This window comes from Martes martes (genome assembly GCF_963455335.1).
Source record: "Martes martes genome assembly, chromosome: 2".
NCBI classification, from domain to species: Eukaryota; Metazoa; Chordata; class Mammalia; order Carnivora; family Mustelidae; genus Martes; species Martes martes.
The window spans coordinates 168,413,912-168,486,000 of record NC_137889.1 but is presented as its reverse complement, the minus strand read 5'-3'; positions in this window follow the sequence as shown (position 1 = coordinate 168,486,000).

Here is a 72,089-nt window from a genome sequence, read left to right as displayed (position 1 = left end):
GAGTCTGAGCATTAACCCCCTGCTTCATATCAACAAGATGCAGATGATCGTACCATAATTTGCTTCCTTTTCAAGACCTAACTATTGATATGACATGATAGAAAACCTCATTGTTATACACAGTTACAAATGTCTGTAATTACTGCTGCTGCACAGCTAAATGACCCAGCTCATCCAATCTATCACACTCAAAAGATACCCAAGTGACATTTTACTTTTCCTGCCCTTGGTTTTTCCCAATTCATGGCCTAATCATGACCAGCATAGCCAGAATATGTAAAAGTTTTACTGTTCCATGGCATGGCAGTGATGATTTTTTAGTTGATTGAGAACAAAGTATAAAAAATAATGGAGGATTCTCTGGCCACTGTGTCCTGAATGCATTGGAGAGTGGAAAAGACCAGAGGTATTCTGCACATTAAAAAAAAAAAAAAGTCACCGAGAAAGGAGGCCTGTCCCAGACTTTTCTATAGTTTCTTGGTTTTTCTCCTTTATCTATTCACTAATGTTGCCTAAAAGCACTGATACTATAAGAAACTTCCAAACTCCAGTTTTTTTTTTTTTGCAGGACCTTGAAATAAGTTTAATACAACATGCCAAATTTGTTATCCTTGCTCAACAATCAAAATGGGATCTCTTGGGCTACTTTTCCACCTGCCCCTTTTTGTCTGAAAATAACATTTTTTCTTAAACTTCCATTCTTCTTCTTCTTTTTAAATTATTTTATTTATTTATTTTTTTTATTTTGTTGAGAGAGAGAGAATAAGCAGGGACAGAGGCAGAGGGAGAGAGAGTGAGAGAGCAGCAGACTCCCCAACAAGTGTGCAGCCTGATGTGGGGTTCAGTCTCAGAACCCTGAGATTATGACCTGAGCTACAACCGAGAGTTGACACACAACCAACTGAGGCACACAGCACCCCTCCATTGTTCCTCTTTAACACTGTTTTTCCATCATGCCTTCTGGAAGTTGACTTTCTGCTGAAGATAATGCTTCCTGCAACTTTCTTAAGAAAAGACCATTCTTCTGGAAACCATCTTGAGATATAATTGGTGTCCTTATAACTCTCCACTGTGAATCTAAAGGATTACTTCTTCACTCTCAAGTACATGTATTGGCTTTTTTAATATTAGCCATAATTCCTCACCCAGCTGTCTTCTATTGATTGGCTGACCACCCCACAATCATCAAAAGCACAAATATCTGGCTTACAGACCCCCTTTTCCTGCCACCTTCCGTGATTTTCCTGGATAAGATTTAGCCAGTACCCTGGTCTCTCATTCTTTCATCTTTTTACGTCAAGTGATCTTACCTTCCATTTTACAACAGCCATCCATATGTTTCTCTGTAATCCTTCAACATGAGTTTAGCTGGAATTGTAAGCCCAATTGCAGACAAGAGTTTAGTCTCCTTCTTACTCTTTCCCTCAACTATTTCCAAGACCAGCCCATAAACCTTATCGACGTGTTTACTCACAAGCCTGTTGACTCTCCCTATCTACTTGCAGTCACCAGTCTTGGATTCCTTTTCAATATTATATATTCTATTTTTCATCTTCACTTGATGTTCTTAGTACCTCCAATACTCTTGCCCCATTAACCATCTGTTCCACTTGTCTAAAATATATAAAATATGGTTGACTTTATCTGATAGCCTGGATGCTGAGTGAAGCTGAAAAAAGTGATGAAAACTTTGGTGTCACTACAAATTCAGGAACATTGAACTCTCTTCTGAATAGCTCTATAAGCAAGGGTCACAGGCACCTCTAACTCAACATTTTTAATGGAATGCATCATCTTTCCTCCCTGCTTATTCCTCCATTCCTTCTCTTGTTTTCCTAATCTGATTGAATGATGCTAACTTTCACCCAGTTTCTCAAACAGTTGGAATTCTTTATCTCTCTTTTTTAAAGATTTTATTTATTTGTCAGAGAGAAAAGAAGAGAGAGAGAGAGAGCACATTTATAAGCAGAGCGAGTGGCAGGCAGAGGGAGAAACAGGCTCCTTGTTGAGCAAGGAGCTGGATATGGGACTCATTCCCAGGATCCTGGGATCACAGCCACTGGAGCTGAAAGCGGATGCTTAACTGACTGAGCCACCCAGGCGTCATTCTCTCTCTCTCTCTCTCTCTCTTTTTTTACATCATTCATCTAATTAGTAATTAAGTCCTGTGGATTCTATCTTGTAAATCATTCTCGAATCATCTACTGTCTCAAACTTTACTAGCACTGCCAAGGTCTAGAACACTAATATCTAACTTAACCTTCACAACCACTTACTGGATTCCCTGTCTTAGATAGCTGTTCCATCTAATCATATATCTACATTGTAACCAAGAGTGAACCTTCAGAAACATATTTTATCACATCAGTCTCTAGTCTAATATCCCATATAGATTTGCCATTGGAATTAATGACAACTTAGAGTTTCTTCCAATAGCTTTTGACATCCTTTGGGAACTCACTCTTAGCTTACCTCTCACCACTCCCACTTTCACACTCTATGCCTCAGTTCTTTAAATATTATCTCATCCTAGACCATTTGCATTTGCTATTTGATCTACCACTGACTATCATTCTTCTCTTCATCTCGCTAATAACTTCACATTATTTTTCTCTTAGTTTAATAATCTCTTCCTCCTGAGCTCACTTTGGTCCAGCCCTAGGTGTGTGCACACACATAATGAAAAGACATATAAAAGACAAGGGCTATGATATCTGATGTCTTCCTTGTCAGTCTTCCATTACAGCATGTATCATAATTTTTTTTTCAAATTGCTTTTTAATTATCTTTAAATGTCTCTGCTATTAGGCCCAAATCTCTGAGATTTGAACTATGTCTCTCTTGTTCACCATGGAATCTTTAGTTCCCAGTATTTTGACAAAATAAGCATTAATAAATTAAAAGAGTTCTTTTTTTCATCTAAATAATAATGTGTAATCATCCAACTCATAACAGTAAATGATACAACACTAAAATGCCTCTCATCGGGAGCAACATCAATTGGGCCATTATATGTAGTCTTCATTATAACTTCACTACCTACTCTACTATTGAAGGAAGCAATGAAAGTAATGAAAAAGTTCTATTATTGTAGAGGTAACTTTCTTTTATCATGGCTTTTGAAGTGGAAGTATTTTAAAATTTTGTATATTAAGATATAAATTCAGTGGCTATTATCAGACATTGCAAAATAATAGTTACCTATAAGACAATTTTTTTTCTCTTATACCAAAAATTTTTCTGCTATCTTCTGTCCAAACTAGAGCTTTATTTAGATGAAAGACAGGAAAAGTCTTTCCTTTGGGAGAAAATAATCAATCTTTCTTACATTTGCTGAAATATAGCTTATTTGCTAAATATTGCAAATTACATAGATCATTGTGTTGTCATGCCCTATTTATAACACAGGTCTGAAGTTATGCATTAGCTTCATAATCTTTAGAAAATTATAATATATTTTACTTTTCAGGTGAGCTTTTGAGGGTGTTGAGTGAGTTCTGTCTCATACTCTGTCAAGTATCCTGGTTGCAGTGATTCTAGGCTGCTGTTGGCCCAGTGCTGAGTCAGATGCTTTATCAGGTACCCGAGCTGGGCTTGACTGGCAACTTCTAATGGAACACTGAGGACTCTAACAAACACCCAAGTCAGAACAGGCCATTCCAATTCCTAGACCATTCTAACTCCTTACACAGGGCCTGAGCGTGGTACTTTTCAATAACTTTTTGTTCTGCTCTAACATGGGGTAAATAAGTAGTAGATGACTCCACGGTTATATTCCATGGCCTTAATAATTTTAGACTAAGAACATTTTAGGGGTGCCTGGGGGGCTCAGTGGGTTAAGCTTCTGCTTTCGGCTCAGGTCATGATTTCAGGGTCCTGGGATCAAGTCCCGCATCGGGCTCTCTGCTCGGTGGGGAGCCTGCTTCCTCCTCCTCTCTCTCTCTCTCTGCCTACCTCTCTGCCTGCTTGTGATCTATGTCAAATAAATAAATAAATTCTTAAAAAAAAAGGCATTTTAAACTAGGTACACTTTAAATTATACACTGAAAAACTAATTCATTATATTATGAATTTGAAATTGTATAATTCTCAAGAGTCTATAGTTTCAGTAAATATATTCAGCTTAACTACTGTGACTACAATGTACTTTATCAAAAATAAACTGAGAAGTAGGAAAATAAAAGTAATCACACGTGATGATTTTTGTTATTTGTTTCCTCCATCCCCAAATATCTTGATGTGCCAAGCCATGGTCGTCTTTTGCCTCCTGCTGGTCTTTCTGCTTTCATCCTTTCTTGTCTACACACTCCATTCCTCTGCTCAGAAATTCTGAGTATAACAGCTAAAGTAGTTACAGTGGCTTTTGAAAAATGTCTTACTAGGTCCCCATGTGAACCCTCACTACTCTCTGATCTTTTCCCTACATATTTCTTTACTCTCCACAGTAGTCATGTGACTTGCCGTTGCTTGGACACACTAAGCATATTTCCCCTTAAGACCTTTGCATATGCTGTTCCTTCTGCCTAGAACATTACACACAAAACACTTACCACTTTCCAATGTCCATATTTAAGTAACAGTTTATAAATTACATATTTTCTGAAAACCTCTCTACAAAAAAGCAGCATCTTGCGTGTTTCCACTCCTCTTACCCTCCTCATTCTCATTCATTTTACTCCATATTGCTTATCACAATCTGACATATTCAATGGTTTAGCTGCTGTCTGTTTCTCCCAGGTAACATAAGATACAAAAGGGAAAGGACTTAATTTTGTTCTAAAAACAGTACCTGGAATACAGAAGGCTTTCTATCATATTTGCTAAATGCATATATGAAAGAGCCTATCTCATTAAAAAGCACAAAAATAAATGATAAGAAATGGATACCAATTTTTCATTTTTAATTGGACACTGAACTGAATGTATATTTGAAAATGAGTCTCATGAAAATTATCTATAATATTTTTCTTTAACTGTTGATTTATGTCCTGGGCTTCAGGCTTTTCAGGCTTGTGTGATTTCAAATAGCATATAGTAAAACAAATGAGCATTGGTTTGACACAACCTGACCTTTAAATGACAATGAGAGCAAAAGGGCAGAATGAATATGGCCTTGTCAAACTCTTATGAGAATAGAAAATTTCCAGTAGCCCCAGAGAATGTCAAAAAAAGTGTTCCATAAATGGGATGGGGAACCAACTGAGAGGTTTTCATCAAATAAGGGTGACAGACAGAGGTCTCTCAAAGAATACATAATGAGGATCATCGAAGTCATTCAAACTGAAGAGTGGGCAAGAGGTTGTGTGATTTATCTCACATTTTCAAGCAAGGCATAATCATTATGGAGAAATACTGTATTTTAAAAGGTAACATAATACTATAAAAATTCAGAGTATCAAAAGATATAAAGTGCAGGGTCTTCTTTACATACCCCTTAGCTCTCTGATTCGCTTCCTCAAAGACACCCACTGGTACTTATTAGTTTTATAAATTTCTGAAGATATTTTATGCAAATACAATCTGACTATATTTCCTTTAAATATTTCTTAACTTTGAAAGATTTTAGGTAGGCAAGAACTATAGAGGATAATAGAATAGGCCTCAATGTATAGGTCAGACAAATTTTATGAATAATATTTGTCCAAATTGCTTTAGATGTATATTAAAAAAACAAAATGTTGCAACTTCTACTGTATTCCATCCTCCCAATCCAGGAGATAAACACTAGCCTGAGACTGATTTGTATCTTTACTAATAATTTTTTTCATACTCTTACTTACAATATATTGTTATAGATGTATATGCATCATATTACTTAAATTTATGTAAGTTCTATCATACTATACATATGTTTCTTTTCATTTGAGATTATAATTTCAAAACTAATACATATTTATATGTATAGCTTTAGTTCATTCATTTTAACTAACTACCATACAGTTACCCATTTACAAACAGACTCTATATATCCAGTTGGTGGAAATTAAATTGGTTTGAATTATTCCATAAATACACAACTTTGTCATTTGTATTCTTATACTTGCTTTCCTGTACACATATGTAAAATTTTCTTTAGAATTTATCTATAGAAATGAAATTGCTAGCTTGGAAGACGTGTATATCTATTTCTAATGTATATTCCCAAACTCTTCTTGAAACTTTTCAAAAGTTTTATACCACCATCAGCAATATCTAAATATTTACACATATTCTTGCCCTAACTTGGATGGAGATTGAAGACATGGCCACAATATTTTGTATGCCCTTCAAGAGGTAGAGTTGATTTCTTGCCAACTGAGTTTGGACTCGCCATGTGATAGGCTTTGACAAATAGAATATGGTAGAAATTACATTATGTGAATTCTGAAGCCTGGTCTCAAAAGGACTTATAGATTTTGCCTTCCCCTCTTCAGAGCATATATAATATTATATAAAAAAAATCTAGGTTATCTTACTGGAGAAAGACATAACATGAGAAAAAGAAAAAAAAAGATGTCAAGCCAACAGCCAGACATCTGACTGAGACCTTCTTGGATCATCCAGCCCTTTCAAATCATCAGAGTATTACAATTGCATGAGTAATCCCAAAGAAGATCCAACAGAAGTGCCCAGAGAACCTGGCCCAAATTGTTCATCCTTAGTGTTAGCAGAAAATAATGGTTCTAATTTTAAGCCACTGAATTTAGGGATGATTTGTTATACAGCAAATAATTATTCAGGACACTTGATGTTATCAGATATTTAACTTTGCTAGACTGACTTGGATCTTCCTATCTATGAACATGGTATTTGTCATCAAGCATCCTTACATCAGAAGAGTGACTTCCAATATCAACCAGTAGAATACAACCAAGTATTCAACTAACTAATAGTATTCTAAACAAAAGAAAATAATTTTTCTTAATGACAAGAAATCTGGAAGTAAGTTGTTACTGATACTTGTTTTATGACTTAATGTCTCCTAATTTCTTTGGTGGCCATTAAGTTCCTCAGCTTCACATAGCACATCTGTATGCATTAAAATGTTCAAAGCCTGGAATATCATGGGAAGGAACATTTAAAAATTACACACACACACACACACACACACACATTATGGTCTTCCTAATGGGAAAATCTTCCAAAGAAACCCCTCAGCAGGAGGCCCCTCGTGGCTCAGTCAGTTAATAGGGTGTTGGGATCTCCTCCCTATTCCTGCTCCCTTCTCACTGGGGAGTCTGCATCTGCACCCCCTTCATGTGCTCACTCTCTCTTTCTGCCTCTCTCTCTCAGTCTTACATAAATAAAAATAAAATCTTAAAAAAAAAAAAAAAGAACCCCTCTCCCAGCAGATTTCTCCCTAAATTCTGTTGACCAAAATAATGACCCTAAACCAGGAAATAGTCCACCTTCCTTCAGATCAAGAAAAATATCTGGGGGAAAAAGTTAGTTAACAAGCATAAGAGTAGAATTATTTTAGTTAAACGAGGAATAATGTCAAATGTACTTCGTAGAACATTCAATTTTATTCATAAAATTCTCTCATGTTTATTTAGACATTTTTTCCTAGATAAGAGAAAACAAGTTTTTCTGTAATAATGAATGGGATATTGTGTATAAGTGACATTTCTTAGTTTGTTTTGCTGGTGTATGGAAATACTGTTGTACTTCTGTTCTGATATTGTAATAGCAATTTTGTTGAATTTGTTTATTTTTTCTAATGTAGAATTTCATGTATTTTTTGTTTGTTTGGGTAATCATATAAACTATGAGAAAGGACAGCTGTGGGTCTTTGAATTATTTCTGACCTCTCCTTCTTCTTCTTCCTCTCTTCCTGCTCCTCCTTCTTCACATCAGTTAGGACCACTAGTTAAGTGGTGGCAATGGTTGATATTTAATACTTATTTTTACTCAAGAGTTTGATTTCCTATAGCCTACTGATAAGAAATCTGTTCTACCTTATTTAATGAACTTGATGTAACTGTTCTCATATTTACTTACTCTCTCTCCTCTTATCATTGTAAGATTTACTGTTTTGATAAGTATGGATTCTTTTGTGTATATTTTTTACTGTAATTCTTTGTTATGAGAATTGGTGGTACTCATCAGTCATTGTCTTAAGATGATTGTATTAAATGCCACAGTAAGCTAATTTTTTAAATGTCTGATTCTCATTTCCCGATATGACCAGCAATAGCTTTTTTTTTTAATTTCACTTGCTCCCACCAAATATGTACTAACATACTTTCATCTAAATCCATATATGTTACCCTCTCTCCTATAATATAACCTCCAAAATCTAGATTTGCATGCTTCTCACCTATCAAATACCCTGTTCCTGTAATTCTCTATTCTTTTTTCTTACTCATGTTTCTTCTGCTCTCTTCTGTTACTTCAATCAGCATTCAAACATGCTAAAAAATCTTGAAACCCCACGCACATTCAACAAATTCTTCACTCTTTATCACCCTATTCAGTAAAAATCCCCAGGGATTGATTTCTATACTGGTTATAGCAATTTCTTATCCTCTTCTTCCTTGGGCACACTGCACAAGTGTGCATTTAGTTAAATGCATTTAGTTAAAGGTAATTTTTTCTCAAGTGCTGTAAAAACCATCTTTATAAAATTTCAAGTTTCCATGAATTTGGGGATCTTTTTCTGGTCTTTATACTCTTTCACTTGTTATGGATGAGTACCTCACTTTTAATATAGTATCTTTACAGCATGTCTTGAATCTGGCAGAATGAGTCCCTCTCATCGATTTTTACCTTAAGATTTATCTATATATTTTTTCTTATTTATTTTTCCATATTTATTTTATGATCAATTCCTCTAGTTCAAAAAATACCAATTTGTTTTGAGTTCACATTAAATCTATATATTACCTAGGAAAGACTTAACACATTTATGAACTTAAGTTAACCCATGCAAGAAAAAGAGATGTTTTCCATGTGTTTAAGTTCACTTTTATGTCTCCTAAGTATTTAAAACATTGCCTCATATATATTTTAAGTAGCTCTTACTGTTTATTTTCAGACATTTTTATTATAATATTATATATAGCTTTTGCTGTTTCATTATGTCTTCTACATGGTTGCTTAAAAAAATAAAGGTTATTGATTTTTTTAATACTAATTTTGTATTCTGCTATTTTATTAATTTTTTGAGTCATTGATTCTTGCAAAAATTGGTGTCAAATCATTAGCTGATAGAAATAATTTTACTTCTTATTTTGCCTATTATAATGCCTTGATTTTTCTTATCTACTTTCATTTGGCTAATTACTCTGACACAATGTTAAATAGTAGTAGAAAAAGGAGGCATGCTTGCCTTACTTCTTATTATAGTGGGGAGATCTTAACTTTTATATTATCAAAATTCTTTGCAAACAGTAGAAACTAAAATCCACACTGAATTTCTCATCTACCCATGTTTTTCAAAATGCATAGCTCTTGATTGTATTTGAGTGGGTAATTTGTCCAAACATGATTTGTTTGAGGATTATATACATTTATCTTTCCCCTTTAAATTTTGATGAATGTAAAGTTTGCAACAAACTTGCCAAAGCAATCATTTAAAGCTCTGGAAATGAAAACTGCGTTCTCCAGCATTTCAGTTTCTTCTACAGTGATAATATCTATTTATCTATCTGTTTTATTTATTTATTTATTTATTCTTCACTCTATTCTAGAGAGAGAGTGCGTGAGAGGTGGGGTGGGGAAGAGGGAGAGGACATATTTTAAGTAGGCTCCATGCCCAGCTCAGAACCAGATCTCACAACCTTGTGATCATGAATGAGGCCGAATTAAGAATCTGACGCTTAGCCAATTGAGCCACCCAGGCACCCCATATGGTGGTAATACCTTCAGTAAATTTTATATTACAAAAGAATTGTGTTCAAAATAGGTTAATATTAGTAAAAGAAAACTCTGCACAAAGATGTTTGCTGAAAAATACTTTTCCTATCCATTAAAACCTAATGCTAACAACTGAACAAAAATATCAGTTGCGGAGAATAAAAGCTTCACTAGCCTACGAATACACCACTATGTAACATACCACATGCCTATTAACTCTTTCAAAGTTTTTACAAGTAAAAACTTATATTTTGTTGAAAGGTATTACATTCATAAAAGTTTGGACTGTGATTCTATTTTGTTTTTACTCATTTTAATGAACATTACTAGCATAGTTTGATAAAGTAGGCAAAACGATGCCAGTGTTTCATGTTTTTACAAGCTAGGTAGTCATGTGTTTTGGAGAAAACTCCATGACCTCCACAGGAAAAAGCTAAGGTTGGAACTGAGAAACACACTTCCAAGAGAGTTCTGATCAGCAGTAACATGAGTTACCTGGTGTGCACTCTGTTCCACAATCCTGGGATCTCCTTATTACTTGGTGGGGGGTGGGGTGGTGAGGGGAGAGGGCAGGGAATTGAATGTACGGCATGAAGAAGCATGCTGTTTGGCAAAATGTCAACGTATACCATTAAGGACTACACAACACTTTGAGATAGTCCTGATCTCTTAGGAGCTGTACATTTTAAAAATGTGGCGGGTGAGAAATTCAATGTAGATTATATATGCTTCTGCTGTCAATTTAATGAAATTGTACAGGTTGGGATGAAAATATGCAAGACAAATCAGAAAATGTCTGTCACATTTACATTAAAATAGGCCCACTTATGTATGTATTGATAAAGCAAGGGCACACTCAAAACCAAATAAAGGTGAAAAAGTTATTATTATAAAGATATCATTAATGGCAGCTGGCTGGAAGGAGTACTTTAAACATGTTTAGCAATGAAAAAATGGCAAGTTTTCCATTAAACTAAGTGTATTTTAGTGACCTAAAGCCCAAATTGTACCTGACAAAAATGAAATGTCCTGAGGTCATGGAACTAACACTTTTTGTCTCAGCAAAATTTTACATCTACAAAAATAGCTGCCAAGTGAAAACCACAGCCTTTTCTAAAAAGGTTGTATATCACATTGACATTTTCCAAAGAATCACAGAAATTAACTCACACATTCTAAAAGTTACAAATTAAGCATCTTCTGTAAAATTATTTAATAGTGATAAATCACTTGAAAAATTTACCTAGAGACCACCTCATTTATGATCATTCCACCACGCTTGAGATAACTTGGAAATATTGACATAGCTGACATATTCTTGCTTTAAATTATAAAATAATAATACATTAGTATCGTTTATAATTTTAAAAATATTTATACTCCCATTAGTTTTAATTACTTAATTTTTTTAGGAAATATTCTAAGTCTGCCATTATGTGTTTTTCCCTGTGAAGAGAGGGATGTAGTTCTCAAATTTTTTGAGTGTGTTTGAGATTTCCCTCATTTCACTACTTTGTTTACTTAAAACTTTTTTTGAATTGTGAAATATAGCACACACTCAAAAGGGTGTATGTAATTACATGTACAGTTTAAAGAATGACAATGGGAGCACCTTTACATAATTCCCAATGTAAGTAACAGACTGCTGGTGCATTTGAAGATTCTGTATGTGATCCCCATGGTAGCATTCCATTCCCTCCCTGCCAGAAGTGACTAATAATAGCACTGATATGCCAATCAGTGTGCTCTGCGAGTGTTTCTAGGTGGCTGTGGCTAAAGGGCTGTGTGGTAAAATAGTGCTAGAATACTTAATGTTTAAGCCAAATTATAAGGCAGAGTATATTTACTGTGGGAATTTAGAATCCTAATATACTAATGAATTAGAATCTCTATGCAATCTTTATTTCCTGCAAACATAGGAAACATATTTTACAAAACATTGATCTAGGTAATTTACCAAACTTTTGCGTAATTCATGATGAACTAAAGATCAGACAAATGCAGACTTTTTATTTTATTTCTTGTTTTATTTATTTTTTTTTGTATAAGCCTTGGTTAACCTTTCATGGAAACTGAGCCTCATAGGTGGATGGATAAAGCAGAAGCTTAAAATTTCACAGGCATAAAAGAACAAATATTTATTTCTCATTCATAATATATGTTCATCATAGATTTGCCAGGGACTCTGTTCTGAGCTGTCTTTTCTTTGGGCCACTCTCACCTAGAAAGTGTTGATCAAGGCATTTCTACTCAATTCACATGGTAGAGCCTGTCAAATGGCTCCATCCCAAAGCAAGAGGGCTGGAAAATGCCATGTGGGAAATATTTGGGGAGCAGGATTAATGATTATTCTCACAGGTTGAGGGACACAACCACAAGGCTATGCAAGGAGTTGAGTTTGAAAGGTAAAAATATCTATTATGTCATTCAGTTTGGGGAAAACCTTAGACCTCACCTAAATCTGATGTGGGAGCATTGGGATGGCATTTTCCCCTCCAAAAAATTCTGCTATTCTTTTTTTTTTTAATTTTAATGATAAATTGTATACTTGTATGTAAACAATTATTTTTTATATATTTCATAAGTATATAACAAAATCACTTTCCTCTGAGCTTGTACAGGAGTTCTGTTTGCTTAGCATGATTACAACAATATTCGATATATTTTTCAAAATAGTGTACTTTTCCACAGAACAGCTTTTCTCAGATATATACAAATTGCTCTAAATTATATTTTCTGTTCCAAAGGAAAACAATTTTTAAAATATTTTTTCAAGTTAAGCAAATGCTACAAAATGTTCAAATTATTGTAAAAAAACCACTCCATGCTAAACTCCTGTGATTCATTAGAGCTGTGGAAACTAGACTTTGGAGCCAGAAATCCTGGCTTCAGTTGTTGGCTCCACTATACAACAACCACATAACCTTGAGCTAACTTCTTAACTTAATTTTTTATCTATAAAATTACATCCTAATTCTATCAATCTATGCGTTAGTGACCTTTAAGTGTGTTTAGGACAGTGGTAACATTCAATAAGCACTCACTAAACAGTCATTATGATTATAGTAATAATAATATATGAAGCAATATTAAAAATAAAATCATTGTATTTCTATTATTGTAATAATTATAAAAGACACTTTCCTAAAATCAAGTGAGGACAATATTCCTTTCTGATAGTCCAGTTTTCTGTTGGAGTGGGTTCAAAATTAATTTGTAAGGGACCCCTGGCCCTACACGAGGTACTCATCTGGCTTCCCTTTTGGAGGAAGTGGATAATCTCCCGTTTATAACATGTCCACACTTCCTCATTTCTCAAACCCTTCTCCATTCTCATCCATCAGTTAAGGCTTTGTACTGAACTGCTAACATAGAAGAACAAAACATTTAAAAACTCACTAGTGAATACAGAATCAAACTCCCTGCCATATTCTATTTCTTGAAAGATTATCAAAGAGAAACAACAATTGGAGGGAAGTGCTGCTTGGAAGCTTACTACATCAAATGGTTCCTTTGAAGGAATTTTTATAGGAATTGCACTTAGATTTAATGCCATGGTCACTTTGTCCTATGGAGGACAAAAAGGGAGCTTGCAGCTCTGAAGATGTTGTTCACTCCATTACACAGGCTTTTCATTTTGGGAACCTTAAAAGACATTCTTTTCTTATATTTCTTTTCTTATATTGTTATTGTTCTTTTCTTATATTCTGTTCTTATATTGTTAAATTGTGATTTTACTGTTTAGTTGGTTTTATGTGTTTATCTTAAGGAGGGTTTGAGATATCTAATTTACTGTATTTTCCTCCTCAAGTTGTCTGGTAAACAGCTTAAAAGAAAATTATGGTTATTCCATGGCAAATGTATAGAATCTGACAGTATATAATCTTGATTTAGTCTCAATTATTCTCACTTTATTAAATTTATTTCACTTAATAAATATGTCTACATGTGTCTATTAAAACCACTGGAAAGTGTTTTTGCAAGAAACTGGATTAGTAATAATGATGTCATTTATGGAAGAAATTTTAAAGTCTCTTCATAACTTTATAGCTTTCGAACACAATGGATGTCAGTGATAAAAATCCTGATAAAATAGAAATACTTAAATGACAAGCAGTGGAAGTTTAAGGCATATTGGGGAATGATGCAACTCTATAGGCTCTGTTATAAAAACAGAAAAAAGGAGAACCTGGGTGGCTCAGTTGGTTAAGTGATTGCCTTCAGCTTAGGTCATGGTCCCAAGGTCCTGGGATTGAGTCCTGCATCAGGCTCCCAGTTCAGAGGGGAGACTGCTTCTTCCCCTAATCTTCCCTCTCATGTTCTTTCTCACTCTCACAAATTAATAAATAAAATATTTATAAAAAATAAGAACAGTGAAAGATGACAACTTTTTACTTGTCAAATGTTAGTATTAACATCTATTAGATGTTAAAAATTATTCACACAAAACATTTTAAACTTCTTTGAAATGAAAGAACAAATTCTACAAACATATTGTGTTTCAGTTTTCCTTTATAAAACTATTTCTCCAGAGCATATAAACTGTTACCATGTATCTAAAAATTTTCTATAGAAGTTTAGAGAAAAAAAATTCTACATGCCAAATGGTAATGATATATAGGGTAAAACAATCATTATCTATAAGAGAAACTACTTTTCTTTTATGAAGTGTGTCCCTTCAATGAAATTTTGTAGTGCAGGATTTAGGTTAATACCAGGTGAATGGTTAACATTTGCATTTTAATAAGACTATTTTATGGAAAATAATCAAATGTATAGTTATGTTTTTTCATATCCATTTTGACAAAATGCTAAATTAAGAAACTCAGGGACTTATCTCATCAGAACTATACTTATATAAAGTGGTTATCATAGTCTTCCTCTATAAATTATGGGAAGTTATTAATTAAAAAAATACAAGACAAGTAAATCATTAGAGAAAAAGTTAGTTTCTTTTGTTAACATACACTTGCTGAAAGAAATGATCTCTCTTTTAGATCTTGCTCTTTGAGCACTCAGGAGTGACAAGCATTTGTTACATATGTTTAGCTGACAATGAGGCTGTCTCTTGCGAAAGACAAATGAAAAGAATTGGATTAATTTAGTTATAAAGAGATTTACATTTTGCTGTTTCTAACATGTCTTTTGGAGATTGATGAATAAGAAATGAGATAAGAAAGCCCCTCAGAAGCTACTATTGCTGAATATGGTAGAAAAATTGCTCTTGCTGGAAGATGAATCAAGTTTCTGTCAGGTAAAGCCAGGGAACATTCTCCTGTGTTATCAACTAATCTTACTGGAGAGGGAAAATTATGCAAGATGTATGACATTGCTTTCTCCCTCTCCCAGAAGCAAAGTGGTTGTGCACTTTACCAATCTAACAAGATTTCTACACCTTCATTTTATTTATTTACCAGCTTAGTCTTGAGTGTATAACAAGTATCCCCTGATCTTGCCTGTCCACTAACCTTCTTCTGGAAAGTTTTTACCATGTAAAATTAGTTATTAAATCTTTTGTAACAACGATAAAATGCAATATACTGAAATTATTTGCTTTGTTTTATTTTTTTCTGATTAAAATATATACTGGCAAGCAAAATGTAACTAATCTAAATTCAAGGAATACACATTTTATTTTGCCTGCTTACAATCTTTTAAGTACTTACTCTTCTGTCAATCAAAATCTTAATTTCTTTTTTTTCCATAGCCTTTATGTTCAGTATATATAGTAGCACAAAATTGCAAAACTAAAACTAATTCTGTATAATTCTAATGCTATACGGAGATTTCACTAGTGTTTTGCCAAGCACAACAGTTGCAATAAAAATCAACTTAGTGTGAAAACTCATCCCAATAAAAATATTTAAGTAGCCTAGACTTAAGTATTCTAGAGTAAACAAGCGTGAAAAAGAAAGTGCCCATTTCAAACAGCTAGGATATTTCTTGTTCCTGATAAGAGCTACTTAATGCAGTGCTTCAGTGTCCTGAAATAACACTCGGCGGAAATTTGGAGTCGCGTATCTTTTGGATACCTGTAATTGCTGATCCAATAGTGGCACCTCAGGGGGACAAAAGAGGAGATGCATGATTCAAGCACATTTTGCTGTCAAATGGATCAAGCTGATTGCAATTAGGTCATATCATTCCTTCTGTAATGCCCTAGAATGGCATCCTACTGCACTCGAACAGTGAATTCAAGTGAATTCAAGACAAGGAATCCTTGTTCCTTACAAGGCTTTCTATCGTGCCACCTGCCTTCTGTTTCCACTCTGTCCTCCTGTAGAGCGCTCGCCCTTAACACTTCCTGTTCCAGGTGCCCTGGTTCTTTCTGATATGTCACCTTCTCACCTGTGGGCTTTTTGCTAGCCGTTCTTCCCGCCTGGCAAGTCCTGTTTTTAGATTCTTTTTCAGGCTTGCTCCTTTTCAGATCTAGTTTTCCATTTAAATTTTACCTCTTCAGCAAATCCTTCCTTGATTAGCCAATCCAAAGCGGGTCTTCCATCCCTTTCCGTTGTATGACTGTGTTGGTGTTTTTCAAAACATAGGAACTACCCGGTATGCTTATACTGGGTTATTTTTCATCTCCTATTAGTAAACTCTGCCTCGTAATAGCCAGCAGAGGCCTTCTCTATATCATTCATCGCCCAGTGTATTGTGTTCACTAACTACCTGACAATTTGAGGATTTTCTTCATTCACGATAGTCACCTATCTTGATATTACATGATTTGCCTACTGGAAGCTCACTAGACCTCTTTTTAATAAGTTTACTTTATGGATAAACTTTTTTTTTTTTTTTTTTTTAAGATTTTATTTATCTGTTCAACAGAGAGAGAGAGTGAGAGAGCACCAACAGGGGTAGCAGCGGAGGCAGAGGGAGAAGGAGACTCTGTGCTGAGCAGGGAGCCCGACGTGGGTCTCAATCTCAGGATGCTGGGATCGTGACCTGAGCCTAAGACAGACACTGAACCAACTGAGACACCCAGGTGTCCCTATGGATGAGATTTTTTAATCTTCCCAGGTATATGGATGAAAAGTCTTTGTATAATGCTGGACTAAAGATTATCTACTGTTAAGTGATAGAATAAAATTACAATTTCCTGTCTCCTGATTCAAACCTTGAGTACACACAGTATGTTCTGAATATTTCAGGTTCTATTACTCTTTTTAGTTTCTCCTACATGGTGGCTATTGGCTGAGACAAAATCCACATGTTTCAGTTCTTTATATTAATTAATATCATTCCCCGTTTACAAATGAAGGAGTGAAGTCTCAGTCCAAGAAAATCAAATGCAGGTCTTCTGTTTCAATGTCAAGGCTCTTTCCACAGTATCTCATTTACTTCTTAAAATTAAGGCAGAGTAAACATCTTATATTTCTTTACACCCTAGGACAAAAAGTATAAGAATAGTATTCTAAACATTTTTAAATCCTTGGCATAAATTAAAAAGTATACTAATGTACACACTTCCTAAAGTTAAAATTCAGGGTGGTGGAACAATATTGAATAAAATATTAGAATCTAGCTAAATAGGAAACTCTAATTTTCTATCAAAAGGCAAGAATGGTTAACTTGTTCACTGGAAATAGAATGAGAGAAAAAGCCAAAACAAGACAAAAATAAAATCCAACCAAACAACAAAGAAAAAAAAAAGAAAATTAATTTTTATTTTTGGATTTAAAATCAGTGTTGTGATGCTAGAGGTGTGATTATATTCACGTAGCTTGGTTTCTTCATTTATAAGATAAGGATCATCCATTTCTTAGTAATCTTTTAGTACTGCTAAAGGGAAAGTTTGAAGTAATGTGAAATTTGCTTTGATAAGGCCGAAGTAGGATTCTTAGAATGACAAGTACAGAGAAGCAAGGTGTCATATCACACTTGAAGCCTGTGGTCTCTCAGTGGAAAGTCAGAGTTCACACCTTGGAAACTGTGCGATTTGCTCGTTTGTTTGGGGAAGAAGTTTGGAAGGTCTAAAGCAAGTGAATTTTTAATCAAATTTCTGTTTTGTTTCAGATATGGAAAGCATTAGCATTAGGAATATTTTAATACTAATCTTTTACTTCCTTTCTCCTGGTAACTGTTTCATATGTACTTACTTAATAAGAAAGAATTGAATTCAATGTAATACAATAAATAAATATGTCCTTATGCAATATGAATCAAAGGGTAAAGAGTGTGGCAGCATGACTGAGCCCTAGTCACACACTGTGTGTCATAAAGCTGGAGTTGTGAGCATGACTTTTACTTTGTTTTAGGGAAGTAGCTGCCAAAGACTCAGATGCTTTTCTTAGAACTATTTATGGCCATAGAGCATGGCAATATGATTTCTCCTATTCTTTCCTCACACATCACTGTCACCTGTGGCTTCTTTCCTACTGATGCTGTTTCAATTTCTCTTAATAGAAGGACTTCTCCTTAGAGTGTAAGAAAAAAAGTTTGAAACCAAGCATTTCAGTTTGTAAATACTAAAGTAATAAGTTCGACAGGACCCCACTGAAACTATGGCTTAATATTCTCTCTACAGTGGGCATCTCTCTACAGTGGGCATCATCATTGTAGATAAGATATCTCTTCCCAAAGCTCAAAATTTTTAATCCTAGCCAAAAATACATAAAGTGTAGAAAATAAAATAATGGTTTCTATAGAAATATTACATTTATTTGCATGTTAATAAAATTAAAATTCAATAAGATTATAATTTATTGTGATTTGCTTATGGAAATAAAGTGTCTTATTTGTCAATGAGTAAACTGGGTATATCTGGGTTGGTCATTTCATTTTATATTTTAGCACTGCAATAAGGACATAGTTTTTGTATCCAGAGAGGTAACATTAAATGAGACAAATGTGAAAATGGATTTGTTTTGTTACACCGTGAAGAGTTAGAATTTTTTTTTCTACCATTGGATCTATTTTTACATAATATATATTATAATTCAGTATAAACTTATTTAGACATTATTCAGATTACAAAGATCTATTTTTGTCTATTTGATATTAATCATGTTACATTTAAGCAATGGTTCTCAAACTTGAGTGCATATCAGAATTACCAGGAGATCTTGTAAAACATGTATCTTTAAGATTCACCTGAAGAGTGATCTGAAGGGGCACATGCACCTCAGTGTTTATAGCAGCAATGTCCACAATAGCCAAACTATGAAAAGAGCCTATATGTCCATCGATAGATGAATGGATGAAGATGAGATGTATATAGATATATAATGGAATATTATGCAACCATCAAAAATGAAATTTTGCCATTAGCAACAATGTTGATGGAACTAGAGGGTATTATGCTAAATGAAATAACTCAGTCAGAGAAAGAATTATCATAGGATCTTGCTCATATGTGGAATTTAAGAAACAAGGCAGAGGATCATGGTGGAAGAGAGGAAAAAAATGAAACGGGATGAAAAAAGAGAGGGAGACAAACCATAAGAGACCCTTAATCTCAGGAAAAAAATGAAGTTTGCTGGGGTGGAAGGAGTGTGGGAGGGATGATGTGGCTGGGGGATGGACATTGGGAAGGGTATGTACTATGGTGAGTGCTGTGAATTGCGTAAAACTGATGATTCACAGACCTGTACCTGTGAAACAAATAATACATTATATGTTAAAAAAAGGGGGGGGGCGCCTGGGTGGCTCAGTGGGTTAAAGCCTCTGCCTTCGGCTCAGGTCATGATCTCAGGGTCCTGGGAACGAGCCCCGAGTTGGGCTCTCTGCTCAGCAGGGAGCCTGCTTCCCTTCCTTTCTCTCTCTGCCTGCCTCTCTGCCTACTTGTGATCTCTGTCAAATAAATAAAATCTTTAGGGGAAAAAAAAAAAAAAGATCCACCTGCAGAATTTCTCAATCTCTAGGTCCGGGACAAGACCCTTAGCTCTGGATTTATAAGAAGTTCTCAGGAGAGGCTGATGCTACTGCTCCAGAAGCCACAGATGGAGAAACTCTACTTGGTATCAACCATTGGATATCTTGTTCCTCACCTGTCTCTTCTATGAACTAATGGTGTTAAACTAAATGACCACATGGCAAAGTTGTATTAAGTGGCAGATTTGTCAAGTATTATGCTGGCATGGTCCCTACTTTTGAGACAATCACAAAGGAAATAGCTGATTCTGTCTGTGAGAAAAGATCTGAGAACACTTTATAAAGATGATGTATTCAAAACTGATAAATGTTATAAAAAGTTACAACATACAGAAATACATCAATTTAGAAAACTGCTTACCTCTTGTCCATCAACCCAACCCCCACCCCACCTCATATTTCCCACTTCTTAGACAAAACATTAATAATTTGACATGGAATCTGTCAAATGTCTCCAAATTCTCCAGCCTCTTGGAGTGATTCATCAAATATCCAAGTAGAATGACCAAAGTTCTTTATCTCACATATAATAGAAAGTTGAGCAAATGTTTCCATATATTTTCTGGGAATTTCTAATGTTTAAGAGTATTTCACTATTACCTCTAGCTCTAAATTCCAGATACTGATGCCATTTGATTCTCACTCAGCTTCTGCCCCTTTGGCTGCCGACCTCTCTTTGCCCTACATTACTTAACACACAGACACCTTTAAACTTTCCCTCCTCAAAGCAACACACATCTAAGGCTGGTGTGTGTAACAGACTTATAGTAAGTATTGAGTTCATATTTTTCAAGTATTACAAATGTCAAGTGTTACAATTTCAAAAAATACGTGCCAGTCTTCACCATAGGACGTTTATTGCCTACTGTGGATCTATCCTTAAAACCAAATCTGCTGCCACGTGTTAGGAAACTTTCTTTCTCTTACTTTCATTAATGTCCATGACACTAAACCCTAAATTAGGGGTAGCCAGAACTAACCCCAAAATTCCAGTTGCTCTATCATGCTAAGTAAAATTTTTATTATGCTAAGCATCAATCTCTTCTCAATTAGACTAGTTCTTCCCTTACCTTTTATAACTAAAATCTACTTATTTCTTAAATTGGGTCTATGCCCTTAGCAACACAAAACAGAAACTTTAAAAATGTTCATTTATGGAACAACAGTTATTGCCAGGTTCATTTTTATGTTGTAACTCCAATTCATTTGATTTATTCTGATTGTAAACAATTCTACGGAATTTATGGAGTATAGAATCTATAGAATATCAATAGAAATTGGTGAGCTCATTATTTATAATTATATTTCTTTTTAAAAAAGTTATTATATTTTATTTATTTAAGTAAAATCCACACCCAATGTAGGGCTCGAACTTATGACTCCTGAGATCAAGAGTTGTAGGCTCTACAGAGTGAGCCAAGCAGGTGTCCCTATAACTCTATTTCTTAAAAAATTACTCAGGCTTTTGGGTACCTGGGTGGCTCAGTTTGTTAAACATCTGCCTTCAGCTCAGGTCATGACCCCAGGGTCCTGGGATGGAGCCCAGCATTGAGCTCCCTGCTCAGCAGGGAGTCTGTTTCTCCTTCTGCCCCTCCCCCATCTCTACTCGCTCTCTCTCTTTCTCTCTCTCTCTCTCTCAAATAAATAAATAAAATCTTTAAAAAAATTACTCAGGCAGGAAAGATAAATATTTATGAAAGATGAGATGGCCGACAGGTAAGCAGCCCGAAAACGATATTAATGGTCTGGTTGAGAAGTTTGAAGGCCTGAATGGAAGGAGTGAAAGTGAACTGGAGCTTTAGTACTGTATGAAAGATCGAATACAGAGGATGAGAGAGGGAGGTTTTGAAATGAATCGTTCGTTTCTTTTTCTAGTTACCAGGTGAATATATCATTAACTCTTTTCTCTATTATTTCAAATTTCAAGCTTTGATTCCATGTCAATTATATGATTGAGAACTGAGATACATCAAGAATGTGGCTGTCAAGTGGTGGACCATTAACTTACCCTAGGCACAAATGTTAGGCTGAGGAATGCAAGGTATATATCCGAAATAGGATAGAATCATCCCTGTTATACGTTAGACACAAGAGTTAGCCAAGTCTGTCTTTTTGCAGTTGAAAATCATAAATAATTGATAACTAAACCACATTTAGAAAAAGAATACGTTTACCACATGATTTCCAGTGACAAAGAAAGCCAAGTGACATTGTAGAATCACATGGACATGCCTTCCCAAGATACATTTGGTTCAGGTTACACATAAAGATCACACACAAGATCTCAGAGATCTGTTATGACACCGAGATATCCAGGACTCTAAGAGATATGCAGAGATGTTGGAAATTGGCAATGAAGTATAACTAGGGTAAATGAAAAAGTTGTGGTTTGCTATCTAGATATATTAAAGAAAAGTTAGGAACACAGTCTGTTAGAGTTCTCAATTTAATATAAGTAAAATCTCTGGGTTTTTTATTATTTTGCTGAGGAAACATGGGCTAGAATTTTTAAGTGATGTGTCACTTCTGCTGCAACTCCTTCACAGTAATGCAAATATGTAGATAGACATATAGATTTGGAGAATCCCTAAAGATGCTATTTTAATAAGGCTTATTTCTGACTGTATGTACTAAATAATACACTATATAAATGACTAGGCATTGAAGCATCGTAAGAATAATTTTAATCTGCAAATAAGGTTGTTCACCACAGGATTAAAAAAATCACATTGAATCTTGCAAGGCATTTTTTTGCTATATTAAAATATATCATTTCTAACAACTGCACGTAATGTAATGAGAACTGCTATGCTTTGGGGTAACTCTCCACAGATACAAATGCTTTAAAAAAGTTTAGGATATTCTGGATTCAATTTTATTCTCTAAAATCCCATCTCCTCAGAATATTTACCCTTCATGAGATTGATCTCTTAAAGTTAGCCTTTGTCTTAAAGAATTTATAGGGATTTTTATAAAAATGGAATTCACTTTTGCTAGCACAGTAACATTTCTTTTAAGGTGTCAGGCCAATAAATTATTCTTTTGTCAAAAATATGTAACTTATTTCTCATTTGTTTGTCTGTTTTTGTCATTTGTATAAACAGACTTTACCAATGAGAATAAAATTCTTGTTTACCCTAAGTCTTTATCTCTCCTGATGATATTATCTTTTATTTCACTTTTAAAAAAATATTTTTAATTTAATTTTTTTAAATCTTATCCACTTTTAAAGCATCTGTATTGAAGTACAATTTACATACCATGAAATTCACCAAAATATACAAAATATACAATTCAATAGATTGTATATTCACAGTTCAATCATTAACACAATTTAAGTTTGAAATGTTTTCATCACACAAGAAAGAAACCCCATACCCATAAGTTATCCCTCCTTATTGTCAACCTCCCTTCCCCCAGCCATAAACAACCACTAATCTATATTCTGTTCCTCTAGACTTTCCTGTTATGGCCATTTGATATAGATGCAAACATACAACATGATTGGCTTTTTTAGCGTAGTGCTTCCAAGTTTCATTAATGTTGTAGTGCATATTATTTCATTCATTTTTATTGCAGATAACATTTCATTTATCCATTTATGACTTGATAGACATTTGAGTTGTTTCTACTTTTAGGAATTCACGAATAATGCTGTTATGAACATTTGTGTACAAGTTTTTGTGAGGAAACGTTTTCTATTTCTCTTGTATATGCACCTAAAAGTATAACTGTTGGATCATATAGTAACTGTTTAAGCTTTGTAGGAACTGCCAAACTGTTTTGGCTGCACCATTTTCATTCCCATAAGCCATGTAGAAAGTTTCTAACCTATCTACATCCTCACCAACACCAGTCATTGTATTCCTCCCTAACCATGGCCATCCTATGAGCTACGAAGTGGTATTTCATTGTGGTTTTGATTTGCACTTCCCTAATGTGCTTATTGGTCATTTGTATGTCTTCTTTAGAGAAATTTCTATTCAGATTCTTTGCCCATTTTCTAACTAGGTTATTTGTCTATTGATTTGTAATAGTTCTTTATATGGTCTGCAAAAAGTCTCTTACTACATATGTGATTTGTAAATGCTTTTTTCTCCTTCTGAAGGTTATCATTTGCAGCATAATATTTTTTAGTTTTGATGTAGTCAAATTATTTTTTCTTTTGTTTCCAGTGCTTTTGGTGGCATATTTAAGACACCACTGTTTAGAGTGCCTGAGTGGCTCATTTGATTAAGTTTCTGCCTTGGCTCCTGTCATGATCCTGGGGTCCTGGGATAGAACTCTACATTGGGCTCCAAGCTCACAGAGAGCCGCCTTCTCCCTCTACTCCGTGCTCCTGCTCTCTCTTTCCCTCTCTCAAATAAATAAATAAAATCTTTAATTAAAAAATTTGTTTAATCCAACACCATGAAAACTTAAAATTCACTCATATGTCTTTATCTAAGAGTTTTATAGTCTTAGCCCCTATAATTAAGTTTATGATCCATTTTCTAGTTAATATTTTAGTATTTCTTATAATGTGAGATTAGAGTTCAACTTCATTGCATTTGTGGATATTCACTTGTCTCAGTAGCATTTGTTGAAACACTTCTTTCCTCATTGAGTTGCCTTGGCACTCTTATGGGAAATTTATTGCTCATCAATGCATGGATTTATTTCTAGACTCTCAGTTCCACATATCATACTGCATTACTTACTATAGTTATGTAGCAAGTTTTGAAATCTTAAGTCTGAATCCAACTTTCATGTTCTTTTTAAAGACCTTTTGGTTGGTTGATTTTTCGCTATTCTTGATCTTTTGCATTTCTATATGAATTTTGGTGTTGTCTTGTCAATTTCTGCAAAAAGGGCAGTGGGTAATTTGAAAGAGATTGTATGGAATATGTAAATTAATTTATAGAGTATTTCTATCTTAGCAATGCACAGGAAGTTTTCATTTTTCTTATTTTATTTTTAAAAAATATTTTCTTTATTTATTCATAAGAGACAGGGAGAGAGAGGGAGAAGCAGGCTGTCCACAGAGCACGGAGCCCAGTGTGGAACTCAATCCCAGGATCCTGGGATCATGACCTGATCTGAAGGCAGATGCTTTACCGACTAAGCCACCCAGGCGCCCCAACAGGAAGTTTTTAAATACTAATTCAATCTTTACTTGTTATAGTCTTTCAGATTTTTCTATATATTTTTGAGTCAGTTATGGTAATTTGTGTTTTTAGGATTTTCTTTTCCATTTTCTTTAGAGTGTCTTATTTGCTGGCATACATTTTTATTGGTATTCTCTCTATTTCTGTTAGGTTGGTTGTGATATTCCCTATTTTATCCTTGATTTTAATAACTTTTTTCCTTTTCTTTCATGGTCAGTCTAATTAAATATTTGTCAATTTGTTGATCTTTTTGAACAACCAAGTTTTAGGTTTGATTTTTTTCTATTCATTTTCTCTTTATTTCATTTGTTTCCTTTCTAATCTGTATTTCTTTTAATTTACTTGATTTGGGTTTACCTTTGTCTTCTTTTTCTAGTTCTTGAAGGTGGAAGTTCAGATTTTTGAATTGAAGTCTTTTTTCTTTTTAAAATATAGGCATTTACAGCTGTAAGTATCTCTCTGAGTATCTACATCCCATAAGTTGTTATATGTTGTGTTTTCATTTACATTTATCTCAACGTGTCTTTGAATTTCACTTGTGATTTCTTCTTTGACCCATTGGCTATTTAGGAGCAATGTGTTATTTAAATTCAACATATTTGTCAATTTCCAAACCTTCTTTTGATATTTATTTATAATTTAATTCTAGTGTGGTTTGAAAACATCAGTTGTTATGATGTCAATCCACTTAAATTTACTCAGGTTTGTTTTATGTCATAGCATACTGTTTTTCCCAAGAATGTTTGATGGGCAATTGAGAAAGATGGTGACGTGTTGTGTAGAGAGCTGCTGAATATAAGCAGTTCACACTGTTGCTCAGGTCTTCTATTCCTTATTCATCTTCTACCTAATTGCTTTATCTATGATTGAAAGTGGGGTACTGAAGCCTTTATTCTTTTTGAATTATTCATTTCTTCCTTCAATTCTGTCAGTTTTTGCTTCATGTATTTTGGTGTCCTTTGTTAAGTTCTTATATGTTTATGATTATTATATATTCATGATGAATTGACCCTATATTCATTATGGAATACCACACTATCTTTTTTTTTTGTTTTAAAGTCTGTTTTTCTGTATAGCTCTTTCTGTTCTCATTCAGTTGCTGTTTCCATGATATGTCCTTTCCTATCATTTTACTTTCAAATTTTTCATTTCTTTGAGTCAAGAGTGGTCTTCTGTTAACAGCATATAGTTGGAATAGGTTTATTTTCAATCTGATAATCTCTGACTTTTGATAGATTTTTTAATTCATTCACATTTAATGTTATTATTGATAGGTTGGATTTATATCTGCTTTTTTGTGTTTTATATGTCTCATATCTTTCTTGTTTTGATATTTCTCTATTGCCTCCTTTATTATTTTTTAAAAGATTTTATTCATTTTATGTCAGAGGGAGAGAGAGCATAAGCAGGGGGAGTGGCAGGCAGAGGGAGAAGCAGGCTCCCTGCTGAATAAGGAGCCCGATGCGGGGCTCGATTCCAGGACCCTGAGATCAGGACCTGAGCTGAAGACAGACAATTAACCAACTGAGCCACCTACGCATCTTTGCCTTCTTTATTATTAAGTAGATATTTTCTAGCATGTAATTTTAATTTCTTTAATTATTTTATATTTTTTAATGGTCTTCTTTGTGATTATTCTAGGGCTTATATCATACATAACAATTTACCAGAGTCTGCTTCAGATTTGAAATGCTATTCCAATGAAAGAAACTTTCTCCAGTATATCTCTATTTTCTTCCCCTCTTTTTCTGGTATTATTTTTGGTATACGTATAGTGTTACATATAGTAAAACCCAGCCATAAATTGTTGTTTTTACATTATGTAAGCTTATATCTTCTAAAGAAGCTGAGAGAAGAAAGGAGTATAAGTGTGTATTTATAGAATTTGTTATATTAACATTTTAATTTACCATTGTCATTCTCTTTATTTCTTCTTGTGGATTCCAGTTACTGCCTTATTTCCTTATACTATTACAGCTTTGTTTCCACCTTACTTTCTGCTACATTTATTGTCTGTATTTCAATTTGTATTTTTTAAATCCAACAGTACAATTATATTCATATTGTTTTATGCAATTATGTTAAAATCAGTTAAGAGAAGAATAGAGAAAAATATGCAATTATATTGTCTTTTATAATTACCTGTATAATTATATTTACTGACACTCTTTTTTTTTTTTTTTTTCCCTATGTGGATCTTAATTACTGTCTGATATCATTTGTTTTCAGCCAAAATTTCCATTAGTATTTTTTGGAAGGCAGGTTTGCTAACAACATATTCTTTCAGCTTTGGTTTATATGGGAATTATTTTATTTCACTTACATTGTCAAAAGAGTTTGGCTATATGTCAAATTCTTGGTTAATTATTTTTGCTTTTGTTTTTAATTTCAGCACTTAGAACATGTCATCTCACTGGATTCTGCCCTTTATTGTTTCTAAAGAGAAATCAGCAGTTAACCTTATTGAAGGGGGGAGGTCTCTTATGAATGATGAAACATTTTCTTTTACTGATTCTAAGATTTTCTCTTTATCTTTGGCTTTCAATATTTTGGCTATGATAAGTCTGGGTGTGGGTATCCTTATATTTATCATGTTTATAGTTCTTTGTGTTTCTTGGATATGTAAATTAGTGTTTTTAATCAAGTATGGGGAGTTTTCAGTCATTATTTCTTCACATATTTTTTCCCCTTTCTCCTTTCCTTCTGATAATCTCATTACATTATGGTGTCATACTTAATCGTATGCTACATTTTTCTGAGGCTGCTCTTAAATTATATCTTCTCTATTTATCAATCTTCATGTTTGCTAATTCTTTTTTTTTTTTTAAGATTTTTAAAATTTATTTGATACAGAGAGAGACAGCAAGAGAGGGAACACAAGCAGGGGGAGTGGGAGAGGGAGAAGCAGGCTCCCTGTAGAGCAGGGAGCCTGTTACAGGGCTTGATCCGAAGGCAGATGCTTAATGACTGAGCCACCCAGGCACCCCGATAATTCTTCTTTTGAAAATTTAAATCTACTGTTGATTTCCTCTAATAAATATATTATTTTGATTATTGTACTTTCCACTCTAGACTTTCTACATAAATGGATGTTAACCAAATGGAAACTTGACATTACATTTTACTTCCATTTAGAAAATTATTCATATTTTATCAAATATTTTATTTATCAGAAATGACACTTTAATTTATATGATCATATATATAGAAAATGAAAATGTTTTCAGTCAATAGTCAAATTATGGAAGCAACCCAAATGTCTATTGATAGATGAATATAGAAGAAGATATGGTATGCAAATATATATATATATATATACACACATACATATGTATATACATATATAAAATACACACATATATATATGTATATAATGGCATATTATTCAGCCAGATAAGCAAATGAAATCTTGCCATTTGCAACAACATGGATGGATCTAGAAAATATAATACTAAGTGAAATAAGTCAGCAAAAAATACTGCATGACTTTGGTCATGTGTGTAATTTAAGGAAAAAACAAATGAACAAAGGGAAAAAAGAGACAAACAAAAAAAGACTCTTAACCATAGAGAAAAGATGATTACCAGAGGGAATGTTGGGGGGTGGTGAGGAGTTGGGTGAAATAGATGAAGGGGCTTAAGAGTACATTGATCTTGGGGCACCTGGGTGACTCAGTGGATTAAAGCCTCTGCCTTCAGCTCCCATTATGGTCCCAGGGTCCTGAGATCCAGCCTCGCATTGGGCTCTCTGCTCGGCAGGGAGCTTCCCCTTCTCTCTCTGCCTGTCTGCCTGCTTGTGATCTCTGTCAAATAAATAAATAAAATCTTAAAAAAAAAAAAAAAAGAGTACATTGATCTTGATGAGCACTGAGTAATATATGGAATTGTTGAGTCCCTGCATTGTACACCTGAAACTAATGTAACATTATATGTTAATTGCTCTGGAATTAAAATTTAAAAAAATATTTGAAATAATGAAATGATGTATTTCTATTCATTGCCTTCATTGTATTTGTTTTCCTGTGTGTGTGTGTGTGTGTGTGTGTGTGTGAGAGAGAGAGAAAGAGAGACATATCTAGCTGTTCTAATAACAGTTGGCTATAACATTTGCCAAATTTGATAGAGTAATTAAGAATGATTTAACTTTAATAGACTTTTAAAATGTTTTTAAATTATTGTAAATCATTCATGACATATACATATTTCTTTCTAATTTGTTAATATTCTTCAGCAAAATTATAGGTCTTCTGCAATGTTACTTTGTTTTAATTAAGGGCAGATACTTCCATTTTAATTAAAATTCTGAAGCAAAATAGTCGAAGAAAAACTTCCTGTCACCATAAATAGAATCAGGATCAGGTAACAACATTACATAAGCAATCATAAATTATAGCCATTACCACAAAATTATCCTATATAATCATAAGTTATTTGTATAAGTCTCAGTAACAACATATAGTTATTTTATACTATTTTTGATGCATTAATTTTTGTGCTTACAAAATCTGCTGTGCAGAAATCTCAAGGGGAGGACTTTATTACACATAGATCATGTATCTTGTGGCTAAAATATTGATTAAAAAAGAGGGAATTTCTATTTCTTTAAAGTTGTAGTTTATATTCTAATATTTAATAATCTTTTCTGAATTCCATTGAAATACACAAAATATTTAAATGATACATAAGGAAATGTTAATTGATAATTTATAATATAATGTAAAAAATCACAACTATCATGTATTTAATTGTTTTATTGACATTTTCAGATACTGAAAATATAAATATCTGAAATTAAATTTTTTTCAAAGGCATACATAATATATACCAAATAAACTTCTTCTTTAATCATAGTACCTGAAATTTAAAAAAAATCTCAGAATAAGTATTTATTAGAGCTAACTCCCTAATTAATGTCAAATAACTGATATAAAACTGAAAGACTCTTACAGTTCTCTTCCTTGGGGCCATGTAACAGGTGGTTAATGGCAGGAAAAATGAACTATCGTAGGTGATTTTCTGCTTTTATTTATATCCATAACAGCAGTGTGACCTCGGAAATGATCAGCCTACTTAGAATTCTCTTAACCTTTCTGCCAATGAAGGGAGAGGTCTTGACTTGGTAATCCCTATAGTCCCTTTTCATCTCAAATAAAAGGTGCCTCAACAAAATACTCGGTTGTGAGTGAGCATGTGTGTCTGTCTCTGTGTGCCTATCTGTGTATCATGGTGTACATGTTTGTGTGTCTACACTGACATGTGTAAGCAGACACAGTAAAAAGCACACTGTACTTGATTACAGTAAAAAGCAACCCTACTCGAAATTGTTCCTGTTGTCCTGATTTCTTTGTAAGCATTTCTTTTTTTTTCTTTTTTTTTTTAAAGAATTTATTTATTTTTTCAACAGAGGGAGATCACAAGTAGGCAGAGAGGCAGACAGAGAGAGAGAGGAGGAAGCAGGCTCCCCGCCAAGGAGAGAGCCCGATGCGGGGCTTGATCCCAGGACCTTGGGATCATGACCAGAGCCGAAGGCAGAGGCTTTAACCCTCTGAGCCACCCAGAGGCCCCTCTTTGTAAGCATTTCTTAAACTGTATGATAAGAGTCTTGAAGGAAAGGAAAAGACTATACTATTGGAGTTGGAGATGTGTATCTACCGTAAATTCCCTACACTAAGGACTATATATGTGCTTCACTTTGTTGCATCACTGAATACCACAGGATCCCCAAGAGGAAGGTTTTCTAATTCCTACTTTACAGGTGAGGGCCCTGAGTTTCACTGAGTAAGTTGACCAGGGTCACATAATTAAGAGAACAAGTGAAGAGGGGAACAGAAAATGATGGATAGGATAGGCATCATCTGAATGTCAAAGAGGAAATGGGGGATAGAAGGTAACAGGGAATAGAAATAAGGCAGAGTGGCCTAATCAGGTATTTAATTAAACATCTTATTAGTTGCAAAAGATAAATTCATCAAAAGGGAAGTGGCCCAGTGTGGTCTACAACTTTCCCAGTGGTAACTGCAACTCCAGCAGATCTGCCTTGAAGGAAAGGAAACTGGATTAGAAAGGGAAAAAAGACAGTAGTATTCTGGCCTTGGTTAGCACTTATTAATAGCATTCACTAATTCTTACTAAGTCTTAATATGCCTGACACTTTTCTGTATTCTTAAATACTAATTCACTCAACTCAAGTATCACCCATTTGAAGTTATTTTGCATGGAAGGAAACTAATCACAGAGATTTTTTGCTCACAGTTACACGCCCCATTAGTGATGGAACTGGAATGAGAGTTCCAGCATTTTCTCTGTAGATCAGCACCGTATAGGATGACAGACACTGGCCCCATATACTTACTGATCATTTGAAATGGAGCAAGTCTGAATTATAATGAGCATTAAAAGTGGATTATAAACACTGAATTTTGAAGACTTAATATAAAAAATAATGCTTAATAATTGGCTATATATTAAAACAGTCCTACTTTGTGTAAATTGAGTTAAATAAGATATATTACCATTTAGTTTTTGTTTTGTTTTGTTTTGTTTTGTTTTTGTAAAATATGGCTACTTTAAAAGTTTAAAATTACCTCTGTGGCTAGCATTCTATTTCTTTTGGACAGTGCTGCTCTAGAAACTGATGTGTTTATCATATGCAATAGTCCTTCCTCTTACCTGTACGTAACAAGATAGATTTATATTTCTGGTGTTGCTTTAGTTCAGCGAATGAACTTTTGGATAACACTTGGTTAAAGTGAGATCGGTTCACACTTGTATCTATGCAAATGTATGGCAACTGGGTGTTCTTTGAGCTAGAGTTTTTTTAAAAACTGGAGTGGTTTTGGGTTGCCCGGGTCGCTCAGTCAGTTTTGTGTCCAGCTTTTGATCTTAGCTCATGTTGTGATCTCAGGGTTGTGAGATCTAGCCCTGTAACAGGCTCCCCACTCAGGGGGGAGTCTGCTTGGGATTCTCTCTGCCTCTGCTTCCCCCACCCTTGCTTGCATTCTCTCTCAAATAAATAAACATATAATCTTAAAAAAAAATGGAACTGTTTAGCAAAAGCTGCTTGAGATAAAGAGCTGGCTGTTAGGTAAAAAGTTAATAAATTTGCATAAAGAACTCAGGGCATTTGGGGAGGAAAGCAACCAATATCTCAGCTTCCACAGTCCAGGAGTCTAACTGAGTGAATTCGTTGGGGGTAAGGGGAAATGGTAACAATTATGGCCTGAAGTAGGAAGAGGAATAAGATCTTGAAATTGAGTGACCTTGAGAAACTGGGAAGAATTGACTCATGAAAAGAACTAAGAGCTTGTGTAAGGTAGCTGTTCTGAGCATAGGCTATTGCTGAGGCTAAAGGTGCTTTTAAGCTGTAGCCAACTTTGAGGTACCCTGGGGGACAATAGATGAGAAAGTAAACGTGAGGAACCCTGAACTGGGTTTTTCTCCTCAGAGTGGGGACCACTCAGTGCATGTCGGCAGGGAGGTGGAGGAGAAAGTCATCACTCGAGAGACCAAGCACTGGTTCTGCACCTACTCCTTGGGAGCAGTCTGAGCCTGTGGCAGGAGGAGGTGGGGGCAGCTGTGACTTGATCAGATTTCAGTGTTCTCTCTGTTCCACTTTTGGACTCCATCCCTGAGGCTTCCCATTATTTTTTCAAGGGAGGCCTCAGCAGGTGTTCCAATACCCTGTTGTTTACCCTGTTGATGAGGGAAGGATTCCACACCCTAAATAGTACAAGATGGCTAAACACACAACACCTGGCACAGGATAGGTGACCAGTTTATTAATCATGTGTACTCTCCGCCCCAGGGAGGAGGGCACTGCACACCATGCAGGGCTATGTAGCGCTTGCGCTGGGGAACAGAGTAAACAAACAGCAGCTGTTGGAGGCAGACTTTGTAGTAACAAGAAGATGAGGTGCCCCCTGGTTTCTGCTGGAGGATACGATTACCTTGCTTGAATAATTCTTGCACTGGCAGAAAAGCAAAACCTGCTGGGTTGAGGACCAGATAGGGTTACAGCTGGTAGAGGAACTGGCCTTTCCCACTGTTAGGGGGACGTAGCTGGCTGAAGCTGGAACACTCATGGTTAGGCTCTGGGGCCCTGACAGGCTTACAGATGTCAGGTTAGCAACATGTAATTTTAGGCTTTATTATACAGCTGGAAAATTTTAGGCTCCTGTGATTGGCCAGGTGAACACTAGAGCAATTAATTGGAAGATGTATGCGTTGTGACTGTGTTTATGCTCTTGAGCATAGATACACGGGAAAGATAGTTCTATTTTCTCTAATATGGTGCAATTTTCCATTTTGCTCTAGAGCATGTGAAAGAGCTTCAGAAATCACAATCTGCTAAACAATTGTATTTTTGTGGAGAAATGTGATGGAATGCCATTTTGGATTGTTTTCACTAGAATTGTTCAAGCTTGAAATGGCATTCCAGAATCTCATTTAAAATAAGAATAAATTCAGATGTTATATAAATAAATACATGGTACATAAAAATGAGGGTTATTATTTGAATCAAATACAATATTTATATGCATTTGCAAAGTTTATATTCCTCGTTTACTTAGGGAGCATTTTGTTCCCCAAACAAAAACTCAGATTAGTTTATATGAAAGAGATAATTGTATTGGAAGGAAACAAGGGTATTTTCTAAAAGTAATGAGTAATGAGTGTAATGAAGCCCAGTGAAAAAAACAAAGAGTGGGAACTGTAAGTACAAACCTTGGAAGTGACAATTTAGCAGAAACTTGAAGAAAGTGAAGTAGAATTAAGATTTATTCCTTAATTATTTACTCTCATGTGATAATTTATGCTTTCTTTTTCTAGCAATTAAACTTATGGTTTTTAACTTAATTATTGAATTAAAAGTGTCTGTTTTAGAAGTGTTAGTGTGGAGGTGGATTTGGAGGATGTGGAGAAAAAGGAACACTCATGTACTGTTGGTGGGAATATAAATTAGTGCAGCCACTGTGGAAAATAGTATGGAGGGTCCTCAAAAAATTAAAATAGAACTATCATCTGATCTAGTAATTCTAGTTCTGGCTACTTAACCAAAGGAAATGAAAACACTAATTTGAAAGGTATCTGTACCCCTATATTCATTGCAGTATTATTTATGATAACCAAGACATGGAAACAACCTAAGTGTCCATAAACTGATGAATGGATAAAGAACTGGTATAACTACAATGGGGTATTATTCGACCATAAAAAAATAATAAAGTCTTGCCACCTATCACAACATGGATGGGCCTGGAGGGCATTATGCTAAGTGAAGTAAGTCAGACAGAGAAAGATAAAACAAATACAATCTTATTTATATGTGGAATCTAAGAAAAAAAAAAAAAAGATAAAGGAACTCATTGATGGTTGCCAGAGGTAGGGGTTGGAGGGATGGTGGGTAAGACCATAGAAGGAGGTCAAACAGTACAATGTTACAGTTATAAAATAAGTCCTGGTAATGTAATGTATAGCATAGTGACTATAGTTAATAATAGTGTATTGTATATTTGAGAGCTGGTAAGAGAGTAGATCTTAAAAATTCTTATCACAAGAAAAAAGAATCTATCCTTACATGGTGATGTGTTTTAACTAGCACTTATTGTGATCATTTAGCAATTTATACGAATATTGAATCACTATGTTGTATACCTGAAACTAATATGTTATATGCCAGTTATGTCTAATCACAAATATCTGTTTTAGTGCAGGGTTGAAGCTTCATGAAAGCAACTTTTCATTACTATGGTGGCTCCACCGTCTACCTTGGCGCCCAGACACAGGATAGGTACATGCTCAAATTGCAAGCATATGGAGATGCAATGATTTGTTTATTCATTCTCCAACAGGTGAATATTTCATTGTAATTTGTACTTTTTGAAAGTTCTCTGGTAGTAAACAACATAACTGACATCTTTTCATGAAATAACAATTGAGATGAATTAAGAGGATAAGTAAGAATAGATCAGGGTAAAGAAAGGGGGGGCAGTTAAAGGATCAGATGGCTGTGACTTAGTTACAGCTTATCTTTGTATATTGTAATGCAGCGTTAAAAGCATTGTCAACATATGCTAATGAGGCACTAACTATATACCCTGCCAAATGCTAGGCATCACAGAAACAGTGAATTAAAAAAAAAAGAAAAAAAAATGGTGTCTCTTTCGACCATAGAGATCTTTGGTTCTGCTGACTTCCCAGTGGGGTAGTCAAAGAGGTATTTGTAGTGCTATTGAAAAGGTAAAAACTGACAGATTAATAGCAGATGAGCAGGTTTAGAATCTAGCCCTCCTGACTCCCAGTACAGGTTTTTTTTTTTTCCCCCTTCACATTACACTGCCTCCCAAGAGGCCCCTAGTTGAGCAGCATCACTCGTATGCACAGAGTCAACCGCATGTTTAACCGCTAGACCCATGAAACTGAGCAACTATCAGTAACAGTTTATTTTGGTGGCATACACTGAGTTGAGAAGAGTTGTAAGAAGAAACAAGTGGGTAGCATGTGTTTCCCAGTACAAAGAGGCTTCCTATACTCCAAAATGGCCAACAAATATTACCTTTAAACAATCCTTTCTATTGGAGCAATTGTTCTAATCTCGATGAAATAAACAGGAATAACACTGCAAGCGACAGCAGCTGGATGCCATGCTAGGGTGTTTACCATCATTGAGGCTCAAACACAAGGGCCATAATTATTGTGAGCATTAGGTGATGGCCTTCAGAGAACAGATCTACTTGTTGAGACCCTAAAAAGTTTCTTCCACTTCATCAAACACAGTTCAGAATCTAAGGTCATTTCTAAGATAAAAGAACTTTGGATAAACTGAGGAAAGACTCAATACTGAAATTTTTTATGCCAACATAAACTCAATGATATATTTAGTGGCTCACTTAGCTTAGTATCTACTCTTGGTCTGATGATCCTCACAAGATATTGGTAAAATTTACATTGCCTGTGTCTAGATTTGTTTCCACTGAAATATGACAGATAATGCAAGAAGATTTTTTTTCCCCTGTAAATAATTTAATGACAGTTTTTTTCCCCTTCTTATTGATACAGACTATGCTCTTTCAAATGGTTCTCATCAATTTCAATCTTAAGCTAGTTTCACATTTTCTTCCTAGGTTGGTTAAGCAGATATTGCTATCCTGGTTTTACAAATGAGCTAAGAGCATATCAGAAGTTGAAACTCTTCAAATAAGTGGTATAAGAGTAGAGAAGACAAATACTGGGTCTGTCTCTATAGCCAGTAGTCTCTCCTTTACTCTAGAAAATCAGGTAGTTGGCTCACGAACTCTCGTTTATCCCCTTCTAACTCCTAATCCTTGATGGCAATGGAGTGTGTGGGGTGTTTGAAATCAACTTGCTAAGAAATGGCCATTTGTTGAGCCTTTACTATATACTGCACATAGTGTCAATCATACTAACGACATAATTAATCTTCACAGACGCCTTTTAACTTAAATGTTCTTATCCCCATTTTATAAATAAAATCAGGGCTTAACGAAGTGAAATAACTTGCCCTAGGCTACATGGCTACCCTCAAAGGAATACTAGAAAATTTTCAGCTTCTCTGGAGAGAAGGACTAAGACTTCACCGTACTCTTTAAGAGTACGGCTAATATTTAATTTTTATTCCTGCTGCTGTTTGGAGAGTTGGAATTATGGAGAGGACGGAGGAAAGAAAGAAGTCTGAGAGTTAAAGCAACGCTATACTTCTAGGTAGGTTGTTAGCTAATTGAATGGAAAAGCCATGCCTGATTCATCTTTTAAGTCCTACTTATTGAAGGATTTAAGAAGCATATGCTTATTAAATAATTTTGGAAAGAATACTTTCTGAAGAAGGATTCTGAACACATTGCTTATGTGTCATCAACCTCTTCAGGGATCCACCAGCATCTTCTTGGCTCTTATCCATCCTGAGCACAGCTTTGTCTTCTATGACAAATTCCTGCAGTTGTCTGTCTCATGGCTCTCTCCTGCCACAGGCATGGCTCTGTGCAAGGCAACCTGAGAATAACGGAGGCTTCAGATCTTCCAGAGCCATGACCGATGGGAGTTGTTGGACAAATACCCCACGGGTAAGACAACTCCGAGGAACTCTAGCATTACTGAGAGGTCCCAGGCTGGACTGAGTTCCAGGTGCCTATATTCACCACCTGCTCATTACCATAGCTCCATCCAGCTTCCAGCCCACTCCCTTCCTGTCCCAATTCTCCACAACCTATCTGTGCTTCTTGGAATTACTTTCCAAATAAACTAGCGCTATGATTCTCATTTTGGGGTTTACCTCTAGGGGAACCTGAGCTACAACATCTTCCTCAGAGTTTTAAAATAGGCCATACAAAAGGCTATGTGTAATAATAGGTGATAATAGATAGCATTCATTCATGAGCATTTAAGATGTGCAAGACCGAGATCATTTAAGTTTTACCATCCTGCCAGGTAGATACTAGCCAATATTGCCATTTTACAGATGAGAACACTGACACACCACAAGATTAAGGAACATGCTTCAAGTAACAGCTATTAATGGTCAATGTTAAGACTGCACACCAAAAGCCAATTAGCTCTTTGGTCTTAGAAAATATCTTTCCCTTATCATGACCAAATGTGATTGGTTTCCTATCACAATGCTTGCTAAAGATATTACTTGGGAGACTTGAATATTGGTACTTGGGGATTATCTTTTGCCTAAATGATGCTGATTACTCAATGTATGTTATTATAACATTTATTATAAAAACAACTTGCATGTCAGAGAGCTGCCAAACATCAGGCTAACCTGCACTGTGAACAACTAGGTTGTATCATTTTGGCTTCCCCCAAAAGCACAATGGGACATGAATTATTACAGCTTATTCCTTGTCTTTATTTCCTAGAGGCTTTTCAGTTCTATAATTACCAGTTTTCGTCCTCTTCTTTTCTTTTTATTCCTCATTTTTCCCTCATTTGCTTCTCCCTCTGCTCCTACTCCTCCTGCTTCTCTCTTATTTGCTTTGGATTTTTAATGGCCCCAAAGAACTTTTTTTTTTTTTTTAATTTGAAGCATTGAGATTTTAATGGTTAAAATCCGACAATTAATTATAAAACCAAGGAAAGAGCTAGATAGCTATTAATCATCATTGATTCAATTGCAAAAAGGACTGCTGTACACAGTGGTTTTATTGAATGATGTGCCTGAATTGGTTTTTCTTTTATTTTGCTAAAGTAAGTAGAAAGGAAATGCATCATTAGCTACAAGAAAATCATATAAGCACAAAATGATAAACTAGCAGACTATAGACAAACACTGCACGTTGAAAATATTACATTTTCAGAATCAGCAGGAGAGATGTTTTTTATAATGCCAGAAAGTCAAATGTGAATATAAACCAAATAAGTGTAAAAATTGTTGGGTTGAAGGTAAGAGAGGGAGTGTGATAGAACTCTTAAAATTGCGAGTATCTATTCCTAGAAATAAATGTGTTAACATATGAGTGAATGCAATATTAAGTGAAAAATTTTATTAAAATAATAGCTATTTAAAGATTATAAATATTATTAAAATACAGAGGTTATGAAGTTAATGTATTCCTAGATTTAAAATCACTCCACTTGAGAATTAAAATGTAACCCATCATAGAATTTCAGAAACAAAGAACCTTGCTCTTCAATCTGAACTACTGAACTTTCCCTACGTTTCTAAGCATTGTGAAAGTATTTCTTCACTGTTTATTTATTCATTAACCATTCTTACATTAATGAAACGGAGATATTTTTAGTGCAACGGCATTTATGAGGAATTCCTCATCACATGAAGTAAAATTATGTAATTATTTACTACAACTCGGACGTAATTTGTCTCTACTTGTATATCTTTGTTTTTTGTTTTTGTTTGTTTGATGTGTGTATTTTGGAAGAACATTTCTACTTACTTATCTATAGTAGGTTTAATACATAGTCTTGTTACCAAAATCTCATTTTCAAGTTTCCCAATATGGACACTGATATGTCACATTTGGGGGTTTGTAGAGGATCCACATTCATCCTTGTGCTATTACAGCCTTCTTAGTTTAATTTCTTTGGAGATGGAATAGAGTGACTTAAAAGAGATCTTCTAATTACAAAAGAGAAAATAACCTTCTGCCCCATGGTCAAGTGTAGTTGGTGTCCCTGAAACCTTGACTGAGAAATTAACTCTTGGACTCCTAGTTGAGGTTTGCCTTAGAAAGGGATAATATAGGAGTGCCTGGGTGGCTCAGTGGGTTAGAGCTTCTGCCTTTAGCTCAGGTCATGGTCTCAGGGTAGTGGGATCGAGCCCCGCATCGGGCTCCCTGCTCAGTGGGGAGCCTGCTTCCCCTCTCTTTCTCTGCCTGCCTCTCTGCCTACTCGTGATCTCTCTCTGTCAAGTGAATGAATGAAATCTTTAAAAAACAAACAAACAAAACAAAACAAAACAAAAAACCCCAATTTGACTTTTTTAAAAAAAGGGATAATATATATTTATATTACATACATGTATAAATATATATATTTAGAATGTATATTCTAAATACACATTAAGAATCATATCATATATTGCATATATAGAGAAATATAGTCTGTTCTTTTTCATTCAGAGGTATACTTTATGGAGTCTACTATATTTTCAGTTTGTATAGTCTCTCAAACAATTTTCCAGTGGGTTTACTTTTCTGTGCCTTCATCCTTCTTTAATTTCTTCTCTTCTCAGAGAAACTTCCTTTTAAGACCCTTTTTTGGGGGGGGGGAGCCAACAGGGATGAGGTTTGGGGAGGGGTGAAAGGAGAGGGAGAGAGAGAATATTAAGCAGGCTCCATGCCCAACATGGAGTCTGATGTGGGGCTCAGTCCCACAATCCTGAGATTATGATCTGAGCTGAAATCAAGAGTTGGACGCATAACTGGCAGATCCACCCCGGTTCCCCAGCATTTATTTTTTTAATTAATTAATTTATTTGAGAGAGAGGAGAGAGAGCAAGCAGAGGAGAGGCAGAGGGAGAGGGAGAGTATCTCAAACAGACTCCATGCTGAGTATGGAGCCCCACACAGGGCTTGATCCGACAATCTTAAGATCATGACCTGAGCAGAAATCAAGAGTCAGGTGCTTAACTGCAGAAGTCACCCAGATGCCTCAATCTTAGCTTTTTTTTTTTTTTTTAAAAAAAAAACAACATGATATTATATTTCCTTGTGAACCTGTATCAATGTTTCTACAAGACATTTGTCCTTATATATCCCACATGTTAGCACAGTTTCTTGTAAACATCAAATGTACTCAATGAATATATGTTTAAGTAAAGAAAAAGCAGAAGATTTGTTGAATGGGTTACATGGTTCAGAGTAGATAGAGTGGAGTCCCAGTCCTTGCTCTGCCACTTGTGTCTGTTGACTGATGACAAGTCCCTGCATTTCTCTGGGCTAGACTTCCCTCATTTATAAAATAAAGTTCTGGGACTAAATCCCCTCCAAGGACATTTTTGGCCCTGACTTCCTATGAATTTATGAGATAGGGAGAGCCAGAATAATGAAAGTGCAGGGAGGAGGAGGGGTTATTACTATAAGCATTCTGGCACTCTGGATAAACAAATCTTGCCTCTTGTTAGAATTCTCTGGAACAAACTCCATTTCTGCTGAGATGACAACCATTGTGACACAGGAAATTATTTTCACTGATTTATTTGTTGCTTTGTTTTACTTATTTTAAGAACTTCTCTGACTGTTAAAGAAATGTATGTATGTATGTTTATTATCTTAAATATGGAGAAAAAAGAAACAAAGGAAAATGAATTATTCATAATTTTATCATCAGATATAAGCACAATATTTTGGAGAATTTGACCTTCATAATATGCTTCTATAGTTCTTTCCAAAGTCAAGATCATAATTTGTACATCAATGTATATATTTAATATCCATCTATTTTCTATCAATACAAAGAAATATGTTATAAATAGACATGTTTGATATAGTATCTTGTTTATTCATTTAAATATATCCCAATTTCTCTATCTTGGTTAAATGTCTTTGAAGGCATTCTTTTAATAGCCATCGTAGTGCACTGGGATGGTTAGAATTACTAACTGTTAGCGTCTTTTAACTTCCTTTTCCCTCCTTTTGCTAATAGAGACTCTCTATTATCCATTCCAGAGTTCATACCATAAGTCTGAACATCTGACCAAACCATGGCCAATCAAAACATTACATTTCGGTCCACAGTAGTGTAGGACAAAGAAAATGAACCAAGACAACTGGGATGGATGAGGACTTCTCTGGGTTTTTGGTGGAAATACTGGAAGAAAATTACCATAATTTCATTGGAATTAGTGCCCTCAGATTGATATAAGCCAATTTTCCAATGCCACCATTGCCAGAGAATAAAGTCCACACAGGAAATAGCAGAGCTGAGAGACAGTATAAAGTCAGGAAGAGTTTTAATGTATCTTCTGATTCTATGGTTCAATTAATGCCTAAAGCCAGTATGAGTTTGAACTTCCAGCTTCTGCAAGTCAATGAAATCCCCCGTTATTGTTTTTTTTTTTTTTTTTTTTTTTTTAAAGATTTCTTTCTTTTTTTTTTTTTTTTTTTTTTTATTTGACAGAGAGAGATCACAAGTAGACAGAGAGGCAGGCAGAGAGAGGGAAGCAGGCTCCCTGCTGAGCAGAGAGCCCGATGTGGGACTCGATCCCAGGACCCTGAGATCATGACCTGAGCCGAAGGCAGAGGCTTAACCCACTGAGCCACCCAGGCGCCCCTCCCTGTTATTGTTTTATTTGAGTTTGGTTTTCATGTCTTACAAACGATCTTGTTTTAACTAATGCATTTATATATGTATTATATGGAATTTAACACTTTTTCTATCTATAATAAACAATATAATCATTTTGTAAATTAATTGTTGCCTATGTATCTGAAGGAGGAGATGGGTTAACATATGATAGTTTCCTAAAAGAGAAATTTAAGAAATAAAGGGTCTAGTTTTTCTAGACTATATTATCAAAATACTGTCCAGAAAACTTGAGAGTTTGACATCAATAAATAATCTTTGAGATATATATGTCAGGGTCTGTTGATTGTAACATAAAATATCTCCATTGTTGTCATCTGTTATTTTTTAAATTAATTTTAAATTAATCTAACCTTCTTTTGTCCCTGGATTGTGTAACCCCATGATTCTTATGCTTACTTGGCACTCATACAAAGCCATTTAGACAGTAATGAAAATATTCAGACCTATGTAATGGTCAAAACATCATCCCCTAATCTACTTGCTTGGTATAGACAAGGAAATGTCAAACTCAATGAGGCACACATGAATGGCTTTTCTCTTTCTCCACATTGATATTTAACTCTTTCTCCCACCCCACCCCCCTTTCTTATAAACTAAGCATTCTAAACAGCATACTCTGCCTCCTCCAGGATAAAGTGGGAATAGGAAGAAGAAATAAAAAGATCAGGAGAGTTCTTATGTCATTGCTCCTTATTGAGCTGATGGAGAGCTCTCTAGGCCTGGGAATTTAAACCTCTCTTCTGAACTCTTGTGGATTCTTTGGACCCTCACCAACACCAGTGGCACTACCATCGCTGAGTATTTCTGCTGTGTAGTTGCAGTGATAATGCCAACCCGCTGTCACCACTGGTTGCTAATTCCTTCCACAGCCCCTGGTTATCTGCCAATGTGGTCTGTTCTGCTAAAACGGAGTGTTTCTGTAACTCATATTGGGTAATATGTGATTGATAAATAGCAGAATGATGTCATTATAGTGCAAAAGTCTCAGGGGGTCTTATGTGACTTTTTGTTTTCTGGTATGTTAATATTTTGGATGACCAGTATCTGTAGTTGAATGTAAAATATACTAATAAAGTTAATCACAACAAGCTACATAAATATGCAATCCTGGACATGATGCCCTATCATCTCACATTTTCCCTCTTGGCCCAGCTTGACCATATGCTCTGCCTTCAAGGTACTTATTGCATTATTATCTCTAGTCTATGTTTATTTTGCCTTTTCTCTATAACTCAGCAGGCTCAACCATTCCTACATGCCCTTTCATTGAGCTACTTTTATTTTTAAGACAAAATCCTCCATTTGCTATAGTTCTTATTTATTCAGAACTTAAAACGTCTTTTTTTTTTTTTTTAAAGATTTTATTTATTTGACAGAGAGAGACACAGCAAGAGAGGGAACACAAGCAGGGAGAGGGAGAAGCAGGCCTCCTGCTGAGCAGGGAGCCCAGGACTCTGGGATCATGACCCAAGCCTAAGGCAGACGCTTAACGACTGAGCCACCCAGGCGCTCCTTAAAATGTCTTTTGACATGTTAGAATTATCTAGCTCTTTTGGAATCTGGTATATGTGTGCATATGTATGGATTTTCAGCATTTTTTAATGATAAGGTTATAAAGCTGCCTAGGTTTTGAGTAATCTGCCTCTAATATTATAATCCTGTAAATTCAGGTTATATTTGCCAGTTTTTCATGATCATGGATCATTATTTGAAAATGCCTATATTCTGGTTTTTTTCTCATGAAACCTGTTGTACCTTCCAGATGACTCTTTTGGATAGAATCCACAATGAGTTCATGTTGATTCGCTTCCCTCCTACTGAAGGGTGATAACATCCTTTTCCCCACAAAACTTTAGGAGAAATTTGGAAGTGTGAATAGCCAAGAATTTAGAAAGCTCCTTTTTGCTTAGCCATCAGAGTAGCCACTAGTCCCATATTTCGCCTATAATCTTCCAGTTGAGTGACAAACACAGGTCCATATATTTTCCAAAGGGAATGCATATGAAGCCTCTGAGTCAGATCCTCAAGGCTTCTCTCTCTCTCTTTAGATGGAGTTATAACATGGCATAACTGTTAGGAGATAGGACACATCATCCTTGGGGCATATATCTCCCAGCACAGTTATCTGCAAAGATTCTTCCCTAACATTGTTTTCTTTTTGGTTTCTGAGCTGACTCTGTTATATTCTTTTTTTTTTTTTTTAAGATTTTATTTATTTATTTAACAGAGGGAGAGAGAGTTCACAAGTAGGCAGAGAGGCAGGCAGTGAGGGCTCAGAGAGCTGATGTGGGGTTTGATCCCAGAACCCTGAGATCATTACCGGAGCTGAAGGCAGAGGCTTAACTGAGCCAAGCAGGTGCCCCCGACTCTGTTACATTGTTGATGTGGCATGACACTTAAAAGCCCTCTACTCCATTCTTGGCCATGTACTCTGTTACTTCTATACCACTTTGGAAATTGCTGGTCATTGTGTAATCTGGAACTTCCCTTTTGAGTTTCTAGTACATATATTCCTATCTATATCTGCACAGATCTATAACTATTTTGAACCATATTGCAGAACAAGCTGGTAAATTAGTACATTTCATTTAACTCAAGAAATATGTAAAGCCTGAATTTCCTTCCATTTTAGAATTGCTTGTATTTTTAAGATAGAGTGATCTAATTTAAACAGCCAGACTTTTAATTTACTTGAGAAAGTGTTATTGCTCTGAAAACAAATGGAAGTACCTTAGATGACACCATGAATTATAAACACGTGGCACAGCATTGTAGAGCAGTTACGAGAGGATGCATCCCATCCTTCAGAGTGTACACACTTCTTGATCACTTGGGTCAGAATAAATGTTTCTAGACATCATGGACTGTCTTTCTAAATATTTACCATGTGATGGTTTTTTCACATTTTTCTTCTTGCTGGGGCATTCTTCTCTTTAGAATCTATGGCTTCAGCTCATCATTCTCTGTTTCTGAAGGAGCAAACATTGAAGAACACCATCCATAACTGCATGTGAAGCCTGTGCTGGTTCTGAATCACTTTCTTGAAATATGAGTAACAGCAGTAGACAGAAACACCGTACCTGATTTAAAGTTTCTTCATTCACTTGTTGAAGGATAATTTTTTAAATGATAAAATCATGACTCATACAGATTTAAAATGAACACATGTCAGAGAATTTATCGGAGTCATCAATTAATGGGGGAAACTGGTGGTTCAAAAGATAACTCCAAGTCCCACATTTACAGTCAGATAAAAACTACTGAAACCAATTTACAAATAGCGGCCAACTTTTGAATACCTATAGGGCTATAATCAATTGCATTCTACCAGATATAACTTGCATTTATATGGCTGGGAACTATTTATATCAGTATAGCTTCATTATAAATTAACATTTGTCTCTTTAGAGCAATAAAATAGCCAGCCAGAGATAGACAAAGATGAAGAGAACCCAAATGAATGAGCTAGCCCAGGGCAACCACTAAATTTCAGTCTTTTACCATTTTTCCTTAGGAGAGTATATCTCAGATATATCCTTTTAAGCACCTCTTCATATATTTGGTGAGAATGCTAAATGCTTTATAGCCTACATATATGCACTATTGGTCAAAGCTTTACAGCAAATCACAACCTCTGGAGAGGATCTGAACTGAACCAGTCTGAACTGGTTCTATAGCTGTTTTGTCCGCATCACTGAGCTCTAGTTTTTTAGTTAGGCCCTCCTCCAGTCAAGTACGGGCTCTTGGAGACCAACGCCTGTTCTTTGTAAGCATCACCTCAACTGATCCCGGGTTCACATCATGTACTTGGTTAATGTGAAGTTAAGGCATTGGTGGTTTGAGAAAATTATTCTAAGGTCATTTCGTTGACATAAAAAAATCATTTATTTTTTCCTCTCTCAAAAATACTTATTCAAATGCAAGTACTTAAAAAACAAACAAACAAACAAAAAAACCTCAAGATAGATCATGCTTATTTATGGGATAAGTAAATGCTCAGTTCATTTTTTGTTTTCATGAACACTTTTCTTTAGGAAATTATTGGTTGGAAGCAATTGTGCATATTTCCAGTTATTTGTCATAGTTCTTCAAGGGTTTGAAGTATTCTTTGTCCCTACCTTAGAGCATTTGGCATTTATGCTCCAAGGAGTGGCTCTGGTAATGAGAGAATATGTTTTGTGCACTCTTGGTGCTGCCAGTAATGTTTTCAAATTAAAAATTAATTTTTAAACAGTAGGCTTCTGTGACCATGACACTTATTAAAATCTCTTTTTTTGGCACAATATCCAGCTTTCTTTAGTCATTGTTGATGCTTTTATTTTTAAAAAGCTATATTTTATGTTACATTGGTAACTTTTCCTCAAAATTAATATTTAATCCAAGTATATTGGAAAATAAAATAGAAATGCATTAACATTACATAAGCCTGAAGTTAGTAGTGTCTTAAACTTTTATTTAACATGTTGGAACAAGGTACTTTTTTTTCTTTTTGGAAACAAAGAATTTGGTAAAAAAGTATACTAAAGATAAAAAGATCAGGACAGTCTACAATATTCGGGGCCAATGGTAAAATAATCATTCAAGAATGTATATAATATCTGTTCATTTCCATAGTCATTTGACTCGATGTCTTAGGGATTGGCATTTATATTATTTTCTCACATAATTATAATTTTTGCCTTAGAAATGTTAAAGTTTTGAAAGGGAGGACAATATTAGAATTGTTTCTGAGTTACCTTGAAATTATTCCTTATGGAAACTTTCTCTCTTTCTCATCTTTAGTTTTAGAATAGTAATACTTGGCCATTAAAAAGCAATATTAAGAACAAGTAGTTGTAGATGGTAAGTCCTTTTAATAATAAGGTAAGATTGTCAGAGGCACTTGCTGTTGTTACTTTGAATTAATTTGACTCTATCAGTCTCCAAATGGATTCATTTCCCTTTGGGAAAAAACATCCAATCTATGTATGTTTCTTCCAGAGGAAAATCGCTGGCCAGTTCAGTTCAGGTCAGTTCAATTAGTGTTTCTTGAGAGTATATTACATGTCAGACCTTATTTTTAATTATAGTGCTACACAAATGAATGGCACATTCAACGGCATTATTCAGGAACATAGGATTCTAAAGAACCACTTCAAGATTTCCTTGAATTGACAGGAATTTTGAATATGTGGAGCCTTGGACTGAGGGTTAAACAATGAACAAGTTAACAAGGTGGAAAGGTGTGTATACGTTTTTGTACTTTCTAGTTTTTCCTAATTGTAAAAATTAAATGGTGGTGAGGAGATGCAGTTGGTGAGCTGGAAGTGTGTGTTTCTAGAAAAAAGTTGTAGGTCTTATTTTTTTTTTCTTCCCTTTATCTGGAGCCCGCTCTGCTAGGGATGGAAATGTTAAATTAATTATTTGACAGGAGATGTGTAGGGTGCCGTGAGAATATATAAGAGGGGCTCTTAATTTAGATGTAGAGCAGATTTCTTGGAAATGTGTAATATTTCCAAAGATAAGTATGAACTAGTCATAAGGGAAGAATGTGGGAGGAAAGGTTTAGCAGAGATAGCACAGAGGTAAAAGAAAACATGTGGTATCCGAGGAACTGTTAGAAGTTTGGTGTTTTTGAAATAAAACATGTGCCTAGAGAAATTGGCCTGACATGATGTTGGAAAGATACATGGGATCTTCATACACATGCACACATACATACATATACATGAAGGGGCATATATGTCAATACATCACTTAAAAAATGAGCTTCTTATTTTAGGACAGTTTCACATTTACAGTATTATTGCAAACAGGATAGAATTCCCCTAGACCCCACATTTGATTTCCCCTACTATTTATAGCTTATGTTAGCATTGTATATTTGTTGTAATTAAGGAAGCAGTACTGATACATTATTATGTACTAAAATCCATACTTTATTCAGTTTCCTTCATATTTACCTAATGCCCTTTTCTCTCCAAAGATCCCATCTAGGTTCCAATATTACACTTAGATGTCATGCCTCCTGGCTGTGAGAGTTTTCAGATTTTCCTTCTTTTTCATAACCTTGATAGTTTTGTGGATTGTGAGATATTTTGTAGGATGTACCTCAACTGGAATTTGTGCAATGTTTTTCTCATTAGATTAGGGCAATGTGTTTTTGGGAGAAATACCAACAAGGCAGATTGCTTTTCTTATAATTTCCCTTCAAGAACACACATCTCTGGGGCACCTGGGTGGCTCAGTAGGTTAAGCCTCTGGGTTCAGCCCAGGTCATGATCTCAGGGTCCTGGGATAGAGCCCTGCATCAGGTTCTCTGCTCAGTTCTCTTTCTCTGTCAAGTAAATAAATAAAATCTTAAGCTCCAATATAAGTTATAATTGTAGATGTTAATTTTGCTCAACTGACTTGATGTAGTTTTTGTCTGGTTTCTCCACTATAAAGCTACTCTTTTAACTCTTTTTTTGTTCTTCCATCTCATACTGTGCTATTTGGAAGGAGGAGTATCTACATTCATTATTTGGAATACTTTTGCATGAGACATTTGTCAATTCACTGACATTTATTTATACAAGCATTTATTCTAGTCAGTATGAATATTCATATATTTACTTTAACTGTAGGTTATAATGGTTGTACTTTGCTGTTCAAATTATCCCACTTTTGGCAATTTGGAGGTCTTTCAATTTTCCCCTGAGTCCCTTTGGAATGTCCTCAGCCTTGTGGTTTTTATTTGTGTACTTTTGGCCACCTTCTTTCTGGTACTACAGATACTCTTGGTTTATCTTCTATACTTTCTGCCTCATTCTTTGAATCAGCCATTTCTTCAAAGAGCTTGCCTTCAATATAAGCCACGGTAACTTCTTTCAAGACATATCTACAAAGGCAAGTGAAACAGAAGCAAAAATGAACTATTGGGATTTCATCAAGATAAAAAGCTTCTACACAGCAAAGGAAACAGACAACAAAACTAAGAAACAGCCCACAGAATGGGAGAAGGTATTTGCAAATGACATTACAGGGAAAGGACTGATATCCAAGATCTATAAAGAACTTCTCAAACTCAAAATCAAAAAAACTAATAACTCAGTCAAAAAATGGGCAGAAGAATCATGTCCAAAGAAGACATACAAATGGCTGTCACATGAAAAAATGCTCAACATCACTAGCCATCAGGGAAATAAAAATCAAAACCACAATGCGATACTACCTTACACCAGTTAAAATGAAAAAAAAAATAACAAAATAGGAAACAACAAATGTTGGCGAGGATGTGGACAAAGGGGAACCCTCTTACACTGTTGTTGGGAATGCAAGTTGGTACAGCCACTCTGGAAAACAGTATGGAGTTTCCTCAAGATGTTAAGAATAGAGCTATCCTATGACCCAGCAATTGCTTTACTAGGTATTTACCTCAAAGATACAATGGAGTGAAAAGAAGGGGCACATGCACCCCAATGTTCATAGCAGCAATGTGCACGATAGCCAAATTGTGGAAGGAGCTTAGATGACCTTCAGCAGATGAATGGATAAGGAAGATGTGGTCCATATATACAATGGAATATTATTCAGCCATCAGAAATGATGAAGACCTATATTTGCATCAACATGGATGGAACTGGAGGGGATTATGTTAAGTGAAGTAAGTCAAGCAGAGAAAGACAATTATCATATGGTTTCACTTATATGTGGAACATAAGCAATAGCACAGAGGACCATAGGGGAAGGGAGGGAAATCCAAAGGGGGAGAAGTCAGGGAGGGAGATGAACCATGAGAAACTATGGACCCAGGGAAGCAATCTGAAGGTCTCAGAGAGTAGGAGGGTCGGGGGGGTGGGGTGGGTGGGTAACAGGGTGATGGGTATTGAGGAGGGCACATGTTGTGATGAGCACTGGGTGTTATACATATATATAATGTATCATTGAACACAATATCAAAAACTAATTATATACTATATAGTGGCTACCTGAACATAATTAAAAAAAAAAAAACAACACCAAAAAAATAAAAACGCAGATTCCTTTTATTGGAGAATGCTAATAAAACTAAGATCTGGAATAAACAAAAACAAAACAAACAAACGAAGATCTGGGCATGAGATGTCCTCATTGCTACTGGCGTGTATTTTTTTTTTTTAAGATTTTATTTATTTATTTGACAGAGATCGCAAGTAGGCAGGGAGGCAGGCAGAGAGAGAGGAGGAAGCAGGCTCTCCACGGAGCAGAGAGCCCGATGCAGGGCTTGATCCCAGGACCCTGGGATCATGACCTGAGCCGAAGGCAGAGGCTTTAACCCACTGAGCCACCCAGGTGCCCCTGGGGTGTATTTTTTTTAAGCCCTTTCAGGGGACAGAAAAAGGAAATACATGTGTGTGTGTATTAGCCTGACTTACACATACCCATGAGTATTTCTATATGTAACCAACCCTATGTATGTTAAGCTAAACATTAGTTCGTACTGAAGTCTCCAGTTAAAATCCATTACCATTATTCTAGTCTCCTATCTTTACCTGTAAGCTTTTATTTCAATGCTGAGAAAACTGGGTCCTACCATTGACCACCCATTTATTTAATTGTTCAATTCAGTGTACATGTATAAATGGTTTCATTTGCTAACCCATACCCTTGTGGAGTGGTAGGAAGCATTACCAACTAGTTTATAATTTAAATTCCCAGTTTGGGGTCTTCCTGTGGAGGAGCCCATTACCTTGTTCTGCAAGTACATTTGGAGGACTGCTATTCTGCTGTTTCTGTTCAATGTGGGGCACAGAAGTCTTGAGAAGGCTGTAGTGCATGTACCCTGAGATCCAACCACTGCTTTCAGATGCCTATCTCACGCCCACAAGTATAGCTATTGATGGAACATGGGAAGCAGGGTCTCGGGTGCCAGTCATCATTGATCATAGAATACGTCCAAACTTCCCTCTCGTTTTTTTTTCATCTTTTTGCATCTCAGCCATGTTGCTTTTTCTAGTCATTCTTTCTTATTTTTCCTCTCCATTTTCTCATAAGAAATACTCTTCATTATGGTTTCAATATATTTAATGGTTAAATATCTCTTCAACATCATAACTATCTTTAAGAAAATGAAAGCCAAGAAGAGAAACATCTTTCTGAAGAAAACCTAAATTTCCCCTGAGCTGTATCTTTAAATTTGACAGATCTGATAGTTTTACAGTATAATATGAACACCACCAGTGCTTTTTTTTTTTTTTTTTTTTTTTGGTATGTGTGTGTGTGTGTGCATAAATACTTGAAAATGCATGTAAATGGGAGGAGAAGCAACGAAAATGGGAAAAACATTGGGAAATGTTTACAGTTAATAGTCACTTTTTCCCCCTCCTGTTACACAAACATCTTTAAGCTAAATTTTAAAAGTGCAAGGGAAGACTTCTAGAATGTTCTTTAGGTTTATTTCAGCACACAGAGACTTCTAATGACTGCAACCCTGATCTATTCTGGGAATTCAAGCTCTGATTCAGTTTGATATGTAGATTAAAATGCCTAAATGTCAATATTCTCTCCTCCTTATTTCCCGTATATACTTCTAAAATGAAAATTTCACAGTTCTATTAAATAATAAATAAATACTTAAATCTTTATGTTACCTCTATAACCTTTAAGATAGACACAGACATACTTTCAAAGAAGTGCTCTGGTCAAAGTATAGTATAGGATCCAGAGTATATCAAAATGATTTATTTTTCATCTATGAAGCTTATGAATAATTTCTTTCTGGAACATAAAGAAATGAGCTGAAAAGAAATTGAGAAAGGAGAGTATCAAGAAAGCCACAAAACACAAATCTCAGCACAATGCTTGCTGATGTCAGGGAATGAACCCCAGCTCTCTGCTTCCAGATGCAAGGCTCTCTTCCTACCAACATTTTGTTTCTAAATAACTCCCATGGTATTTTTATGTGATATATGTGTAAGTAAGTTTGAGAAAGAACATGTTTGTGTTTGAGTGCCTGTGTAAACATACAATTTAAAAGCAAACATTTATCTAGCCAGTACGACATGCTTGGTGGGTTTTTCAGTGCATTGCATAGATTTACTTATTTTTCCAGTAACCCTAGCAATATCACTGGTATTGTCATTCCATTTTTATAGTTTAGACACCTGAAGTAAGTAACTCGCTGAAGGTTTCCTAGAAATAAACAATTCAACTCTAGTTAAATCCAGCACTTAAATCTAGTTAATCTGGCTCCAGAGTCCATGTTCTTTTTTTTTTTTTTTTTTAAGATTTTATTTATTTATTTGACAGACAGAGATTACAAGTAGGCAGAGAGGCAGGCAGAGAGAGAGGAAGGGAAGCAGGCTCCCTGCTGAGCAGAGAGCCCGACACAGGGCTCGATCCCAGGACCCTGAGATCATGACCTGAGCCGAAGGCAGAGGCTTTAACCCACTGAGCCACCCAGGCGCCCCCAGAGTCCATGTTCTTGACCTCTTCTCTATGTGGCTCACCATGCTGTGTCACTGCATTATTTTATTATTATCTGTATCAGTAACAGCACAAATATAATATTTTATGTTTCCCACGATCAATGTTTTCCATAGTGAAGTAGCGATTTTAAGATAGAATGACAGAAGAAGGTTTTGCCTACTTTTCAAAATACTTTTCTATGGTCTCTTTTACTTTCAGTTTCTCAAAGCTACAAAATAATATTAGAATAGGACAGTCAGACGATACTAATATTCAATGAATATAGTATGAATAAAGTTCAATGGATTTATATCACATTAATATTATACCTCATGTTATACATAATATTACATGCTATTATTTATGGAGAGAGAACAGATAGGGATAAAAAGGTTTGCTTAGTAACAGGGTGGATTCATTTGAGTAACACAGTACTCTGGTTCGTTCACCTGCACAACCTCTGAATGGCTCCCATAGTTTCTGTTAATTCATCATCCAAACTGCAATCACAAAGCTAAACTCCAAAGTAGTCAACAATTATTCACAATGGATGTAATGTGAGAAGAAAGCGTATTTCTTAATTCCAGCATTTCAGTGTGTCTTCTGGGATAAATGGTATTTTGAATCCTTTCCCTCCCATCCACAGATTGGGTTTGTTATCAGTTATATTGATGGGTTGTCCTCAGATGGTTGAAGACTGGGGCTGCAGGGATGATTGAAATTTGTAGGCGGAGAGACAACTGCAGTCCCCGGAGGTGTTAGAAGTCTACAGTGTTTGGGAGGTCTGGTGCTGCCATTTATATTTCTTTTCCCTGGAACTCTTTCTTCGTAACAGATTTTGAACTAAAAATAAAGAAAATCTCCCATACTCTGTTAGAGTTGATTTTTTCAAAGAAATCTTGCCACCTCCTTTGAGAAAATTTCTAATGAATTTTACACCCTTTTCTCCTTTTATTATTTCTACCAATCTGGCTATATTTTCCTTTTTAAAATAAGAGCATTAAGGTCAACATTGTCTTCTATTTGACAATCAGCTTCTTTGTTTTCTTTCTATCAATTCTCTAGAAACTTTGAGTTTTTGGAGTCAGTGTTCATTAACTATAAGGTACGATTTAATTTTTTATTTCTATTTGCTATTTAGTAAAAACTCAAGTTTAATCACTCAGAAATTACTGTGTGTATGTGTGTTGTGTGTGTGTGTGAGGCACAAATAATTGAGCATTTCTGTTGGTAAATAATGCAAGCCAATGTGCTACAAATATGAAGTGCTTACATTTATTTTACCAGAGACAAGATGCTTTTTTCACTGAAAATGCATATCAAAATACCTGCAAAACATTTTTTCAAATATATATCCTTTGTCATTCTTTAGCAGAATTCATACTGAAGAAGACTTTCTGAAGGGTGGAATTATAAATGTTTCTTCAGAAAGAGGAGAGATCCAAATTAAAACTATATCTGAAAACTCACCCAGTTATATGCAAAGCTAATTTAATTTGAATATACCCATATTATCAGAGATTTATTGCGATGATATATGACTAAAGTGTGGTTTTAACATAATCCAGGTTCAGACCCTTATACCCAGATATTCTGCAGATGGAATTTAATATTAACAAGCAAAAGAGTTAGATGAAAAAAAACATGCAAATGAAATGTGCACTACTTTGGGGTTTAAATGAATACATTTTATATTTATTCAAGCATTTTCAAAGTTAATAGTAATTTTTTGAATGTTAGGCTAATATCTTTTGAAATAAAAAGAAATTTCTACAACTGTTTCTAAAGAGACTACATTCTGAAAAGTCTTTGGACATAATTTCTTGGGCAAAATATTTTTAAAGATTTTCTTTTTTTTTTTTTTGGACAGAGAGAGAGATCACCAGTAGGCAGAGAGGCAGGCAGAGAGAGGGGGAAACAGGTTCCCTGCTGAGCAGAGAGCCCAATGCGGGGCTTGATCCCAGGACCCTAAGATCATGACCTGAGCCGAAGGCAGCAGCTTAACCCACTGAGCCACCCAGGTGCCCCCAAAATATTTTTTAGACATAAGATTATATTACCATCGTAAGTTAGAAAGCATCTTGGAAGTCACCTGGTAAACCTTCAATTGAATTAGAAATTACCCTGTTAAATGCCTGACCACATGGCAGGCAACAGTTGCTCTTTGGACATGTCTATGAAGAGTGTTTTGACCTCGTGTAGAGTGGCACTAGTTGTCACTGAGCTGAAACGTCCCTGCCAGTAATTTCTTTCTTTCTTTTTTTTTTAATTCTATTTATTTATTTGACAGACAGAGATCACAAGTAGGCAGAGAGGCAGGCAGGGAGAAAGAGGGAGGGAAGCAGACGCCCTGCTGAGCAGAGAGCTGGATGTGGGGCTCAATCCCAGGACCCTGAGATCATGACCTGAGCTGAAGGCAGAGGCTTAACCCACTGAGCCACCCAGGCGCCCCCCTGCGGGTAATTTCAATGAATGAAAATTCCACTCCTAGGTTCTGTTCTTCCTTGTGAACAGAATAAGTCTTTTTCCTCATTGACCTAATGTCTTTTGTTGGGGCTAGCTGACCTGTCCACGTGATCTTTTCTATTCTGCCCTAAATAAATTTAGCTTAGTCATTCAGATAAAAGAATACTGAAAAGACTATTAATCTTTCCTATTCAGAATTCTCGTGCTCCAACATCTTGCCTATTTAGGCCTCTCTCTCCATCATTTCTTCTCTTCCCTCAGTTCTGTGAGTTACTATGTCTTATTCTATAGATTTTTTTTTCTTTTAATATTTATTTATTTATTTAGAGAGAGAGAGAGAGCAAGGGCATGGGAGGGAGGGGTGAAGGGAGAGGGATAGAGAATCTCGAGTGGACTTCCCATTGAGAGGGGAGCCCATTTTGGGGCTCAATCCCCAGACCCTGAGATCATGACCTGACCCGAGCCAAAATCGAGAGTCAGAAGCTTAAGGAACTGGGCCATGCAGACCCCCTGTAGATTCTGCTGAAATTTGCTAGAATTGAGTTTTGTTGTTTGGGACCAATGAACTCAACTATAAAGATCTGTAGTCATCTTTGTCATCATCATCATCTTTGCCAATGACATACAGTTTTGAAAATTATACACATTTTACATCACACTCTTTAATCTATTAATTTTTATCTTTTAAAAATACTGTTTTGTATTTCTTTCCATTGAAAAATCTGGAGAAATGACTTCTTTCTCTAAATGTTTGACCACTCCAAATGATAACTGTTACTTTTAGGGGTAAGGATACTACCATTCAACTAGCAGGGTCATGGCCACTGCAGAAAAAGGCATGAGAAAAGCAGTGAAAAATGAGTTTTTAACAAATAGAGAACGTGGATTTGATTTCATTCGTATTTTGGTTGTGATGTATGATTTGATTGTTAATAAAAAATAATATCATGGATTTTAGTAGCTAAAATATGGCTTGTTTTTGTTTTAGGTTTCTCTTAACTCAAAAACACCTCTCTTTAAGTCTCAAATGTTATTTGAGGAACTGATCAGTAAAATTCATTAAGTAACTCATTCTGGCAAAGGACTTGGCAACCAACTTGATGAACGACCGCTTCAAGTATTTCTTATTATTGCCAGATTGCCTCATCTTCAGAAATACCACACGCTGGCTTACACCTGAGGAAGGACAGTCTTAATTTATATACATCAACAATTTTAATACACTAACCTTTTCACTATCCACTAAGACATACAAGAAATAGTTAAGCCTGTCTGGCAGGCACATTCAACCTTGCAAGCCTGACTGAGCTCAGTGGGTTCCAATGAAATGATTCAAAGCAGGAGATGAAAAACAGAAAACAAAAAATGAAGATTTAGTTAGAAACGACATGATCATGAACATTTGGGCACTGCTGAGTATGAACCATCCTTTGATCAGTTTCTTCTTTATTTCCCAAAGAAAGGGCACCTGAGCATCTGTCTAGCAGTGGATATTTTACCCATCTGATAGGAGTTAGGAAAAGCTTTGTCATAGCTCTGGTTTTGTTTTGTGTTCCTTAACAAGTTTAGTGATACTTACATTAGTGAAGGAAGTATAATTGACCACACAAATACCGTTATCAGTACACTAGCTTTTGTCTTTTTTTTTTTGCTTTTGTCTTTTAATTTTAATGTTGATGTGGATTATATAGCAAACATATTTATTGGGATCGTGTATCTTTCATTTTTTCAGTGGGCCAAAAACCACATATAATTTATTTTATTTTCATTAAATGTTTCCAACAGGCCCCAAAGCAGGGAATTGATCATTGTCTTTAAAAAAGATGTTCTCCCAGGTTGATTTATATGCATATACACATAAAGACACACATACATACACATGCACATTATAAGTATAACTGATAGGATGACAGAAGATGAAGCAAAATGCTAGCAACTACTATATCTATGCAAAGGGGGTACAGAAGATTTCTGTATTCTTGAAACTTTTCTGAAAATTTGAAATTGTTCTATTTTTAACTGTTTATTTGAAGCAATGCATTTCAGATGCATGCAGAAAAATAAGCCTTCATTCCCATAATTTTTATTAAATCACCCCCAACAGAGGAATTTCAAAACAGCTTACCTCTTTAAAGAAGACACATTTGAGAACAGCTGGAACAATGGTGGCCCTTTGTCTCGACATCGTAATATGAATTTCCTAGGGACAAGGATTTTGTCTCATGTAACTACCGTTTGGTTTGGTTATCCCATGCAAATAGTTGAACATTAATACTTTATTCTAGGAATCATGTTCTGATTTTGTCTCAGGACTGTCATTTATGGCACTCTTTGTTTGTTTGTTTTCCCTTTGAGGAAGGAGTTTAGGATTCTGTCTTGCATTTAGTTGACATGACACTCAAGACTCCTTCTGTCTGGAAGACTTCCTGAGTCTCTATTTACTTGTCGTGCCATTGACGGTTTTGAAGAATCCAGGCCAGTTATTTTAGAGAATGTTTCTCATTTTGGGTTTGTCTGATGTTTCCTCATGATTTGATTCAGGTTATGCATTCCTGACTAAAGAATAACAACAGTGATGAGCTCTTCCCCAGATAACAGATCTGGTGGGAATACCGTCTAATACTTGGTTTTATTTTTATTGTTTTCTATTGTGGTGCATAAATTTTCTCCACAAAACCCAGTGGAATTTAAAAAAGTAAACACAAGAGGTGAGCCAGCTGGCACTGGATTTTTAATGGTGCCCCCTAGGAAGTACTCTCAGGGGAAAAGATATTTTCTCTTGGATTCTGATTGGTGTATCACTTTCCCCACAAAGAATATTCAAAGTACCTCTCTACCCCAGGAGCATGACTTTCTCCTAGCAGTGATATGGCATTGATCAAATGATGCCAAAAGCCTGAACATTGAGACAGCAGACCAGTGTGCTCAGAGCAGAAAGAGATCATGAGGAAAGGTCCATGCAGTGTCCAGGATAGGGCTGGCAGAGAGCCGCACCTTCCCAGAGTGGTAAGTAATAACAGGCAAACAGATTTTTGCTAGGCAAAAATCTACTGATGTTTGAAACCTGAACAGTGAACAGAGAAATATGGGTATCATTTCCATTTGACCTGCACTGCACAGAAGCAGCCTGGTGCTTCTGACTTATGGTATTTTCCAGCCTATGGCATCTGAAGATGAACTAGAGCAGGACAGATTTGACCTAGGAGTCCAGTTCAACACTGCCCCTTAATGCCAGCTCTTGCTTTAGCTCTGGCTGGAACGCTAATTCAATTCTAACTTGAATTTCTTCTTATTCTTGCCTCTTCTTTTTCCTCTAATGGAAAAAGTACAAGTGAGTCCCTAATTCTTGATCTCCGGCTATTTCTCCACTGAGTTCTGCATGATCTGTGAAGTATTTCCTTTTTCCACCTTAACTCCTTCACGCCCCAAGGCCTCCTTTGCTAAATGTCACCCCTGTCATCACTTCCTACAGAGCACACTATAGATACCTTTTTCCCACCATGCATGGAAAATGGCCCTCATTAATTCCTTAATGAAGTGGTAATTGAAAATACATGATCAGAAAACATACTACTCAACTTCTATAGTTTGTGGTAAAAATAGTTCTGCAGTATGCCAATCCTTTATGTCATCGTCCCCAGACCTCTAGATAAAAGATGTGCTGAAGTTAGATAGGTACCTGAAATAACATAAATTGTCTAGTGCTTATAATATGCAAAATAAGATAAACAGAAATCACTGAATAATGTCCTAATTTTTATTGAGTTGTGCTACATGTTGCCCCGAAATGTGAATGGCGTGAAAATAACATCAACAACTCCTCTCTATGGTTCCCGTGCTTAAAGTAAACTGAAAAGAAATTAGAATTATTGTAAGGTTTTGCAGACGAGGTAAACACAACACCAGGTGAGGTAGGCACAAGGCAAGATTTATTAAAGGCACTCTCCGGGGAAGTTTCAGGGCTCAGGAGAAGGGGAGCCAGGAAAGTCGAGCCGGGAGGAGGTGGGCACGCTCGGGCGAGGTTCCTTGACTCTGGAAAGGGGAGTGGGGGAAGTCGCACTGGGAGGGAGTTGGCGGGGGTCTTTTATAGGGCCAAGGCAGGGCATGGGCTCACATCCATATTTGGTGATCAGAAGGTATAGGGTGAGGGTGGTCTGTGATGGGCAGTTCCCAATTTGGAAGCTCCTGGGTGGAGAGTTTCAGTCTCCTGACCGTGACACGGAGGCTGCAGTGAGGGTGGCGGGAAAGTCCGCCATCTTGGAGAGGGTTGGCGGGAAGATCCGCCATTTTGGAGCTCCAGTTTCCCAGCTGACCCATCAATTATTAAACATATACAAGACCAAAATAGTTAAGTGATACTCTATTTCTCTACCATAAGGTTGTCAACCTTATTGGGGCTGAGACTGTATTATAACTAGTTATATTTATCTTACTCAGTCTCATACAATCCAAGAGACTTTAGACTAAGATCTAGAAAGAGTAAAAGTATATATGACTTTACAGGAAATGAAAGATTATGATAACTTGAAATCTGCCTCTAAAGAAAGTTGGCAGTATTTATGACAGTTGGGTTAAATTTTGGGTTATTAGTATTCAAATAAGTGTTATAATAGAGATTTGAAGGCACAGGCTATAGGTAAAGTTCTGTATAATGCCAGAACTTGGGAGGCAGTGTGTGTCCTTTTAGGATACCAGGAGAAAAAAGTCTTACCATACCCATCCTTGCTTTTAATGTCTTCAACATTTCATGCCAATGCTTTAGAGGGAACAATGACATTAAGGGGGCAGTAGACCCATTATTGATGGCATATACTGTTATAATGTCCAGGCTGTACACTTGAAATAAGATAAGTGGTGTTGTTACTTTGTTGCTCTACCTGGATGACCTTGAGGAAGGCATTTAAAAGCACCAAAAGTCAGGTTGCCTGGGTGGCGTAGTGGGTTAAGCATCTGACTCTTGGTTTCAGCTCAGGTCCTAATCTCAGGGTGGTCAGATCAAGCCCTATGTCAGGCTCTGCTTTCAGCACTGAGTCTGCTTGAAATTCTCTCTCCCCTTGCCCCTCTCTCTTCATGGTCTCTCTCTCTCTCTCAAACAAATAAATATATAAATCTTAAAAAAACAAAACAACAACAACAACAAATAAAACACTGAAAGTCTGTCCTAAAATTTCCTCAGCTCTAACCTAAGGAAGTTGGGCCAAGAACACAGGCTATGATATAATAAGATTCAAGGAAACACGTTGCAGAAGCAATTGCATGTGTCCTCTTCCTCAGATTGTCTTGTTGAGAAATTGGTCATAGAGTAACAGTGGAGGAGTGATTTTCCCATTGAAGGATTATCATCTGAGTCACCTAATTTCTTGAATTCAGCCATTTTGTCAGAAATTCTGCCATATGCATACAGTACTATTACTACTACTACTGAATACTACTACTAATAAAAATAAAAAATAAAAACTGCAAATATCACAACTTATAAACTGAAAGTGGAGCAATTACTCCTCAAAGACACTTTCTATTTAATCCTACAATTCTGAGGCAAATTTGTTCTTTCCATCTATCATATTCTGCAAGGCTAATATGTTTAAAAAGGTTCACTGCCTGAGAATATTAAGTGATATTTATATCAGCTCTGAGCACTTTCCTGCCATTTGGGGGAGTTAATTATGCACATCAAGTCAGTGGTGATAGTGACAAAACTTGGGCACATTTCAAAAAATTGCATTGAAGACTCATTCTGGTTGCTTATGAAGCCATATTTTTCATGTTGGGCTGTTCAATCAGGAAAAAAACATTATACATAGTGTGGACTTGCTTTATCATCTGCAGATTGGTCCTATAATGGAAATCTCAAGTGCTACTGATGTGAGAAATGTGGCCCAGCTGGAAAGGGCAAGGAGGACACATAAAAAAAAAAGGAAAGTGAAAATAACATAAATGATTAATAAATGAATCTGGGTGACTTTGAATCAGAATCACTGACATTAGAACTTCACTCTTTGCTCCTCTTTCGTGGTATTGCTGCCCATTCTGAACACAGTTTCTCTATCTTTCTCTTAAGTGAATTTCTTGAAATTAACAGAGATAGCCTGGCATAAAGATTCATCTAAAAAAGAAATCTAATACTTAAAAATATCAGTGTATGTCTTAATTTTGTATTAATTTCTTAGAGTGGTTGTAACAAAATTATCACAAAGAGCATGGGGGCATTCTCCCTGTGTGCCTGTCTGTGTCCAAACTTTGCTTTCCTATAAGGAAAATCTGTATGAGTATAGATACAGGTCATATCGATCAGTGGTCCTCTGGACTCTAGTATGACCTCATCCTAATGTAACTGATTATATCTGTGCAATGATCCTATTTCCATATAAGGTCAAGTTTTGAGATACTGGGGTTTAGGACTAGAACATATAAATTTTAGGGAGTGGGATACAATTCAACCCCAACAATTACATATTAGAAAATGATGACAACTTTGGCCACCTCTTTTGCTGTGTCTCCTCTCCAAGATGTAGTGACACCTCGCATTGCTGATTGTACTGTTTACTTTTGCTCTCTAAGATTTTCTGTTTTGCCTTATTGTTGTTACTAATCTCCAGTATCTGGTACAGTTGCTGATATATGGTATACTTGTGAAATTGAACTGAAATACTTTATGCTATTGAAACATATCTATTTCCTCTTTTTCTCTCTATTTCAAAGACCATCTCACCTTGTCCCTGGTCTATTAATCCTTTGCTTCTCTTCCATGAGTCTTATTACCATGCTGGTAAATGAAAAATCTATATTGTTGGCAGAACCATCATCTAAATATTCAAAAGTCTGGGCAATTTTTAAAAAGCATATGAACTAGTTCCTATTTTATATAATCCCCATTTCCCAAAACATTTATAAATCAAGACTAAATATTCCCTCTGACATAAGTAATTCCATGACCACATTGATCATAGTGAATAGACTTATACTTTACTTTAAAGGATTTTAAGTCTGAAATAGGTTTTTCTTTTAACCTTGTGATTTAGAGCAAGAAATTTTGTAGACCATTAGTTCTTAATGGATTCTTGTTGTCAATCACTCATTTAGTGTGAAATAGCACGGAAATAATTGCAACCCTCATCTGGCTGTAAGGACCAGTAATTTATATGACTCTCAATTTGAAATCAATATACTATTGATGCTTTGCAATGTAATGGTTTGTAGAGATCCTAAACTGGAAGGTTAAATGTAAAATCCATTGATAGGACAATGAACTGAAGTCACTCTTTATTTATTGAGGTGCTCAAAGGAATAAATGAGAATTCACTCTTCAAAAAAATGTCTTGATATTGTGGTCAATAATGTTTTCCAATTATATAATTTCAAATGGTCAAGGCAGTGTCAGGATACTTCTGAATGAAATGAGGCTGCTCTGTTTGCTTTCCAAATGACTATACTGCCTGCAGCCGGTCCGTGGTGATTCAGACATGTCTTAGCAGCAAACCAATGAGCCCATGAACACCTTGGTGTGGGACACACAGCCTGGGCGCATGCCTGTTCTGTCAGATCCCTCGTGAGACCAATATTGCTAATACCCTTTTTCATTTCTGCAGCAGTTTTTATCCAAGAAATCTAGAAAGGATAAGGATTTCAACAAATGCACTGAAAGAAAGTGAGTGCCATTGTTTATGCTCTTAGAGAGAGCGAATACGAAACTCAAGGATTTTCTCTAATTCCTGATTATTTCATATTTCATTTATATGTCAGCTACTTACTAAGAATCCTCTGTGGTTGAAATACAGACATGACAACCCTTTCCTCATTAATACCATGGGTACCCTATACCTATGTAAATAAACAAATCTAAAACAAAACAAAAACTGAACCGAGCTAGTGGTAAGTTGTAAAATTTCAATAGAGTAATCTTAAGATTTACCCTAAGCCCTAATCTATTTCTGATTTTGGAGCTCATACTCAGTTTGTCTGACATTTAGTCATGATTTGGCATGTTTTGTTTGTTGCACATATAGTTCATAGTATTTCCAATTCTGTAGAAGATACAGTTCCTTGTCATTTATATATGAACCTCAATGTCCTCATCTTTACTACGTGAATCAGTCTTTCATACTCTATGAGGTTGTTTGAGGATAAAACAAAAAAATGTACAAAAAATGCCCATGTCTGTCAATTAATAGGTATTTAATACATTGCTGCCAAATCCAGTTACCATTTTCTGGGTACTGAAGATAAAATATATCTGAACTAAAGTTAAAAATATGTTATTATTTTATTTTCTGAAAAACTCTCTAGATGCCTCCCATTTACTTGGACAAAATGGTTTAAACAAATAAAGGACAGTGATTCTAGCGTATTACTATATAAATCGTAACCATTTATCATTACATGAATGATCTTCTTCAGCCCTTTAATGTAAATGAAATCTAGAAAGCAAGCAAGATTCAGTTGTCATTCCTTCTCCCTGGTTTTCTAGTTTATTAAAACTGGCATTCCGAATTTTTCCCTGATTCATCGAAGCAAAATTATTTGAAATATTTTTTGTTATTTTCTCCCAAATTTATAATTTATATTGTTCTATCATATATCTTGGGGGAATTAGGAAATGGATGCTATAATCTGGGGTTGTGAATCTGAATCTTTCTCTTGCTTACGGTCATTCATATTTAATATTCTCTTCTGACATGTAGTATTATCAACAAAGTCAAAAACATTAAATCTGAAAGAGACTTAAGAAATCTTATGTAGGAGTGCCTGGGTGGCTCAGTGGGTTAAAGCCTCTGCCTTAGGCTCAGGTCATGATCCCAGAGCTCTGGGATCAAGCCCCGCATGGGGCTTTCTGCTCAGCGGGGAGCCCTCTTCTCCCTCTCTCTCTGCCTGCCTCTCTGCCTACTTGTGATCTCTGTCTGTCAAATAAATAAATAAAATCTTAAAAAAAAAAAAATTCTATATACTACCCACCTCTTAAAAAGGTAGCAAATCAGGGTCAAGAGGGGTGAAATGATTATTATAAGGTTATAAATGGCAAAGTCATGTATGGAATCCATTCCTAAGTTCAAGTCCATTTTTTCCTTCTGTTTGCTAAATTGTTTTGTAGTTTTCAAATATGAAGGACAGTTTAAACAGAGTTCTACTAAACTCATCTAAACACTATCTTATTACTTCAGGCAAATTATAGACTTCCAACTTATATTTTTCTTATTTACACACAAAAAAATCATTGGCCTCTTGTTAACCTTGAAGAAAGAGAAAGAAATCATGAGATGCTGTCTTTGCCCTTGAACAGAGACAAGGCAGGCACATAAATAAGTAATGATAATTGCTGGAGATAAATGCTATGTAATAAAGGCAATTCCAACATACTTTGAAAGGAACAAAAGTTATACATGAAATAATAAAGGAAAACATAAGAACCATCCTGTAAATTTCTCCAATAGAATGAATTTGGATTTAATCAATCTCTTGAAATGAAGTTGGGAATGCATTAAGGAGAAAGGAGCTAGTGTAGGGGCTCTCAAAAATTTCAGTTGTGGGGTGCTTGGGTGGCTCAGTTGGTTAAGCGCCCAGTGCTTGATTTCTGCTCAGGCCATGATCTCAGGATTGTGAGAACCAGCCCTGCAGGGAGCTCTGTGCTCAGCAGGGAGTCTGCCTGTCCCCCTCCCTCTGCCGCACCCCACACTCCTTGTCCCTCTCTCTCTCTCTCTCACAATTCAGTAAATAAATCAAATCTTAAACAACAACAAGAAAGTTTAAGTTGTGACTCATGGTAGTAAGTTCATTTTATATTGTGATCCAAAAACTCATACGCTTGTATATATATATCTGAAAGAAGTTTCCTACAAATTTTATCCTAATTAAATACAATACACTCTGATCCTTTTCATTTCATTCCAATGACCTGACTGTGAACAATAACATTGATTTCACAACTTGCAGTCTGAGATATATTGAACTAACATGTATTGAACATCTGTTACATATCTGCCCTTTGGCTAGGCATTTCACACATGCTACCTCACTCAATTTTCTCAGGATTTTGTAAGGTAAATATTAGCACATCTTTTTAGAAATGAAGCTGAGTTACCTCCTGAGGGTATTCTGTGGCAGAACTGAAATCCAAAGCTGCCCTGTCTGAATGCAGTTTCTGCGCCGAGAAAGGGGATCTGCCTCTGGCCCTTTAAGTACTCTTACAAACCCGTTTCTACCCCATCCACCTACACCTTATGTTGGAGAGGATGGAGAGCACCGGAAGCAAGGCAAACTGGCACGGAGGCTCAAAAAAGCCTTGCAAAGGGCAGGCAAGATGTGAGAAGTGAAGAGCAAGCTTGACCTGAATTCCTTGCAGTCAGGCCCTTTGGACTTCACACTAACCAAGAGTTTTCAGGAGACCTTTTCTTATGCTTATTAGTGCTGAAGAGTTCTTTTTTATTATGTACTTGGTTCTTTTCATGTTTACTACAGGGCCATCTGTGCTCTCTACTCCAGTGATTACAAGATTTCAGCATCTGTAAGATTTATTTAAAATTAACCTCAAGCTAACAGCGTCCCCCATTCTCCCAAAAAGAAGTCAGGCACAGGTGCTTAGGAGCCAGGCCGACCAGGGTCCCAATCCTAAAATTAAGACATATGGGTTGTGTGATCTTGGTTACATCATTCCATCATTCTGAACGTTCATGTCCTTATGTATGTACCAACCTTGGGAATTACTCTCAAAAATTGAAATTAGAATACAATCAGGCTAGCACAGAGTGAATATTCTTTCTGGGACTGTGCTGGAGGACAGTCCCCTTGTCTGTGCACCGAATAGGCTTGGGGGAAGAGCATGAGAACCTCCACACCTCACCATGAAGATGTTCTCCAGGCCTGTGGGGCCATCCCTACTCTTTCCTGGTGGTCATTTATTTGTGGAGACACAAACGAGGGTCAGAGATAGCTCTGATTTTCAGCTCTGCTGACAAGGTGCTACCTAGTTGCAGATTCCATGAGGAGAGAAACTGTACCCACCTTGACCCTCTCATGTCACCAGTCTGGTGGCTAGTAGAGCTCAAACATTATTTTTAGAATGACTGAAAGAAGGCTTTTAGTTACTTTCTCACTGCACTTCAGAATGCCTGAGACTCAGAACAACCCTCCTTAATAGTAGCTAACATTTCTTGAATTCTCCCTCTGGTCCAGGTAGGTGCATTATTTCATTTATTCCTGACCACAACCCAGTCAGACAAGTGCTATCATTACTCCCATTTCTTCAGAGATAAAGAAAGTAGAGATGTTAAGCAACTTGCCTTTGATCACATAGCTAAGACTTGTCCAACCTTAGTTTTTATCCTTGGGAGTCTGGCTTTAGTGATCACACCTGTAATCATTAAACTGTACCAATGTCTTTAGAGAGATCCTGTGAAAATAAGTAGTATCAGAGGCAGGTATACAAGCACAATAGGATTCAGTAGCAATCGTATTCCTGTCACTTTAGCTGGGGTTCACAAACACACAATGAATCCTAAGGCCCTGGGATAGGAGAAAAGCGCATCATGGTGCCGAGGGTTGAAGAAGAAATGAGTTTTAACATAATGTTATCTTGTCCAGGTATAAGTCAAAGGAAACTAGATCAACAGAAGCAACCACAAAATGGCAGCCCATCCTTTGGACGCTCTTGTGAAAGAAATGGATTGTGTTTAATTTAATTAGCTGGAAAAATATATTTTAAAAGAGCAGCATTTCAATGAGGAAGAGTTGTGTACGAAGAGGTGCTAGGAAGAAAGTCTAAGATACAGAAGCAACTGTGACAATGAGACAAGCAGAGAGAGGGGTTTTCTTATTAGTCATTCAAATATTTTAAGAGTTGACCGTTAACTAAGTTCTTCCTGTTTATATTATTCCAGAATATACTTCACAAGATAGTCTATAATTACATAAATCATTCTTCATATAATCACTCTGGGTTGGTAGTTGTTAACATTATCTGATACTTTCTCCTTGATTTGTCACAGTGACCCACTGTGACATGTATTATCCCCACTGAAGAGAGGAGGACACTGAGGCTTATTAAGGTGAAGCAACTTGTCTGGTGAAAGTCATTTAGGTACACATGAAGTTAGGATATTAATGGATGGGTTTGAGCCATATGAAATTGTCAATATTTGACCTCCTTTGATTTAATGAAAAAAAAAATAGTTTCATATAGTTCCACCTTACAAATATGACTTTAAATTTCCTGATATTAATCACTGTGTTAAATGGCCTTACTTGAAGGAAAAGAGAATGGGATTTCAGAATCACCGGAAAAAAGCATCAAATTCATTTTAATTTTTCTGGTTCTTCTATGTGTCTCTTCTCCCATTTTCTCTTGAGAAATTTGACTTAGATGCTGACAAGATGTCAGAAACTCCTGGAAAATCTGATCCTAAAATTGGTCTCTATTCTTGTGATCTCTGCAGTAGTTTTCCACAAGATGCTTATTGACTGGAATATAGTATATTTCCCCCTTTTTTTAAAATGGAAAAATGCTGAAATTATCAACAATTTCTTTTTTCTTTTTTCTTTTTTTTTTTGGTAAATGGTTGTGAAAGTGTTATTTTTCTAATGTGTTTCCTTATGACCAACTTCTGTTCTTGCACACTATAATTAGCATAACTTTAGGAGTCAGAAAGACCCTGAAAATTTATTTATGACTCATAATTACAGAATTTGCAGAGGCACTCTGATTTGTCAGTTTCAAGGTGATCTAGATTTTTAAAAAAATTACTTAAATAATTTCAATTCTAGATTCTACTCTCATTTTTGCTTCCCTCACAAAATTTTCTAGAAGCTCTTGTGCACTTAATTTTATCCTTATATAACCAGCAGTGCTTATAATTGCTATTTTAGAAACTGTTCCTATTGTATACTACACAATTTATGCATAAAAATAAATTGGTAAGATGTTAAAAAGAATAGTGTAATTATTCAAGATGTATTCATCAAACTAAACTTTCAATGAGCTCATCTTTGCTTGGAAAACACAAGGAAAAAAGTGGATAGAGTTGTAGAAAATTTTTATAGTTTATAAATAAATTATTCCACTAGGTGGCACTGTTGATTTATCTACTTGTGTGTAACACACATTTTCATCTTCCCGAAAGCTGTAAGAGTAGGTGAGATTTTTTTCCCCCCCTTTTTTTAATCTAATGAAAATTCCTGCATAGGAAAAAGCTGATTTGGGCAATTCCGTACTTGAAAAATGGGTGCTTCTTGCCATTAGAAACCTTATAAATAAGCCTCTACCAAATAGGTTAGTTCTTTTGGCATATAAACAAGAAGGTTGATGACATATGTAACTTCCATCTGGATTCAATAGGTTTAGAAGCAAACTGTTTTTATCTCATCTATCTCTCACTGTTCAGGGATTGTTTTAAATAGGACTTTTGTCATTGAAATATCTTTCTCCTTATCATCTGCTTTCTTTGGCAATCAGAGACTTTGGCATGCCCAACCCAGATATTCAATGGCTCTGTAACCCATGTTGGAGAAAGGCGATTTACCATGTTTTTTTCTGGGTATTCCAAGAATGCAAGGCCTTGACTTACCCGGGCCATCTCTCAGAGTTGTGTTTGCAGGGAACAACCTGGGGGGATGTGGTAATGTCTCCCTCTAGAAAACAGTAGGTTTGCTTTCATTTACTGTAAAAGTGATGATTCCCCCAAGCTCAGTGTTCCTCCTCTGTAATGCAAGTATCCACTGTAGCTCTTTGGCATTGCCCCCAGGGGGTCTGGAGAACATAGGAAATTTATGCATCCTGGCACCTCTGATCCAGGGGTCTCTCTCTCTCACTCTCTCTCTCTCTGTTGGTTTGTTTTTGTTGTTTTCTTTTCCTGCCAGCACCCATGAACCAGCAAATCCCAGATTCTACACGTTTCTGACAGTATGTCCTTTGTTCTCCATCCTCCTTAGAGCACAATAGATTTTGCTTCAGAATCAAATCTGATTCAGATTGGAATTAAATCTGATTCATATGACTAATAAGTCATCTGGTGGAGTCCAGCTTTCTAATCTAATATCCGAAGACTTTCTGCAACTTCTCTGAGTAGTAAATTGCCTGTTCTCAGGTTTAACCCTTCAATGGCAAGGATTCAGTATGCATGAAGTAGCTTATTCGAACTTGGAATAGCTCTATTAAAAAGCCACTCCTTGTGCGGAGCCTAATTCTTTTAATTGATGCCTTTCCCCCAAAAGAACTAGTTCTGTCTTTGAAAGTGAATTCAGATATTTGTGGTCATTTTCCATGTGAGAACACAATTTTCTCTCTTGTCCAGGCTATTTGGTTCCTGTTATTTTGACTATTTCTGGTATGTGTTGGTTCTGAATTCTCTTCCTATTGTGGTTATTCTCCATTTTTATATTTTTTTCTCTGTTTCAATTTTTCTTTTAAATAAAGTCCTCAAAAGTGGCAAAAATACACATTTTAGGTGGGATCTGATTCTTCTTCACTCCAAGCATCTCTCCTTTTCTTTTTTCCTCCTGTCCAAACTAAGTAAGTAGATGACTCATTCTAATTCATCTTTGAATCATGGGTGCCAAGCATAATAACTAACACTTGATGTGTTCTCATAAGCAATTAATGAATAAATGACCTGTGTAGATTGACTATCATCACTGCTACCATTCTGGTTTCTAGTTTTGTGGCCCGGCATTTGTATTTTATGAACATCATTACTCTCTTAAGTTCTATCAAGGGGTTGGGAAGGTAAAAAAAAATAAACTCATATCCTGTCTCTGCTACTTACTAGATGTGTGACATTAAGTACGTTATAGTTCACCTGCTTTAATTGCCTCATCTGGAAAATGGCAAATAGAGGACGTCTACCTCATAGTGTTTTGTGAAGATTAAAGGCGTTGGTATAAACCATGTAAAATGTGCAAACATGTGCATGACATAGGGTGGGACTGTGTATGTGTTGATTACATAATTATAAGTTGCCGTGGAAGCAAACAATATCTAATGGATGTCTATGTGTAGGAGAAACAATGTGAAAAATAGTATGTACTTGCCCAAAACAAGATAAACCCAGCTGGGTAAGGCTTCACAGAAGACTTACCATTTTAGAAGTGCTAATAGAAGGGAAGAGGATTCCCAGTGACCTAAATGAGCACAGGTGTAGAGTTAGGAAACTCTTTTTCTTTCCTACTGCTATTATTAATTAACATAATATAGGAAATGTATACTGTCAAGAAATATTAAAAGAAAAGCCAAAAATATTACTGCTCACAGATGGAAAACTATCATTTGTATAACACTTCACAGTTTATAAAACAGCTTTACCCACATCATCTCATTTGACTCTCAAAACAAACAAAAGCGAAAGAACTAATCAATACCCTTTATAAGGTAAGTTCTATTCTCCTCATTTATGAGAAATAATAGAGTTCAATGAAATTGCTTAAGAAACAATGATATTCCTATTAGCCAGATAGATAAATAGTACAGTATAAACCAATATCCATTTACAATGGTAAAGTCACTAGACAATGGTAGACAATGGAATGTGCCAGCCTTTCACACATAGAAGCCCAACAAAGATAGAAAATAAAACTAAGAACACTTGAATAAATATGGAAATAATTCTAATTGCTGCATGGGGAGAATAGAAGTAAATGCTAGAAATGGCATTTTTTTGCCCTACACAAATTTACACATTTAGTGCAATGCCAATAGATACATCAATGGTACTTCTGTTTCTATATTTGTGTTAGTTCTACATTGTTAAGTACAGTGACTTTTTCTGGAATCATTCTGTCAACAGATATTGAGAACCTATTATTGCCAAGCACTGTACTCGATACTGGGAAGTAGCTACAAAGAAGGCAGGGTCCTGGGCGCCAGTAGGTTAAGCCTCTGCCTTCGGCTCAGGTCATGATCTCAGGGTCCTGGGATCGAGCCCCGCATCGGGCTCTCTGCTAGGCAGGGAGCCTGCTTCCCCCTTTCTCTCTGCCTGCCTCTCTGCCTGCTTGTGATCTCTCTCTCTCTCTGTGTCAAATAAATAAATAAATAAATAAATCTAAAAAAAAAAAAAGCAGGGTCCTTATTCTCAAGGAACTCACGTTTAGTAGAGGAAGACAAAAGCTAACAAGTAAGCAATAAATTAGTTAATATCAGGTATTGATCAATACTATGTAGATTTTGAAATAGTTTAATATGGAAGAGAATAATTGAAGGAGATTTGCTTTATTCACAGCAGCTGGTGAAGGTCTTTCTAAGGAAGTGATATTTGAGTTAAAACATGATAAAAAGGGAGAAGAATTATAGAATTCAGAGAAAGGAGTGTTCTAAGAAAAAGGAACAGCAAATACAAACACTAAGGAATAGAAATAATACAGTGTTTAAGGAAGTAAAACTTTTAAATATGAATTGAGTGATTATAAATAAGGGTAGAGCAGAGGCAGATGATGTTGGGGAGAAAGTTAGATTATTAAGACCCTTTGGAGACCCAATGAAGAATAGTTTAAATGTTTTAAAGTAAAGTGTTTTGTGTTTTTTTTAAGTTTGGGTGTAACGTGGTTTCGTTCACTCTGATTTCTATGTGAAGGATGGAGTTTGGGAAGTGAATGGAAAAGATGACTGGGGTTTTAGGAATGGGAACAGTGAGGAGGTTAGGGTTATATGATGGAGGAAAAGTTGATCAGCCATATACACGTGAAGGTAAGAGATGAGATAAAAAGGGAAGACTCAAGAACTATAGGTTTTTGTTCTGCCTAATTGCAAAGAATGCAGTAGCATTTTTTCAGAGCAATCTTCTGGCGATGGTTTCAGAGGGGGAAATACAGAGCGATCTGGAACAGAGCCAAGTAGGAATGTTATATTGGCCACTGGATATACCAGTGGAGAGATATACTCCAAAGAGACATCTGATCTGGAGACATACACTTCAGGGTTGATAGGATATTGATGATATTGGAAATAGTTGAGACTATGAGCTTCCCCAGGAAGAGAGTATGACTAGAGAAGAAGAAAAGAGTACATGATCAAGTCTCATAGTACTGGTATTAGAATTATTCAAGAAGAAGAACCAGTAAAAGACAACAAGAAGATAGAGCCAACAAGGAAGGATGTGGCCAGTTTAACTAAGGTTAATACCAGAAGCCTAGCTGAATGCTCAACCCAACCAAATGCTGCTCAGGGTTTATGTACACAATGAGGACAAGAATTAACCACAGAATCTGATAGAAGACCCAATATATGATACCCTGATGTATGACATAAAGTTCTTTGTGACTCAGTATCTTAATTTTGAATGAAATATATAAGCAAGTACATTGAGTTCCATAATATGTAATTGTTTTTTGTTTTAACTTACCTTTCTGTACTGATTCCTAAGTATTTTGTAATCAACAACTTTTCCAATTTTCCATTTTGTGAAGAACAAGATCTCACATTTGTCATTCCTCATCTCTAATCTGTTTTTGATTTAAAATGTACTATTATGGGGTGCCTGGGTGGCTGGTTAAGCGTCTACCTTCAGCTCAGGTCATGATCCCAGGGTCCTGGGATCCAGCCCTGCATCAGGCTCCCTGCTAGGCAGTAAGCCTGCTTCTCTCTCTTCCTCTGCTG